The 72089-nt window shown below is 42.1% G+C and overlaps 1 protein-coding gene across 1 annotated transcript; it reads right to left on the bottom strand.

Annotated features, from left to right (window-relative positions):
* Window positions 1–17006: 17006 nt before the first annotated feature.
* Window positions 17007–53711, bottom strand: TIMD4 (T cell immunoglobulin and mucin domain containing 4). The gene is made up of 9 exons (XM_079144986.1): window positions 53607–53711; window positions 48286–48627; window positions 44065–44322; window positions 42629–42712; window positions 41971–42060; window positions 21749–21789; window positions 19846–19930; window positions 18153–18192; window positions 17007–17212 (listed from the first exon to the last, which is right to left on the bottom strand). Exons 1-9 carry the CDS (start codon window positions 53662–53664, stop codon window positions 17128–17130), a joined length of 1083 nt encoding a protein of 360 aa, XP_079001112.1. The 5' UTR covers window positions 53665–53711; the 3' UTR covers window positions 17007–17127.
* Between the last annotated feature and the right edge of the window lie 18378 nt (window positions 53712–72089).

Genomic DNA, 72089 nt, shown 5'->3' with positions numbered 1-72089 from the left:
CAATCTTGGATTCAGTGGTGGATTATTTGATGTGACAGTAAGAGTACAATCTACATGAAAAAAATCAAAATTAAAAACTTCTGTGCATCAAAGAACATTATGAAAAACATGAAAGAACAACCTACAGATTGAAAAAGAATGTTTGCAAATCACCTACCTGATAAGGGACTAATATCTAGAATATACAAAGAGCTCCTTAATTCAATAACAAGAAGATAAATAACCCAATTTCAAAATGGGTCAGGCAAATATATTCAACAGACACTTCTCAAAAAAATAGTTAAAAATATATGAAAAAAATGTTCAATGTCATTAACAATTAAAGATATGCAAATCAAAACTACACTGAGAACTTTGCCTCAAATCAGTCAGAATGGCAGTCATCAAGAATACAAATAGTAAATGCTAGAGAAAATGTGGGGAAAAAAGGAACACTTTTACACTCTTGGCGGGATTGTAAATTAGTACAACCACTATGGAAATCAGCATGGAGGTTTTTCAAAAGACCAGGCATGCAACCGCCATATAAACCAGCTATATGACACTTCTCAGTATTTATTCTAAAGAATTAAAGTCATCATACTACAGTGATGCACGCACACCCATGTTTACAGCAGCACAATTCACAGTAGCCAAACTATGGAACCAGCCTAAGTGTCAACTATTTATCAATGGATGAATGGATAGAAGAAAATGTGGTGTATATACACAGTGGAGTTTTATTCAGCTATAAAGGAAAATGAAATTTTGTCATTTGCAGGACAGTGGATGTAACATGAAACCATAATGTTAGGCAAAATAAGTCAAACTCAGAAGGTAAAGGGTTGTACTTTTTTCTGTCATGTGCAATAGTCGAAGGAAAAGTGAAAGGACTGTGGGAATGGATCTCATGAAAATCAAAGGGAGATATTGCACTGATATTGGCCCGATTATATTGTCATATTGTTATATTGTGTGCATGTACCAATATGTAACAAAACATCCCATCATCGCATACAAATGTAATGTACGATTTAAAAAAAATGTGAAAAAAAGATAGGCCAGGGAATTGAATAGATATTTCTCTGAAGGACATATATAAGTGGCCAATAAGCAATCAATAAGATGCTCAACATCATTATGAAAATCACAACCACGATACACCGTTTCACACCTACTAGGATGGCTGTAATTATTTTAAAAGGAAAATAAGTGTTGGTGAGTATGTGGAAAAATTGGGATGTTCGCATTGTGCTGGTGGGACTGTAAAGAGGTTCAGCCTCTGTGGAAAGAAGCATGGTGGTTCCTCAGAAAGCCAAACATGAACTTGCCATTGAGCTTAACAGCTATACCCTTAGTATGTAGCCCTCCCACAAAACTGAAAGCAGGGACTTGAACAGATACATGTATGCCAATGTCATTGCAGCATCAATCACAACAGCCAAATAAATGCAATTACTAACAGATGAATGGATAAAGTGCTGGATATGCACACAATGGAATATTATTTAGAAATAATATTATTTTTAATATTTTTATTAGTTGTTGATGGACCATTATTATATTTATATATAGTGCTGAGAATTGAACCCAGTACCTCAGGCTAGGCAATCACTCTACCCCTCAGCCACAACCCCAGCCCTATTTAGAATTATTATTAAAAATAAATGAAATCTATACCCTGATGAACCTTAAAAATATGCTATCTGAAATAAGTCATGTACGAAAAGACAACTGTTGTATGATTCTGCTTATGTGAAATATCTACAGTAGGGCAATTAATAGGGACAGAAAGTAGGGTTGGTGTTTGTCAGAGGCTGTGAAGGAAGGTAGGTAGGGACTAGGGAAATATTTCTCAATGGGTACACAGCGTCTACTTGATGTGGCAAAAAAGTTTTGAGGGCTGGGGTCGTGGCTCAGTGGTAGAGCACTTGCCTAGCATGTGTGAGGCACTGGGTTCGATTCTCAGCACTGCATATAAATAAATGAATAAAATAAAGGCATGCTGCCCATCTACAACTACAAAAAAATTTTTTTTTATGTTTTGAAAATAGTGATGATTGTAGAACATCGTGAGTGTGATTAATGTCACTGAATTGTACATGAAAATGATTAAAATGGCAAATGTTATGAAATTTTTTTTACAAAGTGAGGCTTAAATGTTTTGGCAGGGAATTGGAAACTATACACTGACTAGCAGATTTGAAAAAAAAATTGTATTTTTTTTAATCAAGAGCTGATCAGAAAACTGGAAATTAAGACTCTAATAAATCAAATTACATATTCAATCTAGCTTAAAACAGAATTTTGAACCTAAAGATACATCAGAAGGCACTATTCATAATGCTGCAGAAGACAGGCTAAGAAGTAGAAGAGATAGTGAGAAAATGGTTGTTTTAAAAGTTGGAGAACAGAAAAGAGAAAGAGAAGAAGCTAAGGCAATATTTTGAAGAGCTAATAACTGATAATTTCCCAGAATTGATGAAAGGCATGAATCTATAGATTAAAGAAGTCAAATGCAACCTGAATAGGAATAAGTAAAAAGAAATCCAGGCCCAAACACATTCATAGTGAAACTGCAGAAAACCAAACACAGGGGAAAAAATCTTCTAACAGCCTGAGATAAAAAGAAAGATTAACTTCAAAAGAGCAACTGTTACACTGACAGTGGACTTCTCTCCAGAGATCATGGACACCAGAAGAGAGTGCTAAATTGTCTTCAATATGCTGAAAGAAAGTAACTGCCAACCTAGGATGCTAAACCCAGGGAAAAGATCCTCTCCAGAATGAAAGCCAAATAAAGTTTTGAGAAGATGTAAAAAAACCTCTAGAGCTGACTGAAAATAGCACTGCACTAAGGAAATGCTAAAGGCTGTACTTTAGGCAGAAGAAAAATAATACCAGATGGAAAGTCAGTTATTCAGAAAGGAATGAAGAGCACAAAAAGTATAAAATTAAGTAAATGGTGGCTGCATAAAACAATAATAATATTATGCTAGATTAATAAATTTGCATATAGTTAGAATACATGGCAATATATCAAGGGAAGATAAAATGGAATTAGAACATTTTTTGTTTTGTACCAGGGATTGAACCCAGGAGCTCTTAACCACTAAGCCACATCCCCAGCCCTTTCTCTTTAACTCTTTTTTTCAGACAGATTTTCCCTAAGTTGCTTAGGGCCTTACTAAGTTGCTGAGACTGGCTTTGAACTTGAAATATTCCTACCTCAGCCTCCTGAGCTGCTGGGATTACAGGCATGCACCATCGTGCCTGGCTAGAGTGTCTTAAGATGTTGAAGAGTCTGAGAAGATAGTAGTATTGATCAACATTAGACTTTGATTAGGTAAAGACAGTTATCATCTGTATGGAAAACATTCAGAGAGCAGAAAGTCATTATACAATTTTCAACTGAATAGAGAAAAAATTAGAAACAGAATTTTTAGAAATCTAAAAGGTAGTCAAGAAAGAACAGAACAAAGATAGAGCAGGCAGCACAAATGTCACTAAGTAAGATCACAGAGTTAAAACTAAATTACATCAGTAATTCACTTAAGTATAAATAAATTTCTCCAATTAAAAGGTGAAGATTGTCAGCCTGGAGGAGAAAACTAATTGTTGTTCACACACAAAAGAAACAACAATGACAACAAAAATAAGTATTTCAGAATTTCAGAGTATAATTGATGGAAGTACAAAGTGGGAAAATACTTTGGAACAGAATTTTGCACTAAACAATCTACCAAGATTTTAATTAAACACGTGCTTGAATCAGTCTTACTTATAGGAATATACATCCAGCTGTGCTTCTTTTAATGTACAAAGATATACATACAAGAATTTCCATTGCAGTGTAATTTGTAATAGCAAAGAATGCTCTCCACCGAACTACCAATAATTAGATGGTTCAATCTTAATAATCTATATAATGGTACATTATTCAACAATAAAAAATGAACGAAGTATATTTTGATGTGTTGATAGTGTTGATAGGTTGGTTGATACTCCAAAATATAGTATAAAATCGAAAAAAACAAGGTAACAAGCAATTTGTATAATGTAATCCTTTTCAAATAGTAGAAAATTAATATGTGCATTTTGCCTGTTCATGAATAAAACATTTAAAAAGAATAGATACACACATAACCAAAAAGGACAAAGGTAGCTTTTCCAGGAAAGAGAATTAAAGATGGCAAGAGGAAAGGAAAGTCCTTAAATATTGAAACTGTCCAATTTTTATATAATAAAACAACAAACAAAAATGATTTAAGTATTTCTTTGGTCATGTCAACAAGTTTTGTGACTGAAAATTTCCTCCTTGTGGCTGAAGCATTCCCTTGTGCTCCCCACTTTCCCTTTCTGCTCATAACACACACACACACACACACACACACACACACAGATGCACCTTCTCATTCTCAAAAGTTGTCTTCCTCAGGCAATGTCAGAACCCTCCTGGACAGCATTCACACCACAACAGTATGTCAGAAATGCAAGCCAGGGAAACTTTGATGACCGCAAAAGCAGTACAAAGCAACTGCATAAAATTTTGCAATTTAAAACTAATTGTGGTCTTAGAAAATTGTGATGTCTCGTTCTTTACCAAGGGGATGAGACCCCTACATCCTTTTCAAGCACGACCCGTTGTAAGAGCTTTATTGAGTTATAAGTTGCATACTGGTTTTTTTTTCCATTTTTTTATTAAAAATCATAAATTTACATAGGGCAATGCTGTTTGATTCATTCTGTTATTTTTCCCTTCCCCCCACCCCTCCCACTCCTCTTTTCCCTCTATACAGTCCTTCCTTCCTCCATTCTTACCACCCTCCTTATCCCTAACCCTAACCCTAACCCTAACCCTAAACCCTCCTACCCCCCATTATATGTCCTCATCCACTTATCAGTGAGATCATTCGTCCTTTAGTATTTTGAGATTGGCTTATCTCACTTAGCATGATATCCTCCAATTTCATCCATCTGCCTGCAAATGCCATAATTTTATCATTCTTCATGGCAGAGTAATATTCCATTGTATACATATGCCACAGTTTCTTTATCCATTCATCAACTGAAGGGCATCTAGGTCGGTTCCACAATCTGGCTATGGTGAATTGAGCAGCTATGAACATTGATGTGGCTGTATCTCTGCAGTATGCTGATTTTAAGTCCTTTGGGTATAGGCCAAGGAGTGGGATAGCTGGGTCAAATGGTGGTTCCATTTCAAGCTTTCTGAGGAATCTCCATACTGCTTTCCAGAGTGGCAGCATTAATTTGCAGCCCCACCAGCAATGTATGAGTGTACCTTTTTCCCCACATCCTCGCCAACACCTATTGTTGCTTGTGTTCTTGATAATCGCCAATCTAATTGGGGTGAGATGAAATCTTAGGGTAGTTTTGATTTGCATTTCTCTTATTACTAGAGATGTTGAACATTTTTTCATATATCTCTTGATTGCTTGTACATCTTCTTCTGTGAAGTGTCTGTTCATTTCCTTAGCCCATTTGTTGATTGGGTTATTTGTATTCTTGGTGTAGAGTTTTTTGAGTTCTTTATAGATTCTGGATATTAGCGCTCTATCTGAAGTATGAGTGGCAAAGATATTCTCCCACTCTGTAGGCTCTCTCTTCACATTACTGATAGTTTCCTTTGCTGAGAGAAAGCTTTTTAGTTTGAATCTATCCCAGTTATTGATTCTTGCTTTTCTTTCTTGTGCTATGGGAGTCCTGTTAAGGAAGTCTGATCCTAAGCTGACATGATGAAGATTTGGACCTACTTTTTCTTCTATAAGATGCAGGGTCTCTGGTCTGATTCCGAGGTCCTTGATCCATTTTGAGTTGAGTTTTGTGCAGGGTGAGAGAGAGGGGTTTAATTTCATTCTGTTGCATATGGTTTTCCAGTTTTCCCAGCACCATTTGTTGAAGAGGCTACCTTTTCTCCATTGCATATTTTTGGCACATTTGTCTAGTATGAGAAAATTGTATTTATTTGGGTTTGTGTCCATGTCCTCTATTCTGTACCATTGATCTACCTGTCTATTTTGGTACCAATACCATGCCGTTTTTGTCACTATTGCTTTGTAATAGAGTTGAAGATCTGGTATTGCAATACCCCCTGCTTCGCTCTTTCTACTGAGGATTGCTTTAGCTATTCTGGGTTTCTTATTCTTCCAGATGAATTTCATATTTGCTTGCTCTATTTCTGTAAGGTACATCATTGGGATTTTAATTGGAATTGCATTGAATCTATATAGCACTTTTGGTAGTATGGCCATTTTGACAATATTAATTCTTCCTATACATGAACATGGGAGATCTTTCCATCTTCTAAGGTTTTCTCTAATTTCTTTCTTTAGTGTTCTGTAGTTCTCATTGTAGAGGTCTTTCACCTCTTTTGTGAGATTGATTCCCAAGTATTTTATTTTTCAATGCTATTGTGAATGGGGTAGTTTTCCTAATTTCTCTTTCTGAAGATTCATCACTTACGTATAAAAATGCATTGGATTTATGATCATTGATCTTGTAACCTGCTACTTTACTGACACATCGAGGAAAGAAAATTTCAGACCAATATCCTTAATGAACATCGACACAGAAATTCTCAACAAAATATTAGTAAATCACATACAAAAATATATTAAAAAGATAGCGCACCACAATCAAGTGGGTTTTATCCCAGGGATGCAAGGTTGTTTCAACATCCGGAAATCAATAAATGTCATTCACCATATCAACAGACTAAAAGTTAAGAATCATATGATTATTTCAATAGATGGAGAAAAAGCATTCAATAAAATACAGCATCCCTTCATGCTCAAAAAACTAGAAAAAATTGGGGTAATGGGAACATTCCTTAACATTGTGAAGGCCATCTACGTTAAGCCCATGGCCAATATCATTTTAAATGATGAAAAACTGAAAGCATTCCCCCTAAAAACTGGAACAAGGCAGGGATGCCCTCTTTCACCACTTCTATTCAACATCCTCCTTGAGACTCTAGCCAGAGCAATTAGACAAACCAAAGAAATTAAAGGGATACGAATTGGAAAAGAGGAACTCAAACTGTCCCTGTTCGCTGCATACTGTTAATTTACCTGTTTTGAAAGTATAATTCAAAGATTTCAGTATTTATAGACTCATGCAACCATCAATACAATGTAATTTTAGAACATTTTCAAAATCCCCAGAAGAAATTCTAGTATCCATTTGTATGCTCCCCATTTCCTGAACTCCCAAACCTACATGACCACTAATCTTTATGTCTCCCTAGATTCACCTATGCTAGGCCTTTCATATAAATGAAATCATAACTGTGGTCTTTTCCTTCTGGCTTCTTCACTTAGCATAATGTTTTGAGGTCCATTCATGTTGTATTATGAATAAGTGCCTCATATCTTTTTTATTACTGAATAGAATTCTCTTGTAGGTATATACCACATTTGTTTATAGGTTAATGAACATTTCTACTTAGGGGCTATTGTAAATAATGCTACTAGGAGCATTCAGGCACAAGCTTTTATGTGATCATATATCTTCAATTTCCTTTAATATGTATGCAGGAGTTGGATTGCTGAGTCACATGGTAACTATGTTTAACATTTTATGAAACCACCAACCTATTTCCCAAAGCAGCTGCATCACTTTACACTCTCACCAACGAGGTTTGAGTATTCCAATTGCTCCACATCCTTCTTTCTTTTTGATAGTAGCCACCAAGCTGATGTGAAGTGGCTCTGCCATTGTCATTTCTTTTTTCCTATGAGCCATTTTCTGCTGTTTAGGTCTACATGAAAATATAAGTTTAAATAATTGCATGATATCCAATTCAATGTGCAACAAAATCTTAAATAACCCCAATCTAGCTAGAAATGACATGTTTCTTATATTTCTCATCATTTGGGGGGGAGGTGTAGAAAACTCCACAGTAAGCCAAATATATGGGATGACTTTAAAATTAAGATAAAAAATAACTTCATATCTTAGGGGTAATGAACATTCAGCCCATTGTCTACATTCATACATGTGGTATTCTGTAATCACAACTCAAGTTCAAAATGATGTGCTTACCCCCTTCCAAGATCCTGCATGATGTGGGAAGCCCAGGGGGATGGCTGGTTCCAGCATCATAAAGGAGAGTCAAGAGAAGATGGTCCTATAGTTTGGATCTGGAATGTCCCCCAAGGCCCATGTGTTAAAAGTTGTGTCCCCAGCCTGGTTCACTGGTAGTTGCTATAAACTTTAAGAGGTAGGCCTAGTGGGAGACCTTAAGTCCCTGGGACATATTCTTCAAGAGGATGTGAGACCTGGTCTCTTCCTCTTTTGTGTCTGACCAGGAAGTGAACAGGCTTCCTCCACCACACACTTCCACCATGACGCTCTGTGCCACCACAAGTCCAAAGCTATGTGGCCAATGGGTCATGGACCAAAACCTCCAAACTCTGCACTAAAAAATAAATCTTTTTTCTTTACACTCTGATTATCTCAGTTATTTGTTACAGTAACAACTGACTAACAAAGACAGCAAATGACAACCCCATAAAAAGAAGACCCACTTCTCCCATGCCAGGAGTACAGAGGTCATAAGAGCTTCAGTTTTACTTTGAGAGAATTCAGGACATAATGCAGAATGTAGCCAGAGTCAAATCAGTCACATAGGAGTATTCAAGAAGTTCAACTGTGAGCCAGGAGTAGGGGCTAAGGGCCGGGGATGGAGAGGGTGCTGTCCTGAGTAGGTTAAGCCAGGTGAGAATTCAGGAAACAGCGGCAAGTCAGGAAGTGGTTAGAATCCACAGGGTTAATATGAGCACTCTGTGATCTCAAACTGATCTTCTTATCTCTGCTTTAGCCTTCCTTGTTTGGGCAAGGGCATAAAAATGCAGGCTGCAGGTTCCCTTCCTGCTTCACTAAATTAGAATTTTGGGGGTTCAGGCCCAGACACATGCATTTTAACATGTTCCCAGATGGTTCTTGGGCTCCCTAAAGTATGAGAACCACAGATCTGGACACACATACTCTGCTTCTAAGATGGATCAGAAACACCCTTTGACTTTCCAGTTCTCCAAGTGAACTGGGTGCATCCTCACTAGGAAACCACGCGGATAACAATAAGCCTGCACTTAGAACTCCACGTGCTGGGCCTGGAGAGTGGGCAGCAGCAGCAGCAGCCCCTGGGCAGCATGGAGCACCTACCCTGTGCCAGGAGCTGACTAAGTGCTGCACTCTCCTTCATCCTTTCAAGTGCTCAGATGAGGAGGATGCCATCATTACTCCAGCATACAGATGATCAAACTGAGACACAAGTAACACAAGCAACTTTTCCTGGTCCACCCAGCTGGACAAGGACAACTTCATGTTCTGGGCTGGTAAGTCTCCAGCACCTGTGCTCCTTCCATCAGCTGACATGTAACAAAAGTTTTCAACAATAGATGTAGAGGGGATGGTGGAGGTTGCAGCATCAGTTGATGGAGAGTCTTTGGTTAATTAAGAAACTTTATTCACCAGGGCAAACCCAGAGCATCATGGTGAAGAAATATCTTGCTCTCTTTCCTGATTGGCCTGATTCCCAACACAGGTGTTGTCGGCTCCTGTGATCTCCTTCAGGCCTGTTTTCATCTCCGTGAAGAAGGGGCTGAGATTGAGTTTGGGAAGAGATTGCAAACCAAAGCTCAGAGGAACAGAGTAAATGATGCAGAGGCATCATGAGTCAGGGGGAGAAAAATGACAGGACTTTGTTGATGGAGCTGCTGAAGGGAGATGAGACACCACCCCGTCTCAGAGGGAGGAGAGAAGGGAAGAAATGGGACAGAGGAGCCGTGATAAATAGCATGGCAGAGAGATAAGGGCAGAATAAGGACAAGGCCAGAGAGGAGGACAGCAAGGACAGTCTCGCTGAAGGGGAGTGGGGCCCCAGCCTCTTCCTTTCTCTTTCCTTTTTCCTCTTTTTTTGGGGGTGGTGGTGGTGAGGGTTCTCAGGGTACACTTTAAAAAGATGGAGGAGGGAGAATATATAGGAGAGCTTACATGGTTAATCCTGATCATTCAGTCTCTTTACCTGAACATATGAATTAATTTGGAGATAAGTCTAAATGGCCCCGTCTACCTTCAGGACCTTCGCTGTTCCTGCCCATCTCCAGGCTGGTCATATTCTTGCAGATGAAGGATGAAGAAGAGCAAGTCATCTTTCTAAGGCAAGTAGGGGACAGATGGAGGACACCCAAACCTCACAGCTGAGTAGTCCTTTCTACCTGCCACATTTAGAGATCACTAGGGTTGTTTTATACGCCCGGAGGGGCCAGAGCACCAGGTGAAGCTCTATGCTTTGGAATTGTATGAGAATTAGAAACTCTGGTTTTTATCAGTTTGGAAATGAGGGTCCCCCGCCAAAAAGTTCTTGTATTAGGCAGTGCAGACCTGCTCAGAGGTGCAATGGTTAGATTATGAGACATAACCTCATGGGTTATCAATCCACTTGGTGAATTCGTAATTTGAAGGGACTGCTAAGCAGGTGGGTGTGGCTGGAGGACGTAGGTCATGGGGGGGGGGTGACCTGGTCTGCATCTGTCCACAGTCCGTCTCTTCCTCTCCCTCCCCACGCTTCCCAGTTGCTATGACCTGAGAGGTTCTCCTTCCTCCTGCCCTTCTGCCATGGTGTTCTGCCTTACCCAGAGCAATGGAGTCAGCAGACCTTGTATTGAACCTCTGGAATCCTGAGCCCAGACAAGCTTCTCCTCCTCTCAGCTCTTCTCATGGGGCATTTTGGTCCTAGCAATGAAAAGCTGATTAACACAGCAGCTCCACTTTGGGTAGCCAGTTTATCTTTCTCAGCTTCCATTTCCTCATCAGTCAAACAGGAATAAAACTACAACCACTTCAGAGGCAGGGAGATTGTTACCATTAAACAGAACAATGCATTGAAGGTGCTCAGGGAAGCATCTGGGCTACTCCAAGTACTCAAATAGTATGAGTGATGCTCATTAGTCCTGTTATGTGATCTGAGTCAAAAGCTAGGTACACGAGCATCCCATGAAGATGACATTGCTCTGTTGGATTAAGGAGAACTCAGGACACTGGGTTCTCATTAAAATGTGGTGGGAACATGGACCACCACTTTGCTGCTCTGTGTTTCCATTTATTCCTGCTATAAAATGAGGATTTGCCCTTTCTCAAATAGAGCACTGCACATTTGAAATGCATAGATAATATGAAGCAGGGTAGAAAGAGAAGGTGGGATTGTCTTCATTTCTGCAACATTGCACTTTGATAAGGCCAGAGACTCCCTGTCAAGCTCTTAACATTCCCCCATAGCTCCAAATATTTGCCATAATTTGCCTTCCCTCCAAGGTCTGGAGATACCAGCTCCATTCCTCTATAGATTTGTGAGGCTTCCACCAAAGGTACAGTTCCAAAATTTCAAGGTGTGTACATAGGACTTCCAGAAATTTTTCCCATTCCTTTTTTGTTTCAGGTACATTGAACATGCTCCAACCACCAGGCACAGAGGTGCATGTCTATAATCCCAGTGGCTCTGGAGGCTGAGGCAGGAGGATTATGAGTTCAAATTCAGCCTCAGCAAAAGCGAGGTGCTAAGCAACTCATTGAGACCTTGTCCTAAATAAAATACAAAATAGGGCTGTGGATGTGCTAAGTGGTCGAGTACCCCTGAGTTTAATCCCCAGTGCCCCCATAAAAAAAATGTTCCAATGATTTGGAATCATAAAACGCACAATAAAGATAAAAATGGCTTTGTAAACTACCTGGAGAGAGGGTGTGAGTTGTCCTTTCCATTACTCTATTCCAGCACCCTGTAGGACCCTTTGGCATCTAGAAGAAACCAGCAAGCACCAGCTGAATGAGTGAATATGGCAGAAATCAAGGTTGTATACCCAGCAGCCTCCCATTTCCCCAAGCTCACTGATCCTAATTCTTGTTTGAGTGACAATGTGTCTGACCTGGGGGATGAACTGTGACTGGTGTCAATTAGCCCTGGCAATCTCAATCCCTCTGCCCAAGACTGTGTATGGACCTGGTTCTGGACAATGAACTAGATGGGGAAAGCAGTCAATAAGTCCTGTGAGTGATTTCTCCTTTTGGTAAAAAGTCATATTAGAAGAGAAACCCTCCTTGTCACTTCCTTTCTTCTTGCAGGGAATGTTTCTGTGTGGAAGCATATCGAAGTTGTAGCAGCCCATCCTTCAATTACGAGGGAAGGAGCAAGATAGTCACAGAAATCTTACTAATAATTCATCCTGGAAGCTGCTGAACCAGTCATGAAACAGCTGCAAGGCCAGACTTCTAGTAAGGTGAAATGAAGTCTTCAGTAATTAAGTCACTAGTTTTGGTTTGTCTTACTTACAGCTGAATACCATCCTAATGAGGCAATGTCTGCCTGTTTGCTTTCTGACAGGGTCTCCCACTGTATCTAGGTCCAAAGGGGCAGGCAGTGGCCTCTTTACCATGCTCCTTCTGCAACCAAGATTTCCACTTCCCCAATCCCCCGTGTTGCTCTTATAATCTTGGTGTAGTTGCTTCATTATCCCTGTGTTGTCTTCTAAACAGATGGACGCCACCATCTTACCACCAGACAGTCCTTCCCTGTTTATCTTTTCTGTTTTCTCATTATCATGTCCAAAGACCAAACATTACATCCTGGCTTTTTGTTACTTTTATAAGCCTCTTTCATAATAACTGGTCATTATCTGCCTTCTTAGATTTTTTTTCAGCAATTTTATTGATCATTTCTTTGAGCAAAATCAGGTGAGGGCACTAAAACCACATAAGCCTGTAAGTTTAAGCCAAGCTTTATCCTGATTAATTAGCAGCATTGCTTTGTAGCATGAAGCCAGAACAGTGGTTTGTGAACACTGCTGCTTACAATCATCTGAGGTGCTTTCCAAACTCCTGATGCCCAGGTCTCTCCCAGGCCAATCAAATCAGGACCTCAGAGGGAAGCCAGGATTCAGTACTTTTTATGCTCCCTGGGTGATTCCATCATCATGCCAGGTTTGAAAATAGATCCTTTAGACCAGTACTTCTAACACTGAAATGTGCATATGAGTCACTTGAAGATCTCACAAGTTACAGTGAAGATTCTGATCCAGTAGGTTTAGACTAAGGCCTGGGATTCTGAATTCTAGTAAATTCCCAGGTGAAAATACCACTGCTTTGAGCCCCACATTTTGAGTAGCAAGGGTCTAGAATCTAGATATGGTAGTATTATTTCTAGAATCTAGATCTGGTAGTATTCTTTTCTAACATGGGGTCAGAGCCAGCTAAATTCCACTTGGGACTACAGAGTGACAGGAAAATTGGTCATGACCACAAAGTCAAGCGCAGGGTCTGTGAGTGAAAGACGTGGAAAGGGGGTTGTCTCCGATCTCTAGTTATGGACTCAGAGGGGTCAACCCACAGTTCACCCTGGACTGGGGGTGAGGGGTTGGGGTTCCAACAAGCAGGACTTTGAGTTTCAAAGTGGAAAAGTCCCAGGCCACTGAGGACGAATGGGTCATCATGGCCAAGGGACAGGAGAGCGGCCGAGCTCCACTCTTCTGCCTTCCATCTCCCCTCTCTGGGAGCAGCAGTGCCCCCCAGGTCCACAGTGAGCTGGGAAGATGTTTGCAGCTATAGTTAGGGAAAGAGCTGCTGAGTCGCAACCAGAACATCCTGGGTCAGTGGCTGTCACTCTCGGGAGGGCAATGACCAGCAGATGACTGTTGAACTTTGAAAAATCCAGTATGGAGTTCATGACAGCCACTGAGGTAAACCTGGAGAACACAGAGTAGTCCCCTGTTCAAGCTCTGGTTTGCTGTGTGGCGTGGAGCAGTGACCCAATGCCCCTGCCCGCCTCAGTTTACCCAGCTAAAAAATAGGGATTGAATGAAAGGATGCAGGAGGATCTTCCCTGTTCCCTGCCCTGTGGCTCCCTGGGCAGCCTGGGTCATGCACTTGACTGCAGGACACCTTTTCAGCTCAGCAGAGTGAAGCCACCTTCTGTTCAGTGAGCAGTCATTTGCCCCCGCCCCCAGTCTCCTTCAGAAGAGCAGTAGCTCTCCTCTTACTCCACACTTCCCTCCCCTGCTCCTTGATGCTCAGACACTGAGAACGCACAGCACCTCTGTTTTTTTGAGACTCTAACGTGTTTGCAAATCTAAATGAAGCTCTATTTCCAGAGTCAGGGGCTTCCTCCTTCTGCTCCTGCTTCTACCCAGGGAGCCCACTTCTCAACTGTCTGTTTTCTTTAGAGACAAAGAGCCTCCCGAGCTGCCCATGGCTGAATTCCTGTTAACCCTCCATGAAGCCTGCTGACAGCCGGCCTCAGCTGCATTAGTGCCACACACTCCCATTCAATGAGTCCCACTTGGCATCATTAGGTTTTCTGCCAGGTTCTCCACTTGCCACTTCCACTGCAAATGCAGATCAGATTTTGAGTCAATAACATGGGGAAAGGGAAGACGGAGATAAAGAGGGACTGGAATTGGAGAACCATCGATAGACACTCAGGTTGCTATGGATCTGAGCAAACTGAAGTCTGCTTGGGTCCAATCCTGCTCAGTGCCGAAGTGCCCCGTGCAAGAAGTCATAAATCAGAGCCCTCGCTGAGAAGTGCAGGGTAGTGGCCAAGGGTACAGGGTCCTTCAGGTCTGGCTGCAATTCCAGAAGTAGACATTGTGACCTTGGACAAGCTCCTTCACCTGCCTATGCTTGTCTCCTCAGCTCTCAAGCAGAACTGTATCTGCTCCATTGAGGCTCCTTCTGCAACCCAGTGAGATAATGGCTTTGAAACACTTAGTAGAACACCCAGAACACAGAAAATGCTCATGACAGTTTCTGTGTTGCCTGGTTCATTTAGCCTAGATGCATCAGAATCACCAGGAGGACTTGTTGAAACACAGACCTCTGGGCTCCACTTCTGGAGCCTCTGGTTCAGGTGCCAGAGTGGAGGGTGAGAATTTGCATTTCTGACAAGTTCAGATGGTGCTAGGGTTGCTGGTCTGAGTGTGTGGTTTGAGAATCACCAGGCCAGAGCATCAGTTCTTAGCTCTAGCTGCATGTTAGAACTGCTTTGAGACATTAAAAAATAAATAAATAAAATAAACAGATGCCCAAGTCACATTCTGGATTAGAATAATGCTTTAAAGGGTAGGACTCAGGAATTGACATTCAAAGGAGGAAGAGGAAGAGGAGGAGGAGGAAGAGGAAGAGAGAAGAAGAGGAAGAAGATAAATAAGAAGAGGAAGAAGAAGAAGAGGAGGAGAGGAAGAAGAGGAGGAGAAGGAGGAAGAGCAAGAGGAGGAGGAGGAGGAGGAGGAGGAGGAGGAGGAGGGAGAAACCTCCCAGTAGATTGTGAAGTTTCACTAGGACTGAGAACTACTAGGTTGGAGGCTCCTGGAGGTCATCGCCAGTTCAATACTACAATTGCACATAAAAATATTACTTATATTGACCCAGAAGTTTCAGAAAAATTTTTGGGAAATGATTGAAGATGTATTCTTGCAAAGAAAAAAATAGTCATTGAGCGTAAGCGTTCTGTTTCAGAGGTATTTGCTGTTTTCTTTTTCTTATCAGACCCAAGTTGGTGATCACACTGATGGTCAGGTTTGTTTTGGATATGAGCTAAATTAGGGAAGGGGCACAATATGACAACCTGACTACCTTTGTCAGGTCATCTAGCCCCATCTCAATTTTCCAAAAGGGGAACGTGAGACCCTGAACCTGATGTTAGACCCAACCCCTACTGTTTCTAAATAAACGTTTGAGTTCAGCACACTAGTCAGTAATTCTAGAATCGTAAGCTAACCTTAAGACCTAAGGAGACAACGCAACCCAAGGAACCACGAATCTGCTCCTAGTTGCTTCCATTGCTCACACCACATCAGTCATGCTGCAAAGCCCTAAAAGGACAAGCCAGGCTGCTCTGGGCCCCTAGTTCTCCAAATGTGCAGGTGAAAGGGGGATTTTATTAACTGCTGAATGGATCAGTGTCCCATGAACTAAGAGGACAAGGAACGTGCAGGCTGCACTGGTTAAATAATGAGGCTGGTATTTTTTCTTTCCTAAGGTAATGTCAGTAGAGTAGAAATCCAAAACTTGTTGACTTGGAGGATGGTGTGCTCATGCCACCAAAGTGCTATCACCCCAAACATGCTGGGAAGTCCTTCTGAGAAATGCCATGTGATCAACTTTACTGTCCCCAGTGGCCAGCCAGAGGGTCTCTCTCTCTGGCACATGATTTTACATCATTCATTCAAAATCTGTTAGCCTTGATCTCTCTCCTAGGGTTTCTCATGTTAGGAGCCTTTAAGGTTTTAAAACAAATGTGTTTCTATTGAGGAGAAAGTTGCCAGGAATCCATTTAAAGGTAAGTACGTGGACAGTCCTGGTGTCACATGCAGGCACCACTCCTGTCCTTCACTCATTTGGCTCTGATGGCCTCTGGCTGATTCCAAAATTAAATGTCCCAATCAAGAGTTAAAATGAGACCCTGGAGTCACCTTTAAATATGCTAGATCATGAAAACAAAACAAAACAAAAACAGAAACCTGGGGCATATTAGGAATGAATCAAAATGATGACGTGGCTCCACGTCATTCCTGCATCATTAGTGACGCACGGGCCTCAGGCTCCTCGGACCACACCTGCAGTGGGGCCCTGAGCTCAGAAAGCTGAGCAGAGAAAGGAGATGAAACCAACCACGGTGGTAAAGGGGCCAGATATCAAGGCAATTTAGAGATACTCCAAGTTCCCCTTCCTTTCTCTGGAGGGTTCCAGGTAGAAGAGATTGGACTTGTTCTGTACAAGCTCAATGAATTCTTGGGGACCAACAGGCAGATGCTGTCTGGAGACAGACTGCTTCAAATATTCCTTCATCAGAACTGTGCTGAGATGGGCTCGGTACCCCCAGGGGTCTGGTAATCAGGTTGCTCAGGTATCGTGTGAAGATCACGTAGCAACGACGCTACAGAGATGATTAAAATGAGGGGCAGAGAAGATGTGGGCTCCGAAAGAACTTGCATGTATGAAATTAAAACAAACTGGACCCATGACATCGACAGAGGAAAGAAAATTTTTCATAACAAATGAAATTTAAAACATCACAAGACTTAAGTGGAAATTTCAAGCATCAGGGTCTTGCTCAATCCTAAGGAAAAGTAGAAGCTAGAGTGTAAAAAGCCCCTCTTCCTCCTCCTGTCCATGAGACACGTCACTGAGGGCATCTTTGCTTTCTCCAAGGTTGTCTAGTCTGTAAAGAGAAGAAAAACACATAAGGGGAAACACGCAGAGCTAGGAACACACACACACACACACACGCACAGATGCTGCTAAAATTACCCTGCAATGGTCAAGGCCACAAAACAGTACTTGGAGTCCCTCCTGTCCAAGCTTCTCATTTTACAGATGGGAAAACTGAGACTGCAGGACAAAGAGGGACTTTGCCCATCTATTATAAGGAAACTGAACTTCCTTAGCAAAATAAAATATTAAACCAAGGTCTAAATGCATTTATTTATCAAAAGGATCACCAAGTATGATGTGGGAAAGTCACATTGCTGAGCCTGTTTCCCAGCTTGTTAATGCTTATTTGTTAATAAATACAAGTTATCAATGCAATGAACTAATGAAAGCAAGACCTTCATCAGCATCCTATGCAAATCTTTTTCTTTATTTCTCAAAAAGCTATAGAACAAGTTAGATATATAAATTTCATTTCCAGAAACTCTTCAAACACAATAATAATGAGAAAGACAAAAACAAATAAATAAAACGCTGCTTCCATGGTCTAATTGGGCAGAGGAATGATAATGTTCTAATTTTTTTTTTTCCATTGTTCATCCTGCAAACCTGCCAACTCTTCTCCCAATGAACTTCAATTTAACAAGATATTTTTTAAGATGAGTCACCTAGAATTGAACAAAGTTCAAGTGCAGAGTATAGTGACACATCAGCTTCTTTCTTTTGCATGCTATTCTTGTTTAAATGCCACCTGCCTTTGCGTTTCCATTTTTCAGACAGAGGTTGATGTGAGCTAAATTCTCACATCTTTTTCATCTCTAATGCCACACCTCTCCAACACTGTGTTTAATCAGGACACAAGCATGAGTCATTAAACCATGGGGTAGCATCTAATCATTTGTAACAGCTTGTATGATCATTACAACAATCAGTCATGCAAGATGAATTACCTCTGGGGTTTCTGCAAACAACTGGTTTTCGTGACTTTACCTGAAAAGACAAGACCACAGTGTGAGGAGAGTCGCTGTGCTGGAACGAGTGGAATGTTGGAGAAAGCCCAGCGATCCCTTCCAGAGAGCTGAGAGGGAGGCCTCAGGGACAGAGGGAGGCTGAGAAGCCACTCTTTTCCCCAGGTCAGGGGCTCACTGTTCCCTGCCCCCAAGCAGGACCCCTGAGTCACTCAGCGTCTCCCACGTTGGGCCAGCCGGCTGAGCCACTTCATGATGAGTCCTCCCCTTGCCCAGACACGAAGGGTTCACCTGGTTTCCAAACACTTCTGGGTGAGGCCTACCCAGAGTTTCTCCAGAACTGTCACCATGACTTTGTATGACAACTAGTATGGCTGATAGGCCTCCACGAAGCTCTAAATTGCCTTTGTAGTGTTCACCTGGGACAGGTGTTGAAATACACAAATTTCACTCATGCTCAAACCTGCTGAGATGGCTACTAGTCTCTTCTGGTGACCAACTGCCCTGAAACAGTAATTTCTCCCCGTCTGATAAGGGTACCAGTTAAGGCCATGTGTCTATGCTTTTCAAGGAAACATGAACCCTGTTTCTTGGCTTTTTGAAGTGTTTCAGTGTTGTTTTTCTTTGGCAGGGTACGGGGGTGGGGGAGGTGTGGTGCAAAGTCATGAACCAACTTGAGAATTCATTACAAACTATGGACCCTGTCCCCGGAAAATACAGGTTTGGCCACATGGACACTTTTGCAAATGATTTCTAGGGATGCACGGCTCCCCCTGAAGGCCACCTGTAGCCCCTGGTGAAGAAAGCCTGCTTTTAGGGAATCCAGAAGCCCAAGATCATTCGTGGTTTCTTCCTGGGGCAATCCTAGCAGAGGGCTGCTTCAACCCTCAGACAGTGATAACGGCACTTGCCACCTAAGACAGTAAGGGACATGGCATGAACTAGTGCTATGGTTTGGATGTGAGGTGTCCCCCAAAAGCTCATGTGTGAGACATTGCAGGAGGTTCAGAGGAGAAATGATTGGGTTGTAAGAGTCTCAACCCAATCAGTGAATCAATCCCTGACGGGATTAGCTGAAGTGGTAGGGTGTGGCTGGAGGAGGTGGGAATTGGCGCGTGGTTTTGGGGTAAATATTTTGTATCTGAAGAGTGGAGTCTCTCTCTGCTTCCTGATGATGTGAGCAGTTTCCCTCTGCCATGCTCTGCCACCATGATATTCAGCCTCACCTTGAGCCCTGAGGAATGGAGGCGGCCTTCTGTGGACTAAGACCTCTGAAACAGTGAGCCCTCAAATAAACATTTCCTCCTCTGTAATTGTGCCTGTCAGATCATTTAGTCACAGCAGCGAAAAAGCTGAGTAAGGCAACTAGCAATGTCGAGTCCCCGGGGGACAGGAAGCACACAGAGTAAGAGTCCAGTCGGTGAAGGTGCTCTTATTTATTATTATTATTATTATTATTTTAAATGTAAACTCTAGGAGGAGGACAATCCACAGCCATTAGCCCCCTTTGGGACGAGTCTACCTGTTACCTCCCTGGCTGGGATGGGGACGGTGATAGACCTGAGCCTGTCTGAGGATGGACCATAGGGTCAGGACACAGTGAGTGCCCCTGGGGGTCCTGCCAGGGTCACCCTGCTCTGAAGGGACCCACTTCACCCATCCTGCCCAGCTTTACCTCGCAGGAGAAACGTCGCCAACAATGCCAACAGTACGAATCCCAAGCAGGAGGCGATGATCACCACCAGGCTGACCTTGTGGTTCTGGTGAGACACAGCGGGGTGATTGATTGGCCCCCTCATTTCAGAAAGTCATCACCACAGGGTCACGTCCTATCCCCGGGATGCCTTCCAATCACCAACCTTTGGCCACTTTCTATCCTGTTTCACCCAATGTGTCTCGATGGCCAAATAAATCAGTCCCACAAACCAGATTTTTAATAAAACTTTTCTGAAAACCTGAAACATTTCCCTCATATCTCTGGGTTTCCCTAAGTCTTGGACCCAGGCATAAGGTGGGGCTGTGGGCTCAGGGGTCAGAGGACACAAAGCCCCTGTGCTCTGAGCTGCGCCGCTGCCTGAACCCCCTGAGCTCTGGCCCCGCAGCTCTTCCCATGGCTGATGTGGGCTTCCAGAGAAGCAGGAGTCAGGAGAAAATGAGCTCAATGTCAAATGGTCTCCACAGGGGCTCTCAAAGTGCAGTCAGGGAGCCCTGAGACCAGAACTATCCTGGGGACCATGTTTGCCATTTCACTGTCTTTCTGGCACCGGGTAGAGGGTCCCAGAGGTGACAGGTGATGACACCGTCCAAGGCTCTCCCTCACGTGGGATGTGGGAAGCAGGTGGAGGCTCCCTGTCTCCCATCAGGTAGGGAATTGTGAAAATGTAAAAGCAGTGCTGTTTTTCTCACTTTTTTCACTTGGTAAAAATAAAGCTACTTATCATAAAAATATAACTGTTTTCTTCTCTCTCTCTCTCTCTCTCTCTCTCTCTCTCTCTCTCTCTCTCTCTCTTTGGTAATACACTAGGGATTTAACCCAGGAACACTCTACTAATGAACTACATTCCCAATTTTTTTTTTTTTTTTTTACTTTGAAACAGGGTCTCGCTAATTTTCAGAGACTGGCCTTGATCTTGTGGTCCTCCTGTCTCAGCCTCCCAAACCACTGGGATTTCAGACATGGCCACTGTGCCTGGCAAACATACACTATTTTTTTTTTAATGTTTTTTATTTTTACAGACACATTTTGATTCACTGTACACAAATGGGGTACATCTTTTCATTTCTATGGTTATACACAATGTATATTCAAGCCATTCATGTAATCATAATATATATAGGGTAATACTATCTGTTTCATACACTACTTATGTTAACATGGATTGGGTTTGTTATTTGTGGCTTTAAATTAATCTGTAAGTATTGTTTTTAATTTCTCAGTTATAACTTTTAGAAGAATCAAGGAGCCCTGATGCAAAAAACTTAAGAAATACTGCTCAAATCAGGACTGGAGGAATCATGGGGGGACTAGCCCACCTCACACTGACCAACCACACTATGTCCTTCCACCCTTACTGTCTCATTCTCCAACACACAGATTGCCTGAGGCCGTGGGTACAGGAGCAAGAAGGACAGCAGATTGTCTCTGAGGAGAGATCCCTTTCCGGCACAGATATCTGTACTGCCCAAACTTTTCACTGACAGTGACTTCAAACATTTTTGTAATAATGAGAATAAATGAAAGGACCTCTCAGAAACAAAGAGGAACACTGGTGGCAGATGTGGATTCTGCAGCATGTCCATAATCCTGGGCCACAAAGAAGGAGCTCGAAATGATTTTCTGTGTTTTCATACATATTTTTTTTTTTTGTTTTTCTTTTCAAAGCATCTGCACTTGTAGAAGTGGCAATCAATATTATTTCTGCCCAAAGTACAAGTCTACAAATTATCTGGGTATTCTGTAATCGCAATGCATTTCCCCCTTAGCAATAGACTCTTCTCCCTGGTCCATCTACGCAAACCTCTACTGTGGGTATTTTAAATCTAAGTCAGATACTTCAAATACTTCACAGGTCTTTTACCTCTTTTGATTTACTTTGCACGGGATTTGCCATCTCGGATGCTGGGAAGGAAAGGAGAGAGAAATGGTTATGTATTTCCTGTGGGAGAAGAAAAAACTACCTCCTAAAATAGTTATTTCAAAGCCGTCTGGAATTTCAGCTGATCTGTTTAGTGCTTTGATACCATCTTTCCCTTTTTTGTATAATTTACTTAGGCATATCTCTTTTGATATGGTGCTAATTGAAAATTCATCTGCTCTCCCACATTATCCCACAGGAACATCTCCATTTCAGAGGGAGGTGGGAATGAGACCCTGGACCAGCGCCCTTGGCTCTGATTTTTCTGTAGATTCCAGCAGTGCGTTCAGGATATTTTTCTAGAGAGAAAATTTGTCAGTCTTTCAGTGAACAGATAATTATTGGCCACTTATTAAAGGCTGCACACTGTGCTGGACAAACTTTATACCTCATGGAATTTTCAACACCCCATAGAAAATCAAATTAAAAAAATATTTATATGGAGCCATGCACTACGTTGCAACATTTTGGGCAACGACAAACCACATACACAACGATGGTCCCATGAGATGATAAGAGAGCCAAAACGTCTCCAGGACCTAGTGATGTCCCAGCCGTCATAATGTCATAATGAAATGTGTTACATGCCTGCAATGACATTGGTGCAAACACACCTGTAGCACTGGCAGTCTTATGAGAGTGTAGACGCACAATTATGTACCATATATAATACCTGACAACGCATGCCTGCACAATTGGCCTAGGTATTTACTATAATAGAGCTTTATTGCTATTTTAGAGTGTACTCTTTCTACTTTAAAAGAAATGTCTATAAAACAGCATGCACGCCCTGTGGCCCAGCAGCCTCGTGACATCTCCTGTTCCTTGCGTCTCCCTGGTGCATCTTTTTCTCCTGTGCTGGACTTGTTCTCCTGTTGTTTTCTTCATGACAGGCCAGGAACTACAGGCTGTGCCACACCAGTGCCCACAGCCCAGGAGCGTGGAAGGCTGTGCCTGCAGGTTCATGCAGGTACACTCTGCAATGTTCCCTCAACAAAATCCCCTGGTGACGCATTCCTCAGAAGGGTCCCCAGCATCGAGCACCACAGGGCTGCTGTGTGAGTAGATGAAAGATAACCAATGACAACTGTGTGAAGTTCTGTGAAGAAATAGCACTGGATACCAGGGGCACGTCTAGGATGGCAGCCTGTTCTGAAGGGTCAAGGAAAGCATCCATGTGAAGGCAAGTGTCTTCTGAAACAAGGAGTTGATTATTCGTAACTGATAGTTGAGTGACAAGGGAACCTTACTGAGAACCTACCAAGTGCTAAGAACCACCCCAGCCACCAAGAACGCTGAGATGAATATGGCATAGTCCCTACCACCACCACGAAGTCTCAGCACATTAGAGAAGAGAGGCCAACAGATTACTTCAGCCTCAGAGACCAAGGTGGTGATGTGGCACACACAGGGTGCTGGGGCCGTGGGCAGAGACAGGCACCTGGCTCAAAGTGGCAGTTCAGTGACGGTCTTGTTTGGATGGAGCTCCCTGAGGATGGAGCTCCCAGAGTCCCCATCTGCCTATTCAACAGTGGGACCCCAACACTGCCTGCTGCATACTTTGGTGCTCACTAGATGCTTATTGAATGAGTAACCCTTAAGCATAGTTAAGGCTCTGTAAAAATTAGCCAGGTAGGGAATGGCAACCTGGCCACTCCAGGTGACAGTGCAGCCAGGGAAGCAAAAAGCAACATGGCACCCTGCCAGTGGTGAGCAGCTATGGGATGCACCAGGAGCCAGAAGTGGCAGCGGAGAAGACAGGTGGGCAGGAACCAGACCAGGTGGTGCTGTTCCATGCTGGGAAGTCTCCTTCTGAGGCTAAGTCAGGAAGAAACTATGGAAATGTTTTGGTAGGATAGGGTCCAAAGGAGATAAGGGAACACCCCAGCCAAGAGTTTTCCAGGTCTGAAGTTCAGAGGAGTAGGGATGAAGGGGGACAGACAGATGTCAGCACTGTTCAGAAGGGGATGACAGGATGTGGGGTAAGAACAAGGTAAAAGGCTTGGATTACTCCTAGTTCCTACTGGAGACCCCAGGCCACTACCTAACAGTCCGCTAAGACTGGGGACAGGGAAAAGAAAGCCGAAAAGCACGTCTAGGTGAGAGGGGGGAGGAGTTCACAGAAGCAAGGGGCTTCAGGACCCCTGGGACGCACTCAAACACCACCCGCCTAATAAGCAGTTGACGTATTTGAATGAAACCTTGGAAGAGAGTGCACTGGGAGATCCTGATCAGGGAGTCCTCAGTATCCGAGGAACAGCCGAAATCCTCAGAGTGAATGAGAACTCCAAGGACTGCCTGTCCAGAGAGAGGAGCAGGAGTCGTGGGAATCATCAGCATTAAGAGGTGGCAGAGGACGAGGTGGAGAAAAAAAAAAATAGAGGAAACCATCAGAGAGAGCAGAAAGAGCAGAGGTGGAGGCCAGAGCAGGGGAAAGGCATCCAAGAGGACGCAGAATCACATCTGCAATAAAACCACGCGACAGAAACAGCATGAGAAAACCAGAGGGGGGCGGGGCTGAATAGAGGAGACTCCTAGGCTAGTAGTTGCTGAAATCGATCATTAAATCCACCACCCGTTCCAAGCTTACTTGCAGTTAAGGCAAAAGAAAAAACGTGTGGGGTTGTGTGAGGCTCATAATTGGCCCCAAAGAGCTTATTTGTTGTTCGGGAAAGTGACACGTAGATTGCCTAGGAGCATCCAATCCCAAGGAGGAAATTCAGCCTGTTTTCACAGCCTGCAACTAAGTGATTGTTGTCTTTCTCTGCTATTATCCCCTGGAGCTGGAAATTGAGGTAAGAATTCAAAACTCCTACCTCTGTTCTGTCAAAAGCCTGCTGCATCGGAATCACTTGTGAAGGATCAGCTGCCATTGAAACCATCCAAGGGTAAAGCCAGCCCGGGTCGGTGTTATCAAATGGAATCCGTTCTTACACTGGAATTGTCTAACAGGAGAGATATTTTGCAGACACTAACACGGCTGCAGGATGCCAAAGAGCACGTTGTTCCCACTTCTTCTTCAGAGCAGGGAAAAGCCCAGAAGGGAAGCGCTCCAGGGGCTACAGTGTTGGGAGCAGAATAGGACAAATGCAAAGGATCGATGCACATAAGAAAAAGTGTCCAACCTGTCCAGCAGGTAGAGAAATGCCAGTCAAAGCTGCTCTAACATTCCATCTCGCCCCAGACAGATCGGCAATCATCAGGAACACGAACTACAATAAACATCAGCGTGAATGTGGGGAAAGGCACACTCCCCCATTGCTGGTGGGAATGCAAATTGGTGCAACCACTATGGAAAGCAGTGTGGAGATTCCTCAGAAAACCTGGAATGGAACCACCATTTGACCCAGCTATCCCACTTCTCAGTTTATACCTAAAGAACTTAAAATCAGCCTACTAGAGTGACACAGCCATATCAATGTTTATAGCAGCTCAATTCAAAATAGCTAAACTATGGAACCAACTGAGGTGCCCTTCAACAGATTAATGGATTAAAAAATGTGAGATTACATATATATATATGATGGAATATTATTCAACCTTAAATAAGAATAAAAGTATGGCATTTGCTGGTAAATGGATAGAACTGGAGAATACTATGCTAAGTAAAATAAGCCAATCCCCCCAAAACAAAAGCTGAATATTTACTCTGATACACAGATGCTAACTCACAAGGGGGGCTGGCTAGGGAGGAATAGAGTTACTTTAGAATAGGCAGAGGATATTGAAGGGAGGGCGTATGGGGATAGGAAGGATAATAGAATGAATCAGACATTGTTACTCTGTGTACAAATATATCTGTATGACTGGTAGGATTCTACATCATATAAAATCAGAAGAATGAGAAAGTATACTCCATTGTATATGATGTATCAAGTGCATACTATGTCATGTATAACTAATTAAAACAAATTTAAAAATTTAAAAAAATGAATAGCACTGTGAAACACCAGTCAATGAGTTTCTTGCTTGGGAAAAGTAGCCACGCTGGTGGGTAAGGATGGGGACTAAATAAATGGAGACCCCCGGCTTCCATGTTGACTGCGACCCCTGACCCTCACAGTCTCCAGGCTCTGACTCTCATACAGAACAACCAGACAAAATAAGGGGCTCCCAGAACTTTCTAGGAAGCAGTTCTGAGGGGGGATGGTGGTGGGTGGAACAGTCCCCCCAAATCATGTCCACCTAGAACTTCAGACTGTGACCTTATTTAGGAATAATCTTCACACTCCTATCTCTCACTATCACAAAATCAACTCGCAGTGAAACACAGACTTAAATGTAAGATCTGAAACTATGAAACTACTAGAAGAAAATAGAGGAAACGCTTCAGGATATTGGAATGGGCAAAGTTTTTTATGTATGAACCTCAAAGCACAGGCAACAAAAGCAAAATTTGAAAAGTGGAATCACAGCCAACTAAAATGCTTCTGTACAGCAAAGGAAAAGATCAAGAGAGTTAAGAGACGACCTAGAGAATGGTGAAAAGGTTTGTCAGCTCTTCATTTGACAAGGGTTTAATATGCAGAATATATACAGAACTTGAACTCAAGCATCTCAATAGCAAAATATTAAAAACCAATTAACTGATTTTAAAATGAGCAAAAGATTTATTTATCTAGACATTTTTCCAAGAAGATATACACATGGCCATCAAGTATAAGAAAAACGACTATCACTAATCATCAAGGAAAGAGACCAAACCATAAAGAGTTATCACCTACACTCTAGCTAGAATGGCTATAATAAAAGAGACTAAAAAAAAAAAAATGTGTTGGTGGGTGAGGATTCTGATACGGGGGAAAAACAGTACTACCACTATGAAAAACAGTATGAGGTTTCCTCAAAAATCTAAAAATGGAACTGCCATATGATCCAGAAACCTCACTACTGAGTCTATATCCAAAGGAGATGAAGTCAGCATGTCAAAGAGACAGTTGCACACCTATGTAGCACCTTCATAAAATCCAGAAGGAATCACCGAGGTATCCATGAATAGATGAACAGATAAAGAGAATGGGATGTGGTTATAGTATACAAAGAAATATTATACAGTCATAAAAATGAAATCCTATCATTTTCAGCAGCATAGATAGAACTGGAGGACATGATAAAGTGAAATTAGTCAACCACAAAAAGAAAACACTGCATGTTGTCACTCATATGAGGAAGCCAAATAGGATGATCTCAGAGAAGTTGAGCATAGAATAGTGGTGTTACCAGACACTGGGAAAGGTCAGGGGGGAGGGAGAAGGACAGGAGGATGGTTAATGGTTACAGAGGCCAAAGGGCAGAATGAATAACTTCTAATGTTCTACGGTAGAATAGGGTAACCATGGTTATAGCAAGTAATCGTATATTTCATAATAGCCTTTAGGATTTTTGATGTTCCTAGAACAAAAAAATAAAATGTTTGAGGTGACGCATATGCCAATTACCCCTATCTGTTCAGCACACACTGTATACATGTGTTGAAATATCACACTGCACCCCATAGATATATGCAATTATTATGTGCTATTTTAAAACATTAGAAAATTTGTATGAGAAAATTGTATTTATTGTATTTATTTGGGTTTGTGTCCGTGTCCTCTATTCTGTACCATTGATCTACCTTTCTATTTTGGTACCAATACCATGCCGTTTTTGTTACTATTGCTTTGTAGTAGAGTTGAAGATCTGGTATTGCAATACCCCCTGTTTCACTCTTCCTGCTAAGGATTGCTTTAGCTATTCTGGGTTTCTTATTCTTCCAGATGAATTTCATAATTGCTTCCTCTATTTCTGTAAGGTACATCATTGGGATTTTAATTGGAATTGCATTGAATTTGTATAGCACTTTAGGTAGTATGGCCATTTTGACAATATTAATTCTTCCTATCCAAGAACATGGAAGATCTTTCCATCTTCTAAGGTGTTCTTTAATTTCTTTCTTTAGTGTTGTATAGTTCTCATTGTAGAGGTCTTTCACCTCTTTTGTGAGATTGATTCCCAAGTATTTTATTTTTTTCGAGGCTATTGTGAATGGGGTAGTTTTCCTAATTTCTCTTTCTGAAGATTCATCACTTATGTATAAAAATGCGTTGGATTTATGGGCATTGATCTTGTAACCTGCTACTTTACTGAATTCACTTATGAGTTCTAAGAGTTTTGTGGTGGAATTTCCAGGTTCCTCTAAATATATAATCATGTCATCAGCGAACAGGGATAGTTTGAGTTCTTCTTTCCCAATTCGTATCCCTTTAATCTCTTTGGTTTGTCTAATTGCTCTGGCCAGAGTCTCAAGAACGATGTTGAATAGAAGTGGTGAAAGAGGGCATCCCTGCCTTGTTCCAGTTTTTAGGGGGAATGCTTTCAGTTTTTCACCATTTAGAATGATATTAGCCATGGGCTTAGCATAAATGGCCTTTACAATGTTAAGGAATGTTCCCACTATCCCTATTTTTTCTAGTGTTTTGAGCATGAAGGGGTGCTGTATTTTATCAAATGCTTGCCAAAAATATGCAATGGAGAAAAGATAGCCTCTTCAACAAATGGTGCTGGGAGAATTGGAAATCCATATGCAACAGAATGAAACTAAACCCATATCTCTCACCATGCACGAAACTAAACTCAAAATGGATTAAGGACCTCGGAATCAGACCAGAGACCCTGCATCTTATAGAAGAAAAAGTAGGTCCAAATCTTCACCTTGTTGGTCTAGGACCAGACTTCCTTAACAGGACTCCCATAGCACAAGAAATAAAAGCTAGAATCAACAACTGGGATAGATTCAAACTAAAAAGCTTTCTCTCAGCAAAGGAAACTATCAGCAATGCGAAGAAAGAGCCTACAGAGTGGGAGAATATCTTTGCCAATCATACTTCAGATAGAGCACTAATCTCCAGAATCTATAAAGAACTCAAAAAACTCTACTCCAAGAATTCAAATAGTCCAGTCAACAAATGGGCTAAGGAAATGAATAGACACTTCACAGAAGAAGATCTACAAGCAATCAACAAACATATGGAAAAATGTTCAACATCTCTAGTAATAAGAGAAATGCAAATCAAAACCACCCTAAGATTCCATCTCACCCCAATTAGAATGGCGATTATCAAGAATACGAGCAACAACAGGTGTTGGCGAGGATGTGGGGAGAAAGGTACACTCATACACTGCTGGTGGGGCTGCAAATTAGTGCAGCCACTATGGAAAGCAGTGTGGAGATTCCTTAGAAAACTTGGAATGGAACCACCATTTGACCCAGCTATCCCACTCCTTGGCCTATACCCAAAGGACTTAAAATCTGCATACTACAGAAATACAGCCACATCAATGTTCATAGCTGCTCAATTCACAATAGCCAGACTGTGGAACCAACCTAGATGCCCTTCAATTGACGAGTGGATAAAGAAACTGTGGTATATATATACAATGGAATATTACTCAGCCATAAAGAATGATAAAATTATGACATTTGCAGGCAAATGGATGAAATTGGAGAATATCATGCTAAGTGAGATAGGCCGATCTCAAAAAACCAAAGGACGAATGATATCGCTGATAAGTGGAGGATGACACATAATGGGGGGGAGGGAAGGGTTAGAGTTAGGGTTAGGGAGGGGGGCAAGTATGGAGGAAGGAACTACTGTATAGAGGGTAAAGAGGGGTGGGAGTGGTGGGGGGAAGGGAAAAAATAACAGAATGAATCAAACAACATTGCTCTATGTAAATTTATGATTACACAAATGGTATGCCTTTACGCCATGTACAAACAGAGAAACAACATGTATCCCATTTGTTTACAATAAAAAAAAAAAAAAAAAAAAGAAAATTTGTAAAGGAAAACTTTTCCTGAACTCACATATTCACCCAAACCTCTGATTAATATTAGATTTTCCTTTAGGACAAGTATTTATTTACATGGAAAATACTAAAATGGGGATTTCTTGGTAGCTAGAATTCTTGCTCTAAATTAGTGAACTGGCTTTCTGGTCTCTCGATTTCTTGGTAGGCAAGGGTACTTGACAAAAGGGAATTCCTGTAACAACCCCAGCTTTTGAAGGACTTCCTGCCATGTACCCTTCCTTACTCCAGCATCCTGGGACTCTCTCTGCCATTGATAAGTATTTATCCCATGCTTGCTAGCTGTGTGACCATGGCCAGGACACTTCCCTTCTCTGAGTCATCTGAAAATGGTGATTTTTTTTTTTTTTTTACTATCTTATCTCCTATGTCCTTTTTTACTTTTATAATTTTGGATGCCTTTTTATGACGAAATTTGAATGAACCAAAGAAATTATTACATACTAATCTTCAGAAAGGATATAGTACTATACTTAGTATAAGTTGTGAATGAGTGAATACTTGAGAGTATATACAGAAACAGATGCATACCTCTTGCTCCCCAGAGAAAACTAAAAAGAAATATATCTGACTTTGGAAAGATGAGAGACAATTAGAATCTGTTTTCATTAGTGCTTTTGCATAACTTCTAAATATTCTCAAATGTGAAAAATTTAGCAGTAAAGCACTGTTTGTATCACGTGTGAATCACTGGAAACTCTCCAAGACGTCTGAGTCAAGAGCAAACTCTTAGGCTGTGTTTCATTTCCCTGAAGCAAAGCTGCAATGACCTTCTCAGAGAATCTTGGAAGAGCTCTGTCAGAAACCCAGCAAAGCAGGGCAAAACAAGGGTTAGGAGGTTCTACTAGAAAAATACACCCCTGGATCTAAAAGCACTGATAATGATGCTTAATGGAGATTGATGGATTGATGATGTTTTTGTAGATAAAAAAAACTTTTAAGGGCTGGGGAGATAGCTTAGCTGGTAGAGTGCTTGCCTCGCAAGCACAAGGCCCTGAGTTCTATCCCCAGTACCGCAAAAAACAAACAAACAAAAATTTTAAATGAGTACCTAGAAAAACTGATAAAATCTGAGTAGGATTCATATACTAGTCGATTGAACTGTGCCCAGGTCAAGTTCCTGGTTTGGACAATGCGTATAAAATGTTACCACTGGGGGGTGCTGGAGAAATGTGCAGGATGCCTCTCCATACTGTTTTTGCAACTACTTGTGAATCTAAAATTATTTCAAATTAAAAAGTTTTTAAGGAAGGTGGACATGATCAAAGAAGGATATACATGAGTATGGATACACTGTAGTCAAACCCATTAATTTTTAAAATTAATATGTGGTCATATAAAGACAAAAGTTTTTTTAAAAAGTTGTTTGAGAATATTTCACATCATTTACTCTAATTCATATGTGGTATGTAGTAGCTTTGCAGAAAGATTTGTTGAATGAAATTTAAAGGAAGTTTAAAAGAACATAGAAGCCAGTGTGAGGTGCAGACCTGTAATCCCAGCAGCTCGGGAGGCTGAGGCAGGAGGATTGTGAGTTCAAAGCCAGCCTCAGCAACTTATCGAGGCCTTCAGCAACTCGGTGAGATCCTGTCTCTAAATAAAATACAAAAAAGGTCTGCGGATGTGGCTTAGTGGTTGGGTGGCTCTGGTTTCAATCCCCAATACCAAAACAAACAAACAAACAAAAACCACAAAAAAAGAACATAGAAAGATTTTGTAAAAGAAGGAGGAGGAGGAGAAGGAAGGGCGAGGAGGAGAAGAAAGAGGAAAGAAAAAAATTCGTAAAAAGAAATTAAATATATCACTATGTTTTCTGAAGAAAGATCTGAAAGGCTATAGCCCAAACTGTTAGAGAATTATCTCTTGCTCATGGAGAGGAGGGAGGCCTGAGGATCAAGTCCAGTTCACCAGGTGTTTCTGTATAGCCACAAGCTAAGGGTCGTTTCCATATTTTTAAAGGGTTGGAGGGAAAGCAAAGAGAAGAATTATTACAGCACATACGACTACACAAAATTCAACTTTCTGTACCCCCGAGTTAAGTCCTGTGGAAGCGCAGGGGCGCCCCCTTGTTTCCCTATCCGCTGCGGCTGCTTCTGCACTCCAGGGGCAGAGCTGAATAGCTGCAACCCAGATGACCCTGGCCCGCAGGCCTCGATACCTTTTGACCCTCTACAGAAAAAGTGTGTTGGGCCTTGGCATAGTGAGTCTAGTGGTGCAAAAACAATCCCGTGAAGTAGAGAATTAAATGCATCTCAGCTGAGCCAACTTTTTAATCTGAAGAACCTTCCAATGAGCTGATGCCTCTGGTGATGACAGACTTCTTCTTCCCCATGATTCTGCCTCAGGTGGCAGAGAAGAACCCACAATCTCACTCAGCAAAGACTTCGTGCTATGTGCCATTCTGAACTGGCATGGAAATTTTACATTCCAAGGTTCTTTAAGAATCCACTTTAAATATCATCCCTGCTCCCATCCCATTAATAATAACTTGCTCTAAATTACTAGGGACGCCCACTCAGAATTCGTTTATTGAACATTTACGAGGTGCCTGGCACAATGGCAAGGACTTCATGTAAATTATCACATTTAATGCTTACAAAACCCATCTTATAGACATATAAACTAAGGTTGAAAGAGGCTGAATCACTTGCCCAAGACAACACAGACAAGAAAAGGGCAGTAACAGGAAATTTGAACCCAAATCTGAATGACTCGAAAGAGGTTTGATTACACCCACTCTGGAAGAAAAGGAAAAGGGTGCATTAAAATCTTATTCGAAAACAAAATCTCTCCAATGTGATGAATTCTGGACAGAAAGAAATCAGTGAGAAATAACTGCCTTCATCTTCTCAGTATGTACATTTAAAACTCATATTACATATATGGAGCCATCGCTGACTCATAGACCCTGGGACTCACCTGTCTCTCCTTCCCAAACAAAATCCGTTCTGAAATCAGGGAATTCTATGATACATTCTCAACACAATCCTAGGATTTTGAAAGCGACAACTGTGACTTCAGAGAAGTTTCTTTTCTTTCCTGAGTAACCCCTGGCTTCTGCTGCCCCCTCTGGATCACCGGTGGTATGGTTTTAAGAAATCCAAAGACAGCAAAGGAATTCCAAAATGACAATTCGACTATGTTAAAATTGGAAGGAATTCGAAATGACCTCCTTCGCTTCCTATTTATTTATTTATTTTGTCAAGGGAGAATTGAAATCAAGAAAGAGAAGTTTATTTGCCCAAGTGTTCACAGTTGTGGGTTCTGAGGGAAGTGACAAGAACCTGTGTTTGCTGACTGCTCTGCAGAGTCCATATTTGCTGACCTCGCCTGGCAGGGCTAACAGACATGGAGTCTCAGATCTCCCCTGAAAACAGTGGAAACACATTCACTCAACTAACAGGCTTCCCTTTCATTCCGGAGGCCTCTACGTGGAATAAGCCAAAGAACGCAATACATGTACACTTTAATCAGTAAGCCAGGGAGAACATACGGGAGCCCAGTGTTCCTTAGCTACACCAGCAGACATGGGAGGTGTGTGGCTTTGTTTTTTTGTTTTTTTTTTTAAAGGGAACAGAGAGCAAACTGTGTTGATGCCTGAGGAGGTTCATAAGGAGGAAGGGATGATGAGATGCCGTCACATTTCACACAAGTGAGGCAGACAGGAGAGAAACAGAGGTTCTAGGACACCGTCATTCAAGGGGCACCAAGGTGGAATTTTACCTCCACCTTCCACGCCACGCCCATGAGGTAGCCAGGCAGCAAAGTCTCATCACCCAGAGCAGCCAGCGCAGGCTCCTCTCCGGGGTGCCAATCTGAGGGTCTGGAGAGGCAAGGAGAAGACCTCCACTCCCATCCGTTCACACTGATGCTCCTCTGAGGGCAATGTCCAGCATGTGGAAGGAAGGAAGGAAGGTTGGCGTTCTGCTCCATCTGGGCCAGCTGATTAGTAACTCCAGACTCAGGCGGCTGGGAAGGCTCTTGTTCTATCAAGCAGCCTCAGAATTATTGATAATACCAACAACAATAATGCATCTACTGTATACTAAGAACTGACAACAAGCCAAAGAGCAGTTCAGAGTATTTTCCATGTTTGGCAAGAGTTGATCCTCAGGAAATGCTCTGCAGGGATTTGGTACCGTCCTTGTCTTACAGTGGGAAACTTGCAGTCCTGAGAGGTCAGGCAGCTTGCTAAGGTCACGTGGCTAGGAAGGGACAGAGCAATCTCACACTCAAGATTATCTACCTGCAGAGCCCAAGCCCTTATTCCCTGGGTTCGATGAACTTTGTAAAAATATGGGAAGAGCTCATGGAACCCTTGCTCTGCAAAGATCAGTGCTGGAAACTGAACATGATAACAAGCAACCCATTTAGAAAGGCACCCCAGTCCTCTGCCACCTACGTGGGTGCAGTTTTAGGAAAAGAGATGCTAATCAGCATTGATACTGATGATTATTATGAGCACAGTGGAAGCATCAGAAGGTCATGAAGCAAATGTTGTTTCCTCTGAGCTTCAAAATGATTCTATAAGCTAAGTCAACTTGGAAAGAATGACTGAAAGAGGAAAAAACTGATGTTCTGAGAGGTCCTGGGCCATGCCCAAGTCTGCACAGCTAATGATGATTGCTAGTAATGGTTACAGCAATGACATCTGATTAAAAATTCACTTCTCCCCTTCCTTCTGAGCATTCAGGGCTCAATACCCCTACCACGTGCGTGTGGCAGCTCTTGCCGAAGGCATTTTTGTCATTGATAGAATGATTCCCAGTGGGGAGAACAGAGGTCTCATCACTGAGGGTTCCCTACTGACCTTGCACCCCTGTGAAGTCAGAACTTTCTCTTAAGAGCCTGGAAGTCCCCTTTCTCAATGCTCCTGTGCCTCAGTTTCCTTCTCTGTATGCCATACTGCCTTCCTGGTCATGCAGCTGGGATGGTTCCAAAGACTCTCCTGAGGGAGTTTTCTTTCCCATGCGGTTTCTTGGCTATCCAGGGGTTCCTATGCAAAAGTCTTGGGTTCAGCAGAGGGGTCTATGTTCCACGGAGCCCCCGGGGACCCTGGCCAAGGCCAGGAATGGTATGTAGAGAGCGCATGTCTCTAAGTTCCAGTGCCCAGGCCTCCTCTTACCTCTGACTTCTCCTGCACTTTCTCTTCTACGTCCTTCTCTCTTACCAGAGCTCACGTTGTTCACCTGGCAGCCTCCCTGCCACAGGGCACACCCCCTTTCCAGAGGCATCTCTCTTGGACCAGCATTGAGGGCTTCCTCACAGACAGCTACACCCCATCACCCTCGCCAGCCTCCTCTGACCCTGTGCCCTCTGGGTGCCATCCTGCTTTGGGTATCTTCCTCTCTATCTCCTCGCTGGCTTTTCTTCTCCCACCACTTTCTCCCAGCATTCCTTTGACAGGGCAGGGGGAGAGGGGGACCCTCCTCTGTGCCTCTTCCTCTCTCCTTTCACCTCCTGATATCTTTAGGTGACCCTGCAGGAGCACCACTCAGTCCCTTTGCTAATGACACAATAAAGTGCTTAAGAGTCCAGGTTCAAGAGCCAAACTCAAACTCCGATCAGTTCCTTAAACTCCCCAAACCTGTTTCTTCTTCTTGCACATAATACTAGACTCTTCCTCCCGGATCTAGACAATGCCTCAGAAGGACACAGTGCATCGAGAGCACTGAGCCCAGCCCTGGAATATAGTAAGCACTCAATTAGCAATGACTTTCAAAATTATATTTTAGCCTTGAATGACCCCCCCATGAGATAACACCCAAGAAAGCAGGGCAGACTGGCAAGTCCTCGGCACTAACCCCGGGCATCATCACAGGAAGTATTTTGATAAGAATGAAGTGCCAATGATTAGGCACCCCACCATCACCCCAACATCTGAGTCGGTCCAGACCCACACTTTTAATTCTCAGAGGCATTCCAAGCTTAAGCATGTCCTGTGCTTCCCTTACCAGCTAACCCGTCCCACCCAGCTAGTCTCCCAAGGGTGGAGAGTCAGTGATTGTCCTTTTCCTTTGGTCACCACGTCCTCTAACTCGAGCCCTAAGTGATTGACATGTCCCTCTCCACTTCTTCTGAGGCCAGCACTTGGGTCCAGACTTACCGCTCTCACCTCAAGTCTCTAGGAGCCACTGGGAGCCTGCTGCCTCCAGGCCTGCCCCCCTCAACAGGTCTCCCACATTCCCACCAGAGCATCTGTCCCCAAGACAGAGCTGAGAATGCACTGCCTACTTGACAGACACAGAAGTTTCCTCTAGAGTCTGGAATGAAATCCGAATTCTTCAGCCCACCATCCAAGTCCCTGAGAACCTGGCCACAGCTTCCTGTCTCCGTTAGATTGACTGGACTGTGAAGCCGTCTCTACAGAGTTCACATTCCTATCGGTTCCTGCCTTTGCTCACGCTGGTCTCTGGCCCCTGTGCTCTTCCCTCGTCAGTGGAATGATCTCATCTTGGAAGAACCAACTCAAAGGGCACTCAGCAAAATCACCCCTGACCTCGGTCCTCCTTTCCAAGACAGAATCCATCTCGTGCTTCTCTGACCCCAGTGTAACTTTCCACACCTCCACCTGAAAACAGAGCTCATCAGATGATGGATTGCTATGCACAAACCTGCTTATGCCAGTAAAATGTGGGACCCCTTCCCAAGAATAGGCCAGGACTTCCTGTGCCACATACAGAGTAGCAAGTAAAGATGATGCTACCTTTTCCCAGGTGTCTAACCCAAATGCCAGAGTACAAGATAAAAATAAGAAAAAAATAAAAAACACCTCCAACTACATTTTTCTCTGACAATCCTTGGACTCCATGGAAAGCCAGCTTGCTTTGGACAGTGAAGCTTGTGCTGGCTTTCAAAGAACATCTAGTAATAGGAAAAAAGGTTCCCCAAAGCATCTTTACCCTAGTCTGCAATCATCCTATCCTGGAACCTAAAATGAATAAATAAATAAACAGCAACAACAAAAGCTACTGCGAAAATCACAAGCAAAGACAAAGAAAAATGTTACAATATTGATGGGATAACATTGCTTCCAATTTCACTAGATTTACACCAAAGTTCTCGTGTGCATTTGGGTACATTAAACTTTGTTTTAGAGCTTAATGGTTATACATAGTAGCTGGGTTCATCCATGGCTCTCCCTTCCTTCTCCCCACTTCTCCTTCCTCTACTCTACTAGACTTCCTTCCACTCATCTATTAATAAGTATTTGATTGGTTCTTTATGCAATCTTGTCCTTTCCTCACACTTTCCTTTAGTTTAGTTTCCACATACAAGAAAAAAATTTGCCCTTGGAATTTCTGAGTCTGGCTTATTTCACATAGCCTGATATTCTACATTGCCATATTGCAAATACCATAATCTCATTCTTTTTAATAGCTGAGTAGAACTCCATTGTATGTAAGTGTGTGTGTGTGTGTGTGAGTGTGTGTGTGTGTGTGTGTGAATCTCAATTTCTTAATCTGGGACAGCTGGGTCATATGATGGTTCCATCCCTAGTTTTTTGAGGAACCTCTAAACTGCCCTCCACAGTGACCAGACAGAAGGAAAGTCTGCAGTCCCACCAACAATCTGTAACTGTTCCTTTCCCCACAACCTTGCCAGCATTTACTGCTCTTTGTATTCTTGATTCTTGCCATTCTGACTGGAGTAAGATGGAATCTTGGTATAGTTTTGATTTGTATTTTCAGGTGCATTAAATTTGAATTTCAGGTGCATTAAATTAGTCCTACCGTGTTGACTTCATGCTGGTGATTGGTATAATGATCCATTTAGGAGCTGAGAAAAAGTGAATCCTAATACTTTAGGAGTGACTATAAAACCCTGCCTCAAGGAAACTCTGTTGAGAGACAATGCCTGCCAGTCCCGGGACTAAGACCAGCCATGAAGGAGATCCACAGCGCTGGCTCTGGCTGGAGTTCTCTTCCTAATTCATTGCAAGGTCTCCCTCTCATGGCTGGTCTTCTCTGTGCCTCAGTTTCCAGTATTCCACACAAGACTTCCCCCTACACCTGCCTCTCACTCAGGAGTTCATAGACTCATGGTTCATATCCCTGAATCCTGGCTGCAAAGTCCCAGCTTTCCTTCTGTCTGGCTGTGTGGTCTTGGGTAGGTCACTGCATCTCTGATCACCATTTCTATGCAGCTGGAGAGTGGAGGTGAGGATGTCTGTCCTGGGTAGAGCTTTGTTTGATGCAGACCAAGCACTTTAAAACTGGAGTGGCCATTGATCTAGAAGATGTGCACATGGAGTTGCCTCATAAAATGAACAACATGGATCGGAAACCCTCAAACGACTACCTGGGTGGCCTTGCTGTGGTTTCTAAGTGGCCCCAATGCTCAGGGTCACATCCCCATTTTGTGGTGACTTTTTCTTCTTTTTCAGATAGAACTTGATTTTCAAATCTAAACTCTGGATTGGAACCTCTGTACATTGAACCAAGTTTAGCACAGATTGAGAAAGACAAAATAATGGGAGAATAAAGATGTCTACCCACAGTAGTAAAGCCAATAATCACCAGCACCACAGAACAGCCTAGAGAGGACTTGGTGAAAAGCTTTCAGAATCTCACATTCATTCTGTTAGTAGAGATTTTCAAAGATTTGATCACTTCCTCAAGTTTATAATTTCATCACACAGTGACTGTTTCCCCAGTGTGATCAGCAGTTTAAAAAAACCATAAAGAACTGCAGAGTGTCTATGCACGTATCAGGAATAGCAAGCCAGTTGACAGCTGATAGTAATGGCCTCTCATTATCCTTCTGGACTGGCCTGAAAAGGAAGGGATGCAAGTGGGACTAGGGTAGAGATGTAAAGGAAGGACATAGGGATCCTTCGAGATGATGATCATTTGCCAGCCGATCATTATATACTCATCATTTCCTCAGTTCACAGTCGCCTAAACGTCCTTTGAGATAAGCATTATTATTATCCCCATTGTCCAGCTGGAGGAAACTGAGATTTAGGGAAGGACAGAGCTAGAAGGAAAAATCACCACAAAACGGGGATGTGACCCTGAGCATTCGGGCCATTAGAAACCACAGTGAGGCCACCCAGCGGCCAGGAGGACTGGGAAGAAAGGATTGGAGAGGTTGGAGCAAAGTGAACCTGAGACACAGTCAGCAGGGGAGACAGCCAGTGCCCTCTCTGTGCTCTGGCTGCGGAGTCCATAAGCAAAGGCGACCAAGGCTGCAGGGAATGACTTGGGACCACGGCACACACATCTGCTTCCGGGCAATAAATGGAATGAATCCTCTTAGAGGATTAAGAGTTGGCTCGCTTCTCCTAGACTTCTGAGAGGGAGAAAAACGATCTCTGTAAGATCTTTATTAGAGTTTTCATTGTCGCTGTTTATGTTTGTGATCGAATTATGATTCCTAAATTGGAATTGCAGAATTTCTGGAGAAGCCAATGAAAGGTCTGAGCTTTTCCACAGAACACTGTGTGCACACGAAGACATAAAACTATACACACAATTTGAGGGGATTTATGCTCCCCATTCCCACCCAAAGTTCATCCACAGATAATCCTCACTAAGGACAAAGTTTAAGAATGGACATAGTGGTCTGGGGTTGTGGCTCAGTGGTAGAGTGCTTGCCTAGCACATGTGAGGCACTGGGATTGATCCTCAGCACCTCATAAAAAATAAATACATAAAATAACATTTAAAAATGGACATAGTTTTAAAAAATCTAAATCTGGGGAGTAACTCTCAGCTCTCTCTCTGTTCAGCTGTGTGATCTTGAGGAAGTGGCTCCAAATCTCTGAGCTCCATTTCTAAGACACCATAGAGTGAGGGTGAGGAACTGTTACTCTGAGGAATGCGAAGGATTAAACTAGCTCTCAACCATAGAAGCCTTACTATCCAAAAAATTAGTGAAGACATAAGGAGGGAATCAGGGACAATTAGCCAGAGAAAGAAAGACCCACAGAGACGTGCAGGCCCTCTAAAGTGGGCTACAACAATTTCATGAGAACAGAGAAGAACTCTTATTCAAAGGGGAGATAAGGAGGAAGCAGCCTCTTGGGATTGTCAAAGTAGCCTCAGATTTGTAAGACGTGGGCTAAATCCAGACCTGCCATCAACTGGACAAGCTATGCATCTTCATGGACTCCAAAACAGAGGTGATGGCTCTACCCATCCCATAGGAATTCATAAAAATTAAAAGAGATAATGCGAAGAAAAGGTACAGTGTTAAAACAAAGCAAGGCCTTAGGAAGTATTAGCTTCCTCAATAAATTCTCTTCTTTTCCGTTTCTTTACCTACATAATGAGAATGAGAGCTGCACCTGCCTGGAAATCACTGTGAGATTTAAATAAGAACCTGATGTAAGAACTTTTCAGTTGTCACCAAACACACAGTTAAGTCCTCAGTAGTGATGACTGCAGTTATATGAAATTTCATTGTAACAAAAAAAATGGGAAGAAAGGGTAATAAATGAAAGGAACATGACCCTGTATTTCAGACTGGAAGCCCAGGCAAAGAAAGTCATATTTAAGACCATGCGATCACAGCTAGACTCCCTGGATCTGCTACCTGAGAACTATTGACCTTGGGAGATTTAGATGAACCTGGTCTCTGAGCATCTGCTGAGAGCAATTAAATGAAGCAGCCCTGACACTTCAACCTGAACCCTGCCCATAACATGTGCTCAGTAAATTCCAGTTTCTTCCAACGTGATTCAGTGTGACAGAGTCTGACTGGCCTTGTAGCGAGCTCCTCTTCCGCTTCTACCTATGGACGTTGCAGCAAGGACTCTTTCTCTCTCTCTTGTAGGATTTGGTCCAGGAGGAGTGAAATTATATTATCAGGGATAGTATAGAAAATAGGAAAAGAGATGCTGTGTTATTTCCTTGCAATTCTATGTAAAATAGTGTAATGTTTAAAGGGACTACAACATGATAGTTTGGGGACACTCTCCTAACCCTCCACTATCTTTCTAGTTGCTTCCTTCTCTTTTGCCATGAAGTAGTTCTCCACATTACTCCAATCCACAAACAAAGAGAGTTTGGATCTTGTATCCCAGGTTCCCTTTAACTCCTATTCAGCTCCTATTCCAGATCTTCACACCATAGGAGATGGTGCGAGCCAAAGCTTTTCAACATGAGATCACACTTGCAGCGCGTCTTAATTTATAGTGTCATTTCAAACTCCCCCCTTCCACTCACTCCTGTCCATCCCCCCAACCCTGTCTTCTGTGCCCCATAAGTGATGTTACATTGCCTCCTTTAGAGTTAAGGAACATCTGTTTTCTGACTGATATACATACAAAAGATGCTCAAACTCTCCGTTAATCAAAACAGGAAAAGAACAAGATGACATGTTCTCTGGAGATTGAAACAAAATTAAACAAAAAGGTCACATCAAGTGTAGGGAGGATATGGGAAAGCAGATATTCTGTGGGTGGGAAAATAAATGGCACAAGCTCTTTTACAGACAATTATGTAATAGCCGTTAAATTGGAAAGTACACAGCTTTTTCAACCTAGCATTTCTACTTCTTGGTCACCAGCCTACCTAGAGAAATACTTGTATAAATGCTTAAGGAAGCATGCATATCCAAGAAAGTTCACAGAAGCACCATTGATAATTGGAAAACATTGGAGCAACTGAAATTCCCTTCAATAGGCAAAAGATACTATGAGTAACCACGGTTTAAAATATTATAGAGCAATTCAATATAATGATGCAGGTTGCTACATGGATTGAAAAAGTAAGTGGTCCAGTTGTATCAATAAGGAAATATTGATATTTACTTAAATATCATATGCATCATATAACATGCAGTGCCTTACTGCATATGATATGATGGCTTAAAACACACACACACACACACACACATACACACACACACACACATACACACATACACATGAGGGAAGGAAAAAGATCTAGAATGGCCATCTTCAATCAAGAACAGTGATTATCTTGGGGGGTGGAGAGGCTGGGGATTAAGGCCAGGAATCCAGGAGAATTTTATTTCTGTCTTTATGTACATTAGTATAACATTTGTGTGATTTAAAAGAAATAAGTACTGGTTTGACAAATGGGCAGTGATTTTCCTACCACATTCCTGGTTTCAAGTCTGAAGTTGCTGAAGAAGAAGGGAGATCTCCATAGAGGGGCTTTGAACATGAGTACGGGAGGCAGAGCCAGCCCCAGGCTTGTGACGGGCTTCACTTTCACCCCAGCTCACAGAGGGATGTGGGATAGGACACAATGGAACTGAACCAGCAGAATCCTAGACATGCAGCCATGTGACAGATTGTTCCCACAGCCAAAGACAAACCAATTGCAAGAACACACCTCCCTTACCTGGTTGAGGAGAAGTCACTGTTTCCCTTGGGTCACTTGCTTTCCACGTCACCAGGGATGTAGATGACGGAAGAACTGAAGTTTCAGACCCTTTGGAAGAACAAAAGGAAAAGAGTAAACAGACGTCCCACTGAATTTCATCAAAAAAAACTGAAATCCTTGGAACTAGGATGAGAAAGAGGAGTCCCATTGCAGCCTACAGAGTAATGGAAAACATGCCAGAGACACGTCACCTGCCACCAAGGAGAATCACAAAGCAGGAAGGGCACTGTCTCTCCTCCCTCCTCTCTAGGGCTACAGGAATGAGCAAACCACAAACGCTGCCCTGATGCCAACTTGTGCCAGGTGGACTTCATGGCACAAAGGCCTCAAGGTCATCCCTAGTCACCTGAGTCAACATTTTTTTTTTTTGTACCAGGGATTGACCCAGGGCTGCTTAACCACTGAGCCACATCTCCAGGCCTTTTTAGTTCTTATTTTGAGACAAGGTCACACTAAGTTGCTTAGGACCTCACTAAGTAGCTGAGGCTGGCCTTGAATTTGTGATCCTCCTGCCTCCGCCTTCAGAGTGGTTGGGATTACAGGCAGGGCCACCGAGCCCAGTGCTTCTTTCTCCCCAACCCATGCGATGCGGAAAGGTACAGTGAGGGTCCGCCACCTTTGGCTGTGGACGAGGCAGTGACTGCAGAAGTTGCTTTGGTGCTTCTCCAAGTTGGGCTGGATCCATGAAAAAGTACTGATTCTGGAAAAGAAAAAAGTTTGACAAAAGGCAGCTAAAAACTAACAGTGTTCACAGTATCTGTGGTAGGTGGTGACATTCAGAGTTGGGGAGGGGCCAGGGAAGTGCCTGCAGTGGGAGGGACCTGGGAGAGCCAAGGTGGGCAAGAGGGGGGCCTGGGAAGGGGTTTGGGAGGGGCCAAGACAGACAAGCCCTCCTTTTTTCTAACAGTCATCTTTGTGCTTCTCTGTGTTTCCAGCTTTCCTGAAAGATGGAAGGTACTTTTGAGACACAAGGAAAAGAAACTAAGATGTTTTAAGATGATGATTTTAAAGCCCAAAGGAACTTTTTTAAAAATGCAAAATTGATTAAGGATTTTAGTAACAACTCAGAGTATCATAGAATTAGCCAATTCAATACTGTGAAGCCACTGGGATTCTGCAGCCTTACTGAGGTTGCTAAATGCTACCTGGTGGTTGTTTTCCAGTAGTCTGACCTCAGGGTGAGAAATTGAAACATGGTGGAAGCTCCACCAAGCAATTGGAGCCAGTCACTCTGAGAGGTGCAAAGGAGCTAGTCACTCTGTAGGGTCAGGAGAATTCAGAGGAAATAGAGAAACAAGGACAATGCTAGTTGGCCTATTTTCAAGCACCAAAGGCCTTTCCTCAACCGATCTCTAATGCCCAGGCAGAGACCTCACCCTGAAAGGAGAGCGCTGGGGTCTGACCCCAAATAACCTTTCCCGGTCCTTCAGAAAGCAACTCCTGCAAGACTCCTCAGAGGTCAGCTGGAGAACCCAAGAAGCTGACTTGTCAAAAACACAACGGAAAAGAAACAGAAAAGACAAAATTTCCGTAAAACAATTAAAGGAACAGTTAGTGAAATCACCTCCTCACATACACATACATACAAGCACCATGTGGGCTGCAGCGTATCTGCCATTCAAATCCATGTCGACATGACAACCCTCAGTACCACAGAATGTGAATTAAGCCCTTTTAAGAAATAATTAAGGTAAATGGAGGTCATATGGATGGAACCTAATCCAGTATGATTGGTCTCACAGAAGGACAGATAGAGGGAAGACCTCGGAAGGATACAGGGAAAAGACAAGCATCCAAAAAAGACAAGCAACCAAAGAGGACTGAGAAGGACCAGCCCTGTGGACACCTTAACCTTGGACTTTGAGCATGTTCAAGCCACCCGACCTGAGGCCTTTGAGATGCTTGGCCTTGAACACCAATACAAGCAAACACATGCACACACAGAAAGGCCCATGAGAAGGTTCCCGGGTGCCCCAGTGACAACCCTGTCCTGAGGAAACCAGGGCACATCTGCCTAGGGGAAGGGAAGGAGTGGCCAGTTCTGCCATGTACCTGTGGTGGGGACAGGCCCATTCGTAGAAGATGCAGTCGTCAGAAGACTCGTTGTGGCCACTTCTGGGAGGGAGCTGAGTGTTGTCAGGGGGCACGTGGTAGCCGTGGTGAAGACCGTGGTGGCCGTTGTCTGAAGCGGTGCTCCAGTTGTGTGGTCAGGGGTCGCCTTGGCTGTTGTTGGAAGCCCCACCTTGGTCATCATCATGGGAGGGGTGGAGGGTGGGTGAGAGGTAGTTGTTCTCCTCGTGGTTGTTGGGGCTGTAATCAATACAAGGTGTGTCTGGCCCCAAGCAGAGATGGAGGAGAGACAGGGACACAAAGGCACGAGGTGCCTGTCTGCTTCTCTCCTCTCCTGCTGCCCTCACCAGGTCTGCTGGCCTGGACCCCTGGAATGCTCACTGCCATTGGGTCTCTGGCCTGCATTCCTCTCCTTCCAGTCCATTCTTCACACACGGGCCACAGTCGTCATCTAAGTGACAGATCTAATTATGCCCATCCCTGCTTGAAACTCATGTGGGGTCCTATGTGACCATAAGATGGAGAACCCAGCCCGCTCTCTGGCCTGCCCAGGCGCCATCTCCCTTGGCCCTGCCTTTCCTTCCAATCTCATGGCTTCAGCCTCCTCTCACTTTTTTCAGCCAACTGGCCTTTCCGCCATTCTTTGGACACATCACTGACCTTCCAGCTATAGAACCTGTTCTATCTGCTGCACCCCATTCCTTCCTGTCACTTCTGAGCACTCCTCCTGTGCTCTCAGCCTTCCCCTCCGCAGGGTTAGTGGCAATTCAGAAGTGCCATCTACTCCATTATCTGATTATTATTGTTCAAGGTCCACTTCTACTGGACTGCAAGCACAGGAGGAAAACCTGGCCTTTGTTTTATTCTCCTCTGTGAATCCAATGCCCCTCACAGTATCTGCCATACATAGGTTCTCCAAAAGCATTTCATGAGTGCATGAATTCACTAATGCATCAAAAATGAGCCCAAGTATGTGACTGTTGATGGGAATGTAGTTTACTTCAGATATTAAAGATTGGCTCATGCCAACATTACTCACTCCATAAGCATCTAAACTTGAATTCGTTATCTACAGTTTATTCTATGCATCTCACCTTCTCTAGAATATGTCAAATTCCCACAGACTTTAATATGGCAGAAAGACACTGTTTGTTCCAAATGAACTTGGAAGTGACCCTGTAGAGTATAAAAGCCAACAACCATTTTATAAAGTAATAGCTAGTTATACCAGTCAAGATAAGAGAAGACTTGGGTCAGAGTCAATTTTTAAAATTTTATTTATTTTCATTTTTCAGCCTGCATTTTGATTCATTGTACACAAATGGGGTACAAGTTTTCATTTTTATGGTTGTACATGATGTAGATTCATGGCATTTGTGCAATCATACATGTACATAGGGTAATGATGTTTGTCTCATTCAATTATCTTTCTCCTTCACCCACCCCCACCCCACCTCATTTCCGGCTACACATTCCAAAATTCATTTTTTACACCCATCCCCCAACCCCATTATGTATCGTCATCCACTTCTCAGAGAAAATATTCGGCTTTTGGTTTTTTGAAATTGGCTTATTTCACTTAGCATGATATTGTCCAACTCCATTCATCTACATGAAAATGCCAAAATTTTATTTTTCTTTATAGCCAAATAATATTCCATTGTGTGTATATACCACAGTTTCTTTATCCACTCATCTTTTGAAGGGCATCTAGGTTGGTTCCACAATCTAGCTATTGTGAATCTGCTATAAACATTGATGTGGCTACATTACCGTAGTATGCTTATTTTAAGTCCTTTGGGTATAAACTGAGAAGTGGGATAGCTGGGTCAAATGGTGGGTCCATTCCAAGTTTTCTGAGGAATCTCCATACTGCTTTCCAGAGTGGCTGCACCAATTTGCAATTCAACCAGCAATACATGAATGTGCCTTTTTCCCCACATGCAAGCCAACACCTATTATTGCTTGTATTCTTGATAATAGCCATTCTCAATGGGGTGAGATAAAATCTTAGGGTGGTTTCGATTTGCATTTCTTTAATTACTAGAGATGTTGAACACTTTTTCATATATTTGTTGATGGCTTGTATATCTTCTTCTGTGAAGTGTCTTGCCCAGTTCCTTAGCCCATTTATTGATTGCTTCAGAGTCATTTAACTTCTTTCTTATTCTGCAAAATTAGAAGAATGCCCTCAATCTCATAAGAGAAAAAGATACTGATATGTATGGAAGTTCTCTAAAAGCATCCACTTTAGTTGTTCTCAAATTTTAGAGTACTTCATAGTTAACAGAGAAGCTTAAAAAAGAATATACATATCCACAGTATGGAGGTTCCTCAAAAGACTAGGCATGGAACCACCATATGATCCAGTATACCACTCCTCAGTATTTATGCTAAATAATTCGAGTCATCATACTATGGTGATACATGCATACCCATATTTATAGCAGCACAATTCACAAGGGCTTAACTAAATATCTATCAACAAATGAATGGATAAAGAAAATGTGGTGTATATATATACACAGGGGAATTTTATTGAACCATAAAGAAGAGTGAACCTATGTCATTTGCAAGAAAATGGACAGAACTTGAGACCATTATGTCAAGTCAAACTCAGAAGGTCAAGGGTCATGTGTTTTCTCTCATATGTGGAAACTAGAGAGGAAAAAGTTTAAAAAAAATGGTGGAGAAGATTTCATGAAAATCAAAGGGAGATCAGTTAGAGGAAAGGGACCAGTGTGGGAGAAAGGGAGAGAAAGGGAGGGAAAAGGAAGTGCTGGGGAGAGGGTTGGCCAAACTATATTGTTGTATTGTGTGCATGTGTGAATATGTACAAACAAATCCCATCATTATGCACAACTGTAAAGCACCAATTTAAAAAGATGGGGAAAAGTAGTATAGACATTCAGACTCTGCCTTCGAAGGCACTGGTCTGTTAGGAATAGAGCCCAAGAATCCTCCAGGTAATGTGGATGCAGGCATAACACACACCTCACCTTGAGAATCTGCATTGTGGACAAGCACTAACGTGGATTATTTTTTAAGTGTATTATTGATAGCATAATTTAACCATAGGCTCAAAAGAGCCTGTTCTACCCAGCTCAGATCTTTAGGAGTCCCACTAAATTCCAAATTTTATTCCTTAAAAGGAACTGATGGCAACCAAAGGAAAGTGTGCCTGAAAACTTCTCTGTCTCCAGATCCCTTTTCCTGCTGTCCAAAGTCAGACCATTTGCTTATAGGCTGATGCTTAGCCAGGAACACATTTTATTTAGTTCACATGGTATATATTTAATTATTATGTGGAGATCAGTCAATATGTAAAAAGTAATATAGTTCATGTAAAAATTGGGAGATCTGAAAACACTGTGCCCGATGTCTGTACCAGACAACCCACTAAATAAGCAGCAGCCCCCTTCTTCTGTTTGACTCTGCGGTTCATTGGCTCCTCCCTCTCCCCAACTCACCCCTCTCATTCTGAGGCTGTCTTGGCCCTAGGTGTTTGAGTTTCCTTGCCTGCTTCATATCATGGCTTAGCATTTCAAGTCTCATCTTCCCACTCACATTCTAGGCAAGTACGGCCTTTTCACCACCACCACTGAATCTATCACCCTCTGATATGGTTTAGAAATGAGGTGACCCCAAGCTCATGTGTAGAACAAAGCAAGAATGCTCAGAGGTAAAGTTATTAGATTATGAGAGCTGTAACCGAATCAGTGGATTAATTCATTGATATGGAAAAACTGGATGATAATGGTAGGCAGATAGGGTATGGATAGAGGAACCAGGTCACTGGGGGTCTTCCTTTGGGGTTTGTATTTTGTCCCTGGTGAATTGAGTTAAGCATATATTCTTTCCCTCTCCCTTTCTCTCTCTATCTCTCTCTCTTTCTCTCTCTCTCTCTCTCCCTGCCTCCCCTCTCCCTTTCCCTCTCCTTCTCCCTCTCTCTCTCTCCCCACCTCTTCCTTTTCTTCCTGGTTGCCATGCCCTTCAGCCATGATGCTCTGTCTCACCTGGGGCCCAGAGCAATGGAGTCAGCTGAGCATGAACTGAAACTCTGAAACCATGACCCCAAATACACTTTTCCTCCTCTAAGATGTTACTGTGGATATTTTGGTCATAGTGATACAAATCTGACCATACTCCCATTAACCACTGGATTTTCCCTTCCCCAGCAAAAGTCCCCCTTCATCTGCTCACCTCTACTCAGCACCAGGCGAATGTTCTTCTTCACATCATTGAACCAGCCCGGCACCTCGATGCGACAGCAGTACACCCCGCTGTCCCCTTCGTTGGTGTTGGAGATGGTCAAGGAAAGATCGCCTCTCTGGATGTTCCCACGAAGCCTATATTTTGCAGATGTACTGGAGATCACTCTCGTCCCATCTGTGTGGAGAATCTCCTGGCTGCATTTGGATTTGGGACACTGACCTTTGCCCCAGCACATGCTGTTGCTGTTCTGAGACCAGGACAAGTATAAACAGGGCAAAGTCACCGACTGACCCAAAAACGACCTCACGGTAATTTCCGATGTGACTGGTACTGCAAGGGAAAATGAGAATACTAAGCTGAGCACTATTAAAATCTCTCAGATATGCAACACAGCTTTTGTACAAATAGATGATTCCAGAAAGATGCAGAGAACTGTAGTCTTTGTTTTTGTTTATTGGGGATTAGACACAGGGTATTCTACCACTGAGTTACATAGACAACCATATTTATTTTTAATTTTGAGATAGGGTCCTGTTAAATTGCCAAGATTGGCCTCAAACTTGCCGTCTTCCTGGCTCAACCTCAAAAGCATCTGGAATTACAGGCTTGTGCCACTGCACTTGGCAGGTTCCCTTTAGCATAAAATTTGATGTGCCCCTCAGCACCTGGGAGCTCCTAACTCCACACGCTTCACCCCCAGTAGAGATCATTGGCCACCTGGGTCTACAGACTCATCTGGGCGCTGAGAGCTTCCTACTGATTTAAACACTCTTGAGTACCATTCAATCAACCAATAGACTCTCAAATCAAAGCCAGACCATGTAATCCAATTCCTCTCTCTCATATAAACTAATCCAAAAGCAACTCTCTTCCCACTGGACCTCAATAAGCCAAAACCGTGTCCTAATTTGAGTGCCTCCAATGGGTCTCCCACCCAGAGCGCGCCATGACTGGAAGAGGAGCTGTCAGGCTACATGCCATTGTCCTTCTCGCCTCTCAGAATTGGAAATGGAGATTGCTGCTCGGGATCATTTCTTTAATGTTAGATAATATGAAGTTAAAGGAATTCATGGGTGTTTATTTATTTTTAAGAGACACATAATAATTGTGTTTATTTAGGGGGTGTATAGGATGTTTTGATCTGTGTATATACTGTAGAAAGATTCAACCAAGATAATTAACATGTTCATCACCTCACTGATATTCATTTTATTGTGGTGAGAACATGAAGTCTTTTAACAAGTGTGAAACACACATTATTATATTTAACCGTGAAAGCCATGCAGTGCAATAGATCATTGTTCCAGTCTAACTAAAATTTTCACCTTTTAATCAGCATCTCCCTTTCTCCATCTTCCCTTCTAATTTCTTGCTATATTTCACCTACCAGTGAGCTCATACAGTATTTTTCTTCTTGTGCCAAACTTATGTCGCTTAGTACTTTTTAAATATTAGGGCTAGAAGGGACCATGAGAATTATCTAAAATGGCAGCTCTATGCTGGGAAGTGATATTGACCAAATTATATTATAATATTGTGTGCATGAAGGAGTCTGTAACAACAAATCCCATCATTATACACAATAAATGCACCAATAAAAATGTGGAAATAAAATAAAATGGAAGCTGTGACATATAAAAATTATGGAGGTTTGCATTTACCATGTAAGCTACTCCATGTGAGATGGAATGTTTCTAAAATGAAATATAAGAGTTTCCTAACCTTGGTTCTCATCAGCATGACTTGGAGACCTTGTTAAAAATACATAATATATTGGTGAAATCCAAGTCAGTATCCCTATGGTCAAGACCTATGGACGGCACATTAATCAGGTTCTGCAGGTTGTTCTGCTGCAGCTGGCCATTCTTGCAGCGTTTGAGAACCACCAGGCAAGTTCTTCTAAGATTACCTCCATCTCTGGGGATCTTTGAAACATTTTCACTACTGCACATGTCAAACCCATTGGTTCAACTGAGCATGATCAATTGTTCTAAACCCCACACCCTTGCTAAACGCTGTTGAAGTGAGAGGCCCAGTAGACAATAGCTCTCACATCCTTAGAAGAACATCCTGCACCTTCTCCAGTATCTGGGTTTCTGCTAATTATTTTCTCCAAGGTACCCATGAGACCCTCCATTCACTAACTTGCTGAGCTGATTGGCTGAGTTGTATAAGACATGGCCAGTAGGGCCATGTTCCTTCCTGCCTCAGCTGTCAAGAACATCCAGGTCTTGCTCCTTAGGAGACAGTGACCCTGAAGCCCAAGAGTCACCCAGGTGGAAATTAAAACCACATGCTCCCTCAGCTTTCCATAGTTGGCTCCCACAATGAAAGCTCATTCAAGTTTAGATCAGCTTTCACTCTTCCTTGAATTTAGTCTCTTTATTTTGCCACAGTGGAAAGATTTTGGAGTTTTTAAGTTTGATGGCAAGTCCATTTTACCCCCATAAAATCAGGAAAAAAGAAGTAAACTGTTATCACTCTCAGCGGCATTAACAATGCAGGATATACACACCTAAAATTAGGAAATACTAAACCATGAACTTGTTCCTATGACTATTTCGTAAATGAACTTAAAAATACATGCAACAATGATATCTCCTGGAGATTCAACAGTTTATTTTCCTGAGCGCTGTAGTATTAAAGCAGGCATCCTATTACACAATAACAAAAGACTCAATAGAAAAAACTAGCAAAAGACATGAGAAAATAGGAGCAGCCAATTAATTTTATCCATTCTAGTGGCAAAAGTTGAGGACATATAAAATAAACTCTTGGCCAGGGGGTGAGTAAACGGGCTCCCAGATACTGCTGGGGGAACTGAGCAAATAACTCAGCCTTTTGGAGCAAACTGGAGTGAAATGGGGGTGTGAACTGGTGCAGCTACGATGGGGCACCCTGGTGATTTCTATTAATGTTAAATATGTGCATGTCTTAGCTTTGCCTGGACAGCCTCATATTTTTTATCCACCCTCGAAAAACATGTGTGCACAAAGATGCTTATTGGCAAATACTTTTTGCCGTCTTCATCTATCTGCGAATGGGATGAACAATGTTCATGTGGGGATGGCTGAACTGCAGCATTCTTCAATTGCAGGAAGTCTAAGCAGATTAATAGTGTTTGAAAGTCCCGTAGGAATTGCATGAAAACTCCAAGCCATTTTAATGTATGAAAGGGGCCAATTTCAAAACAAGACATAAAATATAAAACATTTTCACAAATAAATAGAACAGTTTGCATTTTTGACGAGCTGAGATGTAGGAAAGTATAGAGAAGTCTCTGGTGGGACAGAACAAGTTCATGACATCAGTTATCTCCACAGTGACAGGGAAAGGGCTGGAACCAGGCACACTGATTGGAAGGGATTTGAGCTCTATAATATTCTTAGTTTTCCAGTAAAGGAGTTTCTATATTACTCATCTGATTAAAAGCCAATATTCGAAAAAAGGAAGCACGCAGCATTGGTGTGGCAGAAAGGACTTTTCAGGGTCATGCATAAACCTCATCTGCCAGTTACTGCTTCTGACTTCTTACAGAAAAGCCACAGTAGTCATTATCATAAGACAAAGAGCACTCACCTCAGGAAGAGGGCTAAGGTTCACTTGACAAGAAGTACTGAATGCCAAGTGAAGTTAATTAAGTACAAGTAGAAGTAACCAACCACATTGGAATTTAGAAACGGGACAAGAATCTTTTTCTCCAGCTGCCGAAGTATCCCGAGGAGAAGGAAATACTGGAATCAAATTAGTCCCCTCTATGGAATTACCAGGGTGGATATCACCAAGGTTTTGGGGCCAGCTTGGTTCCTTGCCCAGTGGATGACCCTTTCCCAATCCAGGTCTTGGTTTCACCATCTACAGAGGGCAGGGTCTCATTAGGCACCCCTAACGTGCACATCTGGTTTTGATCCTTGGTAATTCTGTGGAGTCACTCTCCCCTAAGTTGGCCATTTTAGAAAAGTCACATAAAAATAAATAAATAAGAAACAAATCAAACTAAAAGAACAGTTCACCAGGTGCTGCCTCCTTCAAGCAAGATGGGAGAAGCCCATTCCATCAGTGTGTCCTGCCAGAAGCAGGACATGTGGACACAGACTCCAGCAAATATCTACATAGCAAACTCTCCAAGCCCCCAGGGCAACATAAAGACCAGCTTAAAACGGCCATAAAGAGTCAGAACATGGTTTTCTTACATTAAAAAAGGGAGTGCTCGCACCAAACCAACATGCCACGTGAAAGTGACAAGGACTCTGTTACACTGTCCCTTGCCTGCCTGATAGGTACCAAGCACGGAATCAGGTGCTGAGACACAAGAAATGAGCAGCCCTGTCTGGCCCTTTGGGAGCCTACAGAGCTCCTGCAGAGAGGCAGTTGAGGGAGCAGTTGCCATGGGTGACAAGTTCTCTGATGCAGGACCTCCTGCTGGTGGAGGAGGTCTCAGCAGAAGCGCCTAAACCAGAGCTCAGGCTACAGGGGGCAGGAAAAGTCTGACTAGGGGAGACCTGAGGGTGCTTCAAGTTACAGAGAAAGAAAGAGCCAGAAAGAAGAGCATGATGTCTTGAGAGGCAGGGGGACTTGGTGATTTTCCTTAGAACAAAGGTGTTTTCTCCTACAGAATGTTTTTAAAATTCATACTCAAATAAACACAGACTTTCAAAAGAGCATCAGATACTGACTGGTCCTGGGATCACAGATAGTTAAAGGTCTCGCATGGGCCCCTCACTCCACGCATGGAAGAGGCAGAATGATTTAGCTGCATTCCCGGTGTCAATGCTAGGGACTGGGAAGCAGCCGCAGCTCAGGCCAGCGTCTGCCGAAACCCCCAGGGTGCAAAGGGCAGCTCACTGGCCAAAGCTAAGCGTGTGCATGGCATCATTCGAAACCTGGAAGCAGTGGGCAGGAAAGAACCCTCACCTGGAAGCCTCATCCTCTGCAAACCAAAATAAGACAAAAAGCAAACAACACTCTTAAAGAGAATAATACGAATTATAACAAGCATTATCACCAGAACAAATTGCCCTGACTCTGTGCTACGTAGCTCCTTCCGATGGCAGTTCTGATCCCCACTCACCTGACCCCCGGACCCTTTATTTCTATGTCTTATCTTAAATGGTCATTTCCGATGTTAGTACAAGTTACCCTAACCCTCAATCCCCCAGATCAACCTCAAGGTAAATGCCTATGAACACGGCAATGGAGAAACACTCCAAAAAGGAAAAATCTAGAAAGGAGAAGAGGAATGTGACAGGAATCCATTACACCCTAATGAACTCTCCAGGGCTCCCCAGGGAAGGCTCCATAACACTTACCCAGATAAAACCACCCGAACTCCATCACCAGCCAGAGAAGGAGAGGCCCTTTGGACATTTTGACAGGAGTCTGTCTGTCTGTCCAAAACCCATTTTTTATACCATGCTTACTGCTGACAGGGTGGGACATTTTAGTTTCATTTCTCTTTTTGTCTCATTATCTTCCTTTTCCTCCATCCTGAATGGCCTCCCTCAATTTGGGATGTGTGATAAAATGTGCTGAGCACTTTTCTCCTGGTGATTAGTGTGTGCGCACAAATGTGTGGAGTGATGGTGTGGGTGCACACGTGCCTCTGTCCACGCATGTAGGGGAATTTCCTATGTGTGCAAGAGCATGTGTGTGCTCACCTGCCGTGTGTGTGTAACCTGTGTGCGATCATGATCACCCGACTCCTGGTGACAAAGTACAATTTACTCTTCCTACTTGCAATCGTTTTCCCTTGGGTCCTCTAGTGCAGCCAAGGGCAAATTAGATGGATTTAGCCCCACTCCTCTTCTAGGTTCTCCTTCACCCTGTGCCCTGGCCACTTTGTCCTGATAATGCAGAAGGAAAAGCAGGACTGCAAGCAATCATCACATAAGACAAAAATACTGTTCGAATTTACTGGAAAAAAGAATCTCGCAACCTAGGTGCCCTTCAAGAGATAAATGGATAAAGAAAATGTGGTACATATATACAAGGGAATATTACTCAGCCAAAAAGAAGAAAGAAATTATGGCATTTTCCAGTAAATGGATGGAACTGAAGACTACCATGCTAAGTGAAATAAGTCAATCCCCCAAAACCAAAGTCGAATTTTCTGTTCTTCAATGTGCAGATGTTGACATACAACAAGGTGTGGGGAGGGAAGAGCAGAAGTTCAGTGGGTTTGACAAAGGGGAATGTCAGGAAGGGAGGGAGGATGGAAATAGCAAAGACAGTAACTTTCCTATGTTCATGTATGAATACATATGTCATATGAATACACGACCAGTGAAACTTCACATCATGTTCAACCACAAGAATGAGATTCTAATTAGAATAAGTTATACTTGTGGTGCTGGGGATTGAACCCAGGGCCTTGTGCATGCAAGGCAAGCACTCTACCAACTGAGCTATACCCCCAGCCCTATATTCCATGTATGTATAATACATCAAAAACTCTCCACTGTCATGTATATCTAAAAAGAACAAATAAAATAATTTAAAATAAGTTGAAAAGAAGAATAGAGGTTCAATAGAGAAGCATATCGTGGTGGTTACAAACAGGCTCAGGCAACAAACAGACACAGAAGCACAAAAGATAATCCTTAACCCAGAGTAAGGGACTGACGGAGGTGATTTTGTGGGTCCTTTGAATTCCTTAGATTAAGTAGTACATTGAAAACTAGAGGAGGAATAAAATCAGTGCTTAGCATTCTGCTGTGTTCTATAAATCAGGACTTTTTTTTTAATCACTAGTGCTTACTGAGGACTTAATTATATGCCAGGTATTCAGCTCAGTCTTACTGTTTATTATTTAATTTTCCCACTCCTACAAAATATATATATATATATAATTTTTCCTGTTTAACAGGCAAAAGAAATGAGGTTTAAGGGTATTTACAAATATTACTCAATAGCCACAGCTAAGAAGTTGTAGAAATAGGACTCAAACCCAGACTTCTGATTCCAAAATCCATACTCTTAATCTCTAATTACATCCCCTTTTGACCTCTGACCCTAGGCTAGCGCATCCATAAGGCCAAGCCTATCCTATCTAGCACCAGAAAAGAAATTTGAAGATGCGCCAATGTTCTAGATTTTTTTAAAAGCCTCATTTAATTATAATAAGCTAAATGAGCTGAAAAAGATTCATCACTGCTTGCACATCAATAGCATTTGAAATTCTGGACTCAAAGAAGCTAGATGAATAGGAGATTCAGAGAAAATCTTACCACGGATAGCCTGTGGACGGTGGAATCCTTTCCCACCAAATCCCCAGGAAAATAAGAGAGTTAATCTCTGCATAAACTGAATTGGCCTATAAAACATTTACAAGATGTTGATATTCAGGCGTTTCCTGACAATGAAACCTACACTCCCCTCAATAAAGCCAGCAGCCTAACATCTGCCATGGACATAGAACTTGCAGCAGCTTTCAGTGCATCACTTCTAGAAATGAACAGACGCGCGAAGCTCAGCCAACACATGAGGAAAGGCTACAGTTCGAACAGGAGACGAAGTCTATAAGGAGAGCAGGGGGAAATTTAAAAAAAATATTTTTAAAAGACAGTATCACCCCCGAAAAGATATATTATGTATATGAAAAAGAAGAGACAAGGCATAAAAGGGGAAAAAAAAATCAGACACTGAGAAAGAGCTCTTCTAATTAAGAATGTTGTCTCTATCCTAACATTTTATGGCAAGTTTTGGGGTGGAGATAATATTTGAACTATAAAGTGAAGGAAATTTGCTAGAAAGTATAATCATTTAAAATGCCATATGACTAAGGTTGTTCTAGTACATTTAAAAAAATAGAAGGAAGGAAATTATTAAAGCAATAATGTTTTTTAAAAAAGATTCCCATAACTAAAAGAATGAGTCTTCAGATTGGAAGCCCAATGAAATGCTAACGCCCATGAATGAAAAGATTCCCACAAAAATTATTACTGCACTATCGTGTAATGTAAGAACTTTAGACATGAGTAACAGGCATTAAAAGAGCTCAGAGAGAACACAGAAACATACTGCACTGGGAGGATTTGGAAACAGCTGGCACTGGTCTTCCAAACATCAAAGTAAAGAAGAGTGCAAGAGATATGTTTTGAAAATTCTGAAGGGAAAATGATTTTTAACCTAAAATCTTATTCCCTACCATTTTTTTACTCAAATGTAAAAATGTTTTAAAGACCTTTTTGGACATAGATTAACACAAAATTGACCTCCCACCCACCTTCCTTAGGAAGCTTTGGAAGAAAAATCTGTAGCAAAGCGCTAGGATTAGCCAGGAAACAAAACCATAGGATCCAGAATATAAAATATCAAGTCAAGGAATAGAAAAGGCCAGAAAGACAGCTGCAGGGAATCTAGAGAACAACTGTTTCAGTTCTCTATCACTGAATCGCAAACCACCCCAAAACTGAGTGCCTAAACAATTGACTTTTCACTTCCCTGGGTTGACTGTGCTCAGCTGGGCAGTACTCATTCAAGTTCCATGGCTGAAGTTGGAGTCACCTCAAGACTAGCTAGGCTAGCTGGGCACAGTGGAGCCCACCTATAATCCTGGCACCTCGGGAAGCTGAGGCAGGAGGATCACCAGTTCAAAGCCAGCCTCAGCAAAAGTGAGGCACTAAGCAATTCAGTGAGACCCCCATCTCTGAATAAATTATGAAATGGGGCTGGGGATGTGGTTCAGTGGTCGAGTGCCCCTGAGTTCAATCCCTGGTACCAAAACAAAAACAAAAACAAAAACAAAAACAAAAACAAAAACAAGCTGGGCTGTTTGTCCCGGATAACGTTTTCATTCCCATGACTGAGCATCACCGATGACTTTGTTCCTCACAGGTCTAGTGAACTGAAAATAACTACAAGGGCTAGAGTCTAAACTAGCACCTTTCACTACCCATGTGGCCTTTTCACATGGCATCTTGGGCTTCCTGACAGTGTGACAGTATCAAAGTAGATGGATTTTTTACATAGTATCTGACTTTCTCAAAAACCAGCATTCCAGCTGACTCAGGAATAATCAGCGAACATCTCCTTCTTGGGACCTAGTCTCAGATGTTGTTCAGTATCTTTTCCATGGTACTCTACTGATCAAAGAGCAAATTAGAAGGCATCACAGATTCAAGGTGGAAGGGGCAAATTCAAGGTTATGAACTTCAAGAAGAGGGGTTCTTTGAGGTTTGGGGGTAAAGCATCTTTGGAGTCATATGAGAACTCTCTTGAACTATCTTTGTGATTTTTCTGTAAATCTGAATAACATTGAATAAGTTTATTTAAACTATAATTCGAGTTTATTACACATATTCCTTTATTTTAGAAATAGAAACGTTAATTTCTATTGGATGCTTGGTTTATATCAAAGTGCATTACTTAAGGGACATTCCATAGCAGTCCTGGGTATTTTATGTCTTTGCCACCTTCTGTGCATGTGGAGATATGCTTCTGGAGAATCAGTCCTCTCTCGTTCTTGGTCAACACAGTATTGATTTCACTCATGACTGTGATGATTGGCAGGTGACCCAAAGAAAGTCAAGCATACACTACAGGAAGATATGTACTGATTCGCTGAGAGATAGGAAACCTCTTATTTCTAACTGGCCTTTGAGGTGTGAGGATGTGACCTGAAGCTGGTGTTAGCCACTGTGCCACCAATACCTAATGAACCATCCAATCAAAGCAGAGGGTGAGTGGAGAAACAGAGAATGGTTGACCCAAGCCCATGATGTATTGTGATCTCCTGAAGCAAAGCACGCCAGTGACCAACATTCTCTTTTGGGCTTAAGTCAATCTGTGTTGGGTTTTCAGTCATTTGGAATTTTAAACCAAGAAAGACTTTTGCACAGTGGCAACTTGGGTGGAAGATTTTAAAGTTCTTCTGACCTTACAACAGGGCACTATTATCTGGTCCAATCACCTGCTTCACCTAATGCCAACTTTTCAATCTTTCAGCAAATGCTTGTTAAGGTATTATGCTCCAGGCATGTGAGAAAGTCATGCGGCTCTGCGAATAAAATCCACTAATGCATAAGTACTACTTTTTAAGAACCCAATATTTTCAAATATTTAAGCAGAAGAATTTTCAATCCCCATTTTCCAGATAAAGAATCTGGAGACCAGAAAGGATAAAAGGTCATTACACAATAGCATGAAAATAGAATGCAGGTGTTTCTGAGGAAGAGACTTTTTTTAACAGCTAGTACTCCCTTTTGGATAAATAGCATTAAATGAAATCCCGTGCATTCATTTTAATTCATTCAATTCTTCAACAATTATAGCAAGGGTAGGCAAACTATAGCCCATGTACCAAATCCAGCCCAACATCCATTTTTGTAAATAAAGTTTGATTGCAACAGAGTCACATCCATTTTTAACACAATGTCTATGACCGCTTTCAAGCAATGATGTCTGAGTTGAGTATTGTAACATACACCATATGTTCCACAAAACCAAAAATAATTACTCTCTGGTTCCTAGGAAAAGTTCGCAAACCCTCCAAAGGAAGGAAGCAGGGCAAGTGCAGAGTAACAGGACTGGAATGGCAGGCAGGGATCAGATCACTAAGGGCCTGGTCTACCTCATGAAGGAATATGGTCCCTGTCCTCAGGACAAATGGGGCCCACCTTTTGTGGGTGATCATTGAGCTTGAGAGAGTAAAATAAATGGCTGATATATTCCAACAGTTGGGAATATTTTATTAAAAGAGTGTTCATTACTAACTAGTTTGTAAAATCTGTATCTCCTCCAGGGGGGCAGTGTGTTACTATATATTCTCCCGAGGAAAGGGCATTGCTTATTCCTGGAAAGAGGACCATATTATTTGTTATGTTAGTTGGCAGGGGAAAGTTGTCTCTTCTGCTTATTTTCAATCGAGTATATTGTTTTAGTCAGTTTATTCATCACTGTGACCAAAGGACCTGACAAGAATAACATAGGGGAGGAAAAGTTAATTTGGTGCTCCTGGTTCCAGAGGTCTCAGCCTATAAATGACTGAGTCCATTGCTCTTAGGCCAAAAGGAGGCAGAACATCATGGCAAAGGGTATCAAGGAGGAAAATAGCTCACGACATGGCAACCAGGAAGCAGAGAGAGAGCTCAGCTCACCAGGGACAAAATACAAACCCCAAAGGAACACCCCCTGCATCACCCACCTCCTCCAGCCACAACCTACCTGCCTACAGCTACCACCCAATTAATCTATATCGGTAAATTAATGCACTGATTGGGTTAAAGTTCTCATAGCCCAATCAATTCACCTCTAAGCTTCCTTGCATCATCCTACACATGAAATATTGGGGGACACCTCATATCTCAACCATTACAGGGGTCTACTCCCAAGCTACTTCTTTTCACTCTATGACTTCTGCATCAGCTTCTTTATTTCCTATGGGGTGGGAGATCAGACAGCTTGGGTTCCAGCTACATGGACCAGCTACATGGTTGTGAGCAACTTACTCAACCTTCCTGCCTTCTACTTCCCCTCCTTGGGGGTAATAATAGCAGAATCTTGGGTGAACACTGAATGAAATGGTCCATGAAGAGCATTTAGCAGAATACTTGGCCAATCATGAACACCCAACAAAGGTTAGTTATTATTCTAGGAATTGTTATCCAGATAGTGTTAGAGATGCACAGAGGACCAAATGGCTCATCATAGTGCAACTTTCTTGTTATGAACTACCCAACATCCCCTCCTTGTTCTGTATGGATCCACTCTATCATGTAAGTAGGGTGATAACTGATCATTGCAAACTCCTCCCTTATGTGGATTGGTACAAGGAAAAGGAAGTAGACTTGTTCACTTGGAGAAGCTGATTCCTTCAGAGACCAGGATTATTATGAATCTTGAAAAGTAAGAGCTGCTAAAGGATCACTAACTTGAGCATCAATCCAAGGCTTGACACAGGTGGTCAAGCCTCTGCTTCTGTACTTTCTCCCAACCAGTCTATTCCACCTCCCCACTGACCTAGCTATCAGGGAAATGCGAAGGAATTCATACTCAGTGAACCGTGGCTAGGTGCTAAGCACAGTGCGAGGTCCTGTTCATGTGTAATCCCACCCCCAAAACATGTAAAGGGTGTAAAATCATCTGCACTAAACATACAGGGAAAGGAATTGGAAGACATTAAAAGCATAATTCAAAATATAGTTAATAGTGCCTACTGTATTAGTTTTTGTTTATTTCAGGACAGGGACAGAGGTTCATTTGTATTGCCCTGTGGAGGAGGTGATTCATGACCAGGGTACCCATGATCTGGAGTTGGCACTCATTAGGAAACTTCAAGGCATCACTTGCTCTGAACCTCACTGGGGTAAATACTTCCCTGAGTGGCATGTCGACATTCTCATGCTCTGTGTTATATATTCTAGTCCCAAATCCTCTCAGTGACCACAGCTCTGATAGCTGCCTGAGCTCACTGACCTAGTCTCTCAATTCTAAACTCCAGATTCCTCAGAGAGAACTTGAGTCCCCCTGGGTCTCATTTTGCATGCAGGTCCTCTGGCTACAGTTCCTGGTCATTCTGTGCTTGACAATCCTCAGATCAGCCATTCTGATTGGGGGCAAACCCCACTGTGCAGAGTCTAATCAGTCCATTTGTAACCTCAACAAAGGGGGCTGTGGATGGGGTACAGTCTCTCAAAAGTGGCAGGGATTGACAGGCAATGACTAACAACCTTAATACAATCCAAAATTGAAAAACTTTATGAGTCTTACCAAAACAGTCAATGAGATCTTTTTGGAATCCATTCACCCGGAAGCAACAGAAAATACAGTTCACGGAAGAATGACCACTTAAGAGGTTTGTTTTCCCTCTCATAACAAGAAGCCCAGGAAATAGCAAATATCAAGAACTCAGGTTCTTCTCCTTCTGCTTCTTCCTGTTGGGTTATCAAGCATGGACACAAGAGGGCATGTATATTTCTGGTCATCACGTTCATATTTGGGAAGGGAAAAGTTTAGACAGAGAGGCTTTAACATGATTAGTCCTTGATTTTTTTATCTAAGAAACCCCTTCATAGATGATTTTATCCACAGCCTATCCTCAAACCTATCCTGTGAGATGGTTATGCCTGGTTTAGACCACCCCCCATGCAGGGGTAGAAATCTAGGGTTCCTCGGACCAAGAGATGGAACATACTGGTTACCTAAAACATACAGGTCCTATTAGATGAAGTAAAGACTATTGCTTAAGCCATGAGCAGTATTTTCATCAAAACAGCACAAGAGACCATGTTGCATAAACCCCCTACAGCTGGCCCAACGCTAAGCTTCCAATAATAACAAAATCTTGTTGAATGAATGAATGAATGAATATTTTGACTAACTAAATGAAGAAAATGATACACACTAGAAAGATGACAAGGATGGCTATGAGGAAATGTAAATATTTCAGAAATTTCTGTGAGATCCTGTCTCAACTTTGAGTCTCTTCATTCATACAATTGAACTGGATGATCCCTTCACCCAGAGTTCATCTGGGATTTCAAGGAAACTAATTATGGGTAAGTTCTTTGAAATCATAAAGAATTAGGCAAACATTTTGATTTGTAAGCAAAGGAAACAAAAATTGGAGGAAGTCGACATGAGTCACTTGGTTTTAGAAATCACCCTTCCAAAGGGAGGGGCCACAAGTCAAAAAGGAGAAATGGAGCTTGGGTGGATACGCTCTCATTAGTTCACAAAGTCATTGTTACCTTTTTTTTTTTTTTTAACATTCTAAATATGAAAGAGTTTCCATCTGAAGAAACTCAGAAAGTGTTGAAATCTTAGAAATTCAACTTCTAACTCTCCTGTAAGGCGAGACTGGGTTAAGAAATTGAAAGTGGGAGAATAGATGTAAGAATGAAAAAGCAGAGCACTCATTTCCCTGGGGAGGTCCTAGCTGGCAAAAATATAGTGAGATCACTACTTGCAGGTCACAAGATAGTGTGAAACCTCAGATGAACGTACCTAGTTGCCTGTGGCCTTTGAGTTCAATTTGATTTCATATCACTTCGTGATAATGTTATGGCTTGAAGCTGTGGTATCTCCCAAAATGCTCATGTTAGTTAAAGCAGGATCATTCAGAGTTGAAGAGATTAGATTATGGGCTCTGAGTCAATTGGTGGATTAATCTATTTGATAGATTAATGATTTGAATGGATTACTGGGAGGTAACTGTAGGCAGGTGGAACCAGACTCGAGGAAGTAGGTCACTTGGGGTGTGCCCTTAGAGATTATGTGTTTTATCCCTGGCCCTTTCCTCCGTTTCCCTGTTCCCAGCTGCCACAGCTAAGCAACCTTCCTCCACGTGCCTTTCCATCATGATATTCTGTTTTACCTCAGGTCCAGAGCATGGAGTTGGCCAACCAGGGACCAAATCTCTGAAACCTTGAGCCCCAAATAAGCATTTCCTCCTCTAAGTAGTTTTTATCAGGTATTTTGGTCACAGCAACAGAAAGCTGACTGCCAAAGACAGTCTTTTTTACAATATTGAAACTCTCTTCAAAGCACTTGAGGGAGTAGTGTGCCCTTCTCCGTATTAGATCTGGTCACATGAATTGATTTGGCTACTACATGTGAGCAGAAGTGTCATCAGTCTCTCACAGATGGCAGATTGTAAGAACTGTGTATAATTCCTTATTTCACCTTTTCCTAAAAGAACAATTAGCTCCAACCTGGGCGGGAAAGACATCAGTTAGAACCCTGTCTCCTACCCCCATGACTCCAATGGATAAAAACAAATAAAATTTTGTTGTCTGGACCCACAGAATTGTGTGCATTTCACTGCAGCATAACTTAACATATTCTGACTAATAACCATCTCAGTTATATGGAAACGGCAATAAGGAGTATCTAAGAACATATTTTAAGGCGAGACCATCTGAGATTAGATGCTCTGTCCTTGTTAGCCACTCCACTCCTGTTCCTCTCTCAGTATGAAGCTCATGTTCTCAGATATGTCTGCACCTCAAAATCACAAGAGGAACTTCAAGTTCCACCACCAGACATTGTGATTTCATCAGCCTGGCGTGGGGTCTTGGGATTAGAATTTTTAAAACTCACATGTACACCTAGGCATGAGAACCACTTGTCTAGCATCCCTTAGTCTTATTTAGTTCATTGGTCCTTTAATATCAGACTAAATATTCTCCAAATACCTTCCTGGATCCAAAGTTTCCCCTTGAGTTCCAGAGACAACTTGGGCACAACTTCTCCCTGTAATGAGAACACCACATAAGATCATCCATTTCTAACAATAATGAATTGTATTGTCTATTTCAAAACAGCTAGAAGAAAGAATTTTGAATTTTTTTCACCACAAAGAAATGATAAATGTTGCCACAAGCTACATCTGCTGCCACAGTGAATCACAAGCCTTAGTGAGACAGGGCCACACACCTGGTCACTCAAAAGAGGACACTGAGAGGGGTGAGGTTCAACGCGCAGGCGTCACCACGCAGTGAGCTGGGCCACGTGCAGGTGTGTCGGGCGAGTCTACTGTGATCCACCTGGGCTGCTAATAACAGGGCTCCCTGCGGGGCGGGAAGGAAGGCCACAGGTCAGGCCTGCAGGTGGTGCTGGCTGTGGCAGGAGGCAGGAGCCGGGTGGTGAGTGAAGTGCAGCAGCCTTCACGGTGCGGGTGCTGCTGGCACCTCACAGCTGTGATCAGAGTGCACTGGCTCGCAGGGACGTGGGTGCCACTTGTCGGGGCAAGTCCACAGTAGGGGGTCAGCTGAACTTCCACGGCCGCCTGCAACAGCTGGATGAATGGAACGGTCACCCACTGACCTCCGCCTTCCTGTCTTCAAGCTCGAGTGATGCTGGGAATGACACGCCGGACTCCCCTTCTCCCACGGCGGGTGCGCTTGGCTGGGTCGGCACCGAGGGGTGTGGCTCCGCTGGCTATCACCCAGCACTGCCTGCCCTCCCTGCCCTCCTGGGCTGCACGCTGGGAGGGCACCTGCTGGGGGTTCTGGTTTTTACTTTTATAATGTAAGTCTGAGTCTTTGAAATCATTGAATTGTGAGAACATTTTTGAACAATTTACTTGTTAATAAAGCAGGAGATGGCAAAAAAAAAAAAAAAAAAAAGAACTGATAAATGTTGATGGATTGGATAGATATGCTTATCCTGATTTGCACATTACACATGTGTAAATATGTCAGAACATCACATGGGGCCATACTGATATGCATGATTTTTTAAATTCAAATTTTTACTGATACATAAAAGCACAGAAGTGTAAATATCAATGGGGTCCAGTGGGATATTTTGGAATGTGTATGTGAATAATCAGGTTAAACAGGTCTGTCACCTTGAACTTTTATTATTTCTTTATGATGAAAATCTATATTTATATAGGACATGTTTGCTATCTATAGTCACCCAACTGTGCAATACTACCCTAGATTTCCTTACTGCCCTCTAATTGCAACTTAGTATTCATTTCTCAGATTTCCCCCAGGCCTTTGCTCCCTATTCACCTAGCCGATTTCCCTGAGACGACTTGTTTACTTCGCACCTATGAGGGAGAGAATGCAGTACTTTTCTTCGCCTGCCTGTCTTACTTCACTTAAGGTAATGATCTCCAGTCTGATTTGTGTTGTTGCCACTACAGGATTTCATTCTTTTGTCTGGCTTAATCCAGGCATCTTTTGATTATAACAAGCTATTCTGAAATTATAACAACTTAACAGGATTGTAAAAATAAGAAAAAAAGAAACAAAGTATACGAATAAAAATTATAGGCTTGCCCTTCTGTCCTATATGTTAAATTTTCAATATACTACTTTATGTCTTTTCATATTGTCAATGTAGTCATTAATATTACTTTTAACAGTATTTTGTCTTCATTCTAAAGATATCAATGGTTTCTATATCATGTTTAGAAGATTAGAGCATTCTGAATTTATTTGCATACTCTTACCAGTGAACTTTATACCTCTAATATTTTCTTACTGATTGTTTCTTTATTTCAGTTTGAAGAACTCCCTTCAGCATTTCCTCTTTTTTTAAAGTTCTAAGTTTTATTTTAAAACACTCAATGCACATTATGCATACAATTTCATGTGTAAGTTAAAAAAACACATAGCGCACATCAAACTAAGAATATGGAAACAATACAGTAGTTGAAATATAATATTTAAAAAGCACTTTAAAAATATCCAAGATGGTGGACTAGAGGGTGACTGCATCTCCAGTCACTCCAGAACCCAGGATTCAAGAAGGGGAGGCATTGAGAGACACGGACTAAAATAGAGCCACGGGGTGAGTCTCGCCCACCGGGTGAAGCTCGGCCTGGGCGGCAGGCCCGGATAGGGGCGGCTTATCAGAGCAGGGCAGGGCAGCTAGAGTCTTCCGCAGGTAGCCCTGCTCACTCTGGCGGTGGACTCCTCCCACACGGCCAGCTTCTCCAGCTTCTCAGAGCAGGACCCCCAGTGAGAGCCTTTCTGCACAGAACCAGCTCCAAGTCCCGGAGACAGCATGGTGAGCTCTGGCCCGCAGGCAGCTTCAGGGACCAGGACAGGGCAGCCAGGGACTTCCCCAAGCAGCCCCGCTCCCTCCAGCAGGAGGCGCCTTTCAAGGCTAGCTTCTCGGAGCAGACCACACTATGAGACCCTTTCCACACAGAGCCAGCCACAAGTCCCCCAGCCAGCAGAGAGCTCCGACCCACAGGCAGCCTCTGGGACCAGGGCAGGGCAGCCAGGGACTTCTCCAGGCAGCCCTGTCCCCTCCGGCCACAGGATCTTTCCATGGGGCGATCCAAGATGGCGGACTAGAGGGTGACTGCATCTCCAGTCACTCTAGAACCCAGGATTCAAGAAGGGGAGGCATTGAGAGACTCAGACTAAAATAGAGCCACGGGGTGAGTCTCCCCCACTGGGGGAAGCTCAGCCTGGGAAGCAGGCCCGGATAGGGGCGGCTTATCTGAGCAGGGCAGGGCAGCTAGAGTCTTCCCCAGGTAGCCCTGTTCACTCTGACTGTGGGCTCCTCCCACACGGCCAGCTTTTCGGAGCAGGCCCCCCAGTGAGAGCCTTTCTGCACAGAGCCAGCTCCAAGCACTGGAACCAGTAGCGGGCTAGGGGCAGCTTTCTTCAGAAGCACTGCATTATCAAGTTACTCCAAGACTTCAGGCTACTAAAGGCTAGGAGGTGATACACTGGAAATCTACAGGGACACTATAAGCCAATAGAGGAAATCTGCAATATCTCAGAGTCCCACTGACACCTGACCAATATGAGAAAACAAGGGAAGAAAATGTCCCAAACAAACCTAGATACAATATCAATAAAACCCAATGACAGCACAGCAGAAGAAATGTCAGAAAGGGAGTTCAGAATGTACATAATTAAAACAATCAGGGAAGCAAACGAGGAGATGAAAGAGCAAATGTAGGCATTGAAGGAGGAGATGAAAGAGCAAATGCAGGCATTAAATGATCGCACCAATCAACAGTTAAAAGAGCAAATATGGGAAGCAAAAGAGCATTTCAATAAAGAGTTAGAGATACGGAAAAGAAAAACAAACAGAAATCCTTCAATTGAAGGAAACAATAAACCAAGTTGAAAACTCCATAGAAAGCATAACCAATAGGATAGAATACGTGGAAGACAGAACCTCAGATATTGAAGACAAAATATTTAATCTTGAAAACAAAGTTGACCAAACAAAGAAGATGGTAAGAAATGATGAACAGAATATACAAGAATTAAGGGATATCATGGAAAGGTCAAATTTAAGAATTATTGGGATTGAGGAAGGCTCAGAGAAACAAACCAAAGGAATGAACAATCTATTCAATGAAATAATATCAGAAAATTTCCCAACTCTGAAGAATGAAATGGAAAACCAAGTACAAGAGGCTTATAGGACTCCAAATATACAAAATTAAAACAGACCCACACCAAGGTACATTATTATGAAAATACCTAACATACAAAATAAAGACAGAATTTTAAAGGCCGTGACAGAAAAGAATCAAATTACATTCAGGGGAAACCAATAAGAATATCAGCAGATTTTTCAGTCCAGACCCTAAAAGCTAGAAGGGCCTGGAACAACATTTTTCAAGCCCTGAAAGAAAATGGATGCCAACCAAGAATCTTATACCCAGCAAAACATACTTTCAGATTTGACAATGAAATAAGATCCTTCCATGATAAACAAAAGCTAAAGGAATTTACAAAAAGAAAGCCAGCTTTACGGAATATTGTCAGCAAAATATTCCATGAGGAAGAGATGAAAAACAACGATGCAAATCAGCAACGGGAGGAACTAGCCTAAAGGAATAGCCAAATAAAGGAGAAACTAAATCATGTCAAAAAACAAAAATGAGTCAAATGATTAGGAATACAAATCATATCACAATAATAACCCTGAAGGTTAATGGCCTGAACTCATCAATCAAAAGACATAGACTGGCAGATTGAATTAAAAGAAAACTCCAACAATATGCTGCCTGCAAGAGACTCATCTCATAGAAAGAGATATCCATAGATTAAAGGTGAAAGGACGGGAAAAAACATACCATGCACATGGACACAGCAAAAAAGCTGGAGTATCCATCCTCATTTCAGATAATGTGGACTTCAAGCCAAAACTAGTCAGAAGGGATAAAGAAGGACATTACATACTGCTTAAGGGAAGCATCAATCAGCAAGACATAACAATCATGAATGTCTATGCCCCAAACATTGGCTCATCCATGTACGTCAAACAAATCCTTCTCAATTCCAGAAATCAAATAGACCACAACACAATAATACTAGGCGATTTTAACACACCTCTCTCACCGCTAGATAGATCTTCCAAACAAAAATTGAATAAAGAAACCATAGATCTCAATAACACAATCACCAATTTAGACTTAACTGACATATATAGAATATACCATCCAACAAAGAACGAATACACTTTCCTCTCAGCAGCACATGGATCCTTCTCTAAAATAGGCCATATTTTATGCCACAAAGTACTGTTAGCAAATACAAGAAGATAGAGATACTACCTGTACTCTATCAGATCACAATGGATTAAAATTAGAAATAAACGACAGAATAAAAAACAGAAACTTCTCCAATATCTGAAGATTAAATAGTACGCTATTATATGATGTATGGATAACAGAAGACATCAGGAGGGAAATTAAAAAATTCTTAGAAGTAAACGAGAACAAAGACACATCATATCAAAATCTCTGGGACACTATGAAAGCAGTACTTAGAGGAAGATTTATTTCATAGGGCGCATTCAACAAAAGAAGTACAAATCAACAAATAAATGACTTAACACTACAGCTCAAAGCCCTAGAAAAAGAAGAGCAGACCAACACCAAAAATAGTAGAAGACAGGAAATAGTTAAAATCAGAGCCGAAATCAACAAAATTGAAACAAAAGAAACAATTGGAAAAATTAACAAAATAAAAAGTTGGTTCTTTGAAAAAATAAACAAAATTGATAAACCCTTAGCCACACTAACAAAAAGAAAGAGGGAGAAAACTCAAATTACTAAAATTCGGAATGAACAAGGAATTATCACAACAGACACGAGTGAAATAGAAAACATAATTAGAAGCTATTTTGAAAATCTATACTCCAACAAAATAGAAAACCTTGAAGACATCAACAGGCTTCTAGAGACATATGAATTACCTAAACTGAACAAGGAGGACATACAGAACTTAAATAAATCAATTTCAAGCAATGAAATAGAAGAGGTCATCAAAAGCCTACCAACAAAGAAAAGTCCGGGACCAGATGGGTTCTCAGCCGAGTTCTACAAAACCTTTAAAGAAGAGCTCATTCCAGTACTCCTCCAAGTATTCCATGAAATAGAAGAGGAGGGAACCCTCCCAAACTCATTCTGTGAAGCCAATATCACCCTGATAACTAAACCAGACAGAGACACACTGAGGAAAGAAAATTTCAAACCAATATCCTTAATGAACATTGACGCAAAAATTCTCAACAAAATTTTAGCAAATTGCATATAAAAATATATTAAAAAGATAGTGCACCATGAGCAAGTGGATTTTATCCCAGGGATGCAAGGTTGGTTCAACATCTGGAAATCAATAAATGTCATTCACCATATCAACAGACTTAAAGTCAAGAATCACATGATTATTTCAATAGATGCAGAAAAAACATTCGATAAAATACAGCATCCTTCATGCTCAAAACCCTAGAAAAAATTGGGGTAGTGGGAACATTCCTTAACATTGTAAAGGCCATCTACACTAAGCCCATGGCCAATATCATTCTAAATGGTGAAAAACTGAAAGCATTCCCCCTAAAAACTGGAACAAGGCAGGGATGCCCTCTTTCATCACTTCTATTCAACATCGTCCTTGAGACTCTAGCCAGAGCAATTAGACAAACCAAAGAAATTAAAGGGATACGAATTGGAAAAGAAGAACTCAAACTATCCCTGTTCACTGATGACATGATTATATATTTAGAGGAACCTGGAAATTCCACCAGGAAACTTTTAGAACTCATAAGTGAATTCAGTAAAGTAACAGGTTACAAGAGTAATGCTCATAAATCCAATGCATTTTTATACATAAGTGATGAATCTTCAGAAAGAGAAATTAGGAAAACTACCCCATTCGCAATAGCATCGAAAAAAATAAAATACTTGGGAATCAATCTCACAAAAGAGGTGAAAGACCTCTACAATGAGAACTACAGACCACTAAAGAAAGAAATTAAAGAAAACCTTAGGAGATGTAAAGATCTCCCATGTTCTTGGATAGGCAGAATTAATATTGTCAAAGTGGCCATACTACCTAAAGTGCTATACAGATTCAATGCAATTCCAATTAAAATCCCAATGATGTACCTTACAGAAATAGAGCAAGCAATTGTGAAATTCATCTGGAAGAATAAGAAACCCAGAATAGCTAAAGCAATCCTCAGTAGAAAGAGCAAAGCAGGGGGTATCGCAATACCAGATCTTCAACTATATTACAAAGCAATAGTAACAAAAACCACATGTTATTGGTACCAAAATAGACAGGTATATCAATGGTACAGAATAGAGGACATGGACACAAACCCAAATAAATGCAATTTTCTCATACTAGACAAAGGTGCCAAAAATATGCAATGGAGAAACAATTGCCTGTTCAACAAATGGTGCTGAGAAAACTGGAAAACCATATGCAACAGAATGAAATTAAATCCCTCTCTCTCACCCTGCACAAAACTCAACTCAAAATGGATCAAAGACCTTGGAATCAGACCAGAGACCCTGCATCTTATAGAAGAAAAAGTAGGTCCAAACCTTCAACTTGTTGGCTTAGGATCAGACTTCTTTAACAGGACTCCCATAGCCCAAGAAATAAAAGCAAGAATCAACAACTGGGATAGAATCAAACTAAAAAGCTTTCTCTCAGCAAAAGAAACTATCAGTAATGGGAAGAGAGAGCCTACAGAGTGGGAGAAAATCTTTGCCACTCATACTTCAGATAGAGCACTAATTTCCAGAATATATAAAGAACTCAAAAAACTCTACACCAAGAATACAAATAATCCAATCAGCAAATGGGCTAAGGAAATGAATAGACACTTCACAGAAGAAGATCTACAAGCAATCAACAGTTATATGGAAAAATGTTCAACATCTCTAGTAATAAGAGAAATGCAAATCAAAACTACCCTAAGATTTCATCTCACCCCAATTAGATTGGCGATTATCAAGAACACAAGCAACAATAGGTGTTGGCGAGGATGTGGGGAAAAAGATACACTCATACATTTCTGGTGGGGTTGCAAATTAGTGCAGCCACTCTGAAAAGCAGTATGGAGATTCCTCAGAAAGCTTGGAATGGAACCACCATTTGACCCAGCTATCCCACTCCTTGGCCTATATCCAGAGGACTTAAAATCAGCATACTACAGAGATACAGCCACATCAATGTTCACTGCTGTTCAATTCACCATAGCCAGATTGTGGAACCAACCTAGATGCCCTTCAGTTGATGAATGGATAAAGAAGCTATGGTATATATATACAATGGAATATTACTCTGCCATGAAGAATGATAAAATTATGGCATTTGCAGGCAAATGGATGAAATTGGAGAATATCATGCTAAGTGAGATAAGCCAATCTCAAAAAACTAAAGGATGAATGATTTCGCTGATAAGCGGATGAGGACATATAATGGGGGGTGGGAGGGGTTAGCATTAGGGTTAGGGTTAGGGTTAGGGTTAGGGATAAGGAGGGTGGTAAGAATGGAGGAAGGAAGGACTGTGTAGAGGGAAAAGAGGGGTGGGAGGGGTGGGGGGAAGGGGAAAAAATAACAGAATGAATCAAACAACATTACCCTGTGTAAATTTATGATTACACAAATGGTATGCCTTGACTCCATGTACAGAGAAACAACATGTATCCCATTTGTTTACAATTTAAAAAAAAGCACTTAAAAATATGATCCATTTCCATGTCTATTTTCTCACCACAGTGCGATCTCCTGAACACCATGACTGTACTCGTATCATTCTGAAGCCCAAGTTCTATACCCATAAATACTTAATGGTCTAAACAGAGAGACCAGACCTTTGGATTAAAATTAAGATATCTTCACTAAGAAACCTTGACCTGTGAGAAAACAGTTTTAAGGAAAGGGTGGAACAAATGATAGTCATTTCTAAATTCAGAAGTGAATAAGAAAGTTAGTTTGGCCAATAGTTTGAAGACGTAGTCTTCAGATGAGAAAGGGAAGGCAGGCAAGTTTGGTCATAGAATGTTCGGGTTATTTTTAGAATAGAAAAACAGGTTCTGTAGCCTTAGGAAAGATATCATTCAA

The sequence above is a fragment of the Sciurus vulgaris genome (assembly GCF_902686455.1).
Source record: "Sciurus vulgaris genome assembly, chromosome: 6".
Classification (NCBI taxonomy): domain Eukaryota; kingdom Metazoa; phylum Chordata; class Mammalia; order Rodentia; family Sciuridae; genus Sciurus; species Sciurus vulgaris.
This window is presented reverse-complemented; position numbering and strand designations above follow the sequence as displayed.

Coding starts and splice junctions, on each gene's coding strand:
- TIMD4 (XM_079144986.1), bottom strand. CDS start 53,664: ATGTCCAAAGGGCCTCTCCTTCTCTGGCTGGTGATGGAGTTCGGGTGG. Junction 48,628..53,606: donor GTTCGGGTGGTTTTATCTGG/GTAAGTGTTATG, acceptor TTTCCCTTGCAG/TACCAGTCACATCGGAAATT. Junction 42,061..42,628: donor TGCCTCGTCCACAGCCAAAG/GTGGCGGACCCT, acceptor GTTCTTCCAAAG/GGTCTGAAACTTCAGTTCTT.